A 72089-nucleotide genomic window follows, 5' to 3' on the forward strand; every position below is an offset into this window, starting at 1 on the left:
GAACTTAAATCATTGTTATTTAGTGCCTGCGTTGAGCATGAACATTATATCTGGATCTTGTTTATTGCGAGACGGTTACTCTTTTAAGTCTGAGAATAATGGTTGTTCTATTTCTATGAGTAACATCTTTTATGGTCATGCACCGAATGTGAGAGGATTGTTCATATTGAATCTTGATAGCGATACGCATATACATAACATTGAGACCAAAAGAGTTAGAGTAAACAATGATAGCGCCATATTTTTGTGGCACTGCCGCTTGGGTCATATTGGTGTAAAGCGCATGAAGAAACTCCATGCTGATGGACTTTTGGAGTCACTTGACTTTGATTCACTTGACACGTGTGAACCATGCCTCATGGGCAAGATGACTAAGACTCCGTTCTCCGGAACAATGGAGCGTGCAAGTGACTTGTTGGAAATCATACATACCGATGTGTGTGGTCCAATGAGCGTGGAGGCACGCGGCGGATATCGTTATTTTCTCACCTTCACTGACGATTTAAGTAGATATGGTTATGTCTACTTGATGAAGCACAAGTCTGAAACATTTGAAAAATTCAAGCAATTTCAGAGTGAAGTGGAAAATCATCGTAACAAGAAGATCAAGTTCCTACGGTCTGATCGTGGGGGTGAATATCTGAGTTTCGAGTTTGGTACTCACTTAAGACAATGTGGAATTGTTTCGCAGTTAACACCGCCTGGAACACCACAGCGTAATGGTGTGTCCGAACGTCGTAATCGTACTTTGTTAGAGATGGTGCGATCTATGATGTCTCTTACTGATTTGCCGTTATCATTTTGGGGTTATGCATTAGAAATAGCTGCATTCACTTTAAATAGGGCACCATCGAAATCCGTTGAGACGACACCATACGAACTGTGGTATGGCAAAAGGCCAAAGTTGTCGTTTCTTAAAGTTTGGGGATGTGATGCTTATGTCAAAAAGCTTCAGCCTGAAAAGCTGGAACCCAAAGCGGAAAAGTGCGTCTTCATAGGTTACCCAAAAGAGACAGTTGGGTACACCTTCTATCTCAAATCCGAGGGCAAAGTGTTTGTTGCTAAGAACGGAACTTTTCTCGAGAAGGAGTTTCTCTCGAGAGAATTGAGTGGGAGGAAGATAGAACTTGACGAGGTTGTCGAACCTCTCATCCCTCTGGATGGTGGCGCAGGGCAAGGGGAAACCTCTGTCATTGCGACGCCGGTTGAGGAGGAAGTTAATGATGATGATCATGAAACTCCAGTTCAAGTTTCTGTTGAACCACGCAGGTCGACGAGATCACGCGCTGCTCCAGAGTGGTACGGTAATCCCGTCTTATCAATCATGTTGTTAGACAACAATGAACCTGCAAATTATGAAGAAGCAATGGTGGGCCCAGATTCCAACAAATGGCTAGAAGCCATGAAATCTGAGATAGGATCCATGTATGAGAACAAAGTGTGGACTTTGGAGATACTACCTGAGGGCCGCAAGGCTATTCAGAACAAATGGATCTTTAAGAAGAAGACGGACGCTGACGGTAATGTGACCGTTTATAAAGCTCGACTTGTGGCAAAGGGTTTTTCACAAGTTCCAGGAGTTGACTACGATGAGACCTTCTCACCCGTAGCGATGCTTAAGTCCGTCAGAATCATGTTAGCAATAGCTGCATTTTTCGATTATGAAATCTGGCAGATGGATGTCAAAACGGCGTTCCTTAACGGTTTCCTTAAGGAAGAGTTGTATATGATGCAACCCGAAGGTTTTGTCGATCCTAAAAATGCTGACAAGGTGTGCAAGCTCCAGCGATCCATTTATGGACTGGTGCAAGCATCTCGGAGTTGGAACAAACGCTTTGATGAGGTGATCAAAGCATTTGGGTTTATACAAGTGGTTGGAGAATCTTGTATTTACAAGAAAGTGAGTGGGAGCTCTGTGGCGTTTCTGATATTATATGTGGATGACATATTACTGATTGGAAACAACGTAGAGCTTTTGGAAAGCATAAAAGGTTACTTGAATAAAAGTTTCTCTATGAAGGACCTAGGAGAAGCTGCTTACATTCTAGGCATTAAGATCTATAGGGATAGATCAAAGCGCCTGATAGGACTTTCACAAAGCACATACCTTGATAAAGTTTTGAAGAGGTTCAAAATGGAACAGTCCAAGAAAGGGTTCTTGCCAGTGTTACAAGGTACGAGATTGAGTAAGACTCAGTGCCCAACAACTGATGAAGATAGAGAGCATATGCGCTCCGTCCCCTATGCTTCAGCCATAGGCTCTATCATGTATGCAATGCTGTGCACTAGACCGGATGTTAGCCTGGCCATAAGTATGGCAGGTAGGTTCCAAAGTAATCCAGGAATGGATCACTGGACGGCGGTCAAGAATATCCTGAAGTACCTGAAAAGGACTAAGGAGATGTTTCTCGTGTATGGAGGTGATGAAGAGCTCGTCGTAAAAGGTTACGTCGATGCAAGCTTTGACACAGATCCGGACGACTCTAAGTCGCAAACCGGATACGTATTTATTCTTAATGGGGGTGCAGTAAGCTGGTGCAGTTCCAAGCAAAGCGTCGTAGCAGATTCGACGTGTGAAGCGGAGTACATGGCTGCCTCGGAGGCGGCTAAGGAGGGTGTCTGGATGAAGCAGTTCATGATGGATCTTGGAGTGGTGCCAACTGCACTGGATCCAATAACCTTGTTCTGTGACAACACTGGTGCCATTGCCTTAGCAAAGGAACCAAGGTTTCACAAGAAGACCAGACACATCAAACGACGCTTCAACCTCATCCGCGACTACGTCGAGGAGGAGGACGTAAATATATGCAAAGTGCACACGGATCTGAATGTAGCAGACCCGCTGACTAAACCTCTTCCACGGCCAAAACATGATCGACACCAGAACTGTATGGGTGTTAGATTTATTACAATGTAATTCACATGGTGATGTGAGGGCTAGATTATTGACTCTAGTGCAAGTGGGAGACTGTTGGAATTATGCCCTAGAGGCAATAATAAATGTATAGTTATTATTATAATTCCTGTATCAAGATAATAGTTTATTATCCATGCTATAATTGTATTGAATGAAGACTCATTTACATGTGTGGATACATAGACAAAACACCGTCCCTAGCATGCCTCTAGTTGGCTAGCCAGTTGATCGCTGATAGTCAGTGTCTTCTGATTATGAACAAGGTGTTGTTGCTTGATAACTGGATCACGTCATTGGGAGAATCACGTGATGGACTAGACCCAAACTAATAGACGTAGCATGTTGATCGTGTCATTTTGTTGCTACTGTTTTCTGCGTGTCAAGTATTTATTCCTATGACCATGAGATCATATAACTCACTGACACCGGAGGAATGCTTTGTGTGTATCAAACGTCGCAACGTAACTGGGTGACTATAAAGATGCTCTACAGGTATCTCCGAAGGTGTTAGTTGATTTAGTATGGATCAAGACTGGGATTTGTCACTCCGTGTGACGGAGAGGTATCTCGGGGCCCACTCGGTAATACAACATCACACACAAGCCTTGCAAGCAATGTAACTTAGTGTAAGTTGCGGGATCTTGTATTACGGAACGAGTAAAGAGACTTGCTGGTAAACGAGATTGAAATAGGTATGCGGATACTAACGATCGAATCTCGGGCAAGTAACATACCGAAGGACAAAGGGAATGACATACGGGATTATACGAATCCTTGGCACTGAGGTTCAAACGATAAGATCTTCGTAGAATATGTAGGATCCAATATGGGCATCCAGGTCCCGCTATTGGATATTGACCGAGGAGTCTCTCGGGTCATGTCTACATAGTTCTCGAACCCGCAGGGTCTGCACACTTAAGGTTCGACGTTGTTTTATGCGTATTTGAGTTATATGGTTGGTTACCGAATGTTGTTCGGAGTCCCGGATGAGATCACGGACGTCACGAGGGTTTCCGGAATGGTTCGGAAACGAAGATTGATATATAGGATGACCTCATTTGATTACCGGAAGGTTTTCGGAGTTACCGGGAATGTACCGGGAATGACGAATGGGTTCCGGGAGTTCACCGGGGGGGGGGGGGGCAACCCACCCCGGGGAAGCCCATAGGCTTTGGGGAGACACACCAGCCCTTAGTGGGCTGGTGGGACAGCCCCAAGGGGGCCTATGCGCCAAGAGAAGGAAATCAAAGGAAAAGAAAAAAAAAGAGGGAGGAAGTGGGAAGGGAGGGGGACTCCTCCCACCAAACCAAGTCCAACTCGGTTTGGGGGGGGGGAGTCCTCCCCCCCTTGGCTCGGCCGACCCCTTGAGGGTCCCTTGGACCCCAAGGCAAGGTCCCCCTCCCTCCTCCTATATATATGGGGCTTTTAGGGCAGATTTGAGACGACTTTCTCACGGCTGCCCGACCACATACCTCCATAGTTTTTCCTCTAGATCGCGTTTCTGCGGAGCTCGGGCGGAGCCCTGCTGAGACGAGATCATCACCAACCTCCGGAGCGCCGTCACGCTGTCGGAGAACTCTTCTACCTCTCCGTCTCTCTTGCTGGATCAAGAAGGCCGAGATCATCGTCGAGCTGTACGTGTGCTGAACGCGGAGGTGCCGTCCGTTCGGTACTAGATCGTGGGACTGATCGCGGGATTGTTCGCGGGGCGGATCGAGGGACGTGAGGACGTTCCACTACATCAACCGCGTTCTCTAACGCTTCTGCTGTACGATCTACAAGGATACGTAGATCACTCATCCCCTCTCGTAGATGGACATCACCATGATAGGTCTTCGTGCGCGTAGGAAATTTTTTGTTTCCCATGCGACGTTTCCCAACAGTGCCGCACCAGCTTCGCCGCCGCCTTGCAATGATCGGGAGAAGAGGAGAGGGCACGAAGCGGTGCGACTTAGATAGAAGAGATAGGGGATTAAGGGACCGTAAAGAAAATCACCACGGCGCGCCACCGGCCACTGACATGTGGGCCACGAAACTCTAACTTGCCACGTTTGTGCTACATACGACTTAATACGCGAGGATGCACTGTATTTGAACGGAGAGACAAGTTACGACACCGATTTTACGCATTTTTCAACTTTAGGAACCAAAGTGACCGCGTCGGACAAGTTAAGGCACTCACAACGTATTCATCTCTTTAGAATAATGACAAGTGACAAAGAGAGCTCGGTCATTGGTCGTCGCAATTCAATGAAGGGATTGAAGCAACTCATTAGTTGCAACACACGCCTATTCTTTCATTTCTTGCAAAATAGAAGAGATGGGACTGACAGTGAAATCACCCACTTACCGAAGATCCAACAAGTGACCGACACAACTCCGAGAATAGTTCCTTCAACTTGAACCCCTAAAAGATGCATGGAACACAAACACATGCACACACGCGCAAAGACCTGGATACATGAGAAACCGACAGCTGAAGGCAAGATGGTGGAAAGATCTTGCCTCTTGTACAAGAAATTCCTCCCTCCGTTGTAAACTAACTGAAGTTCTAGGGTTCTTATAAGTCAAGTTTCTTTACGCTTCACCAAATCTATACAAATATATCAATATCTAGAAACATCACTAGTTTCATTAGATTGTTTATATAACGTATTTTCACACCATTTATATCTGATGTTTGCAGATCATCTTGGTACATTTTTCTACAGACTCGGTCAAAGCTAATGAAGTTTGACTTAGAACACTTAACTCTATAACTTTAGTTAAAGTGAGGGAGTAAAAAGACAACCACATTAGTCAAAAACATTTTCTTTGGTGGTTTTACCACCTAAGACATGCGACATCTCTCATTGATTTCTTTTTCAGGCCTGCCATTTTTCTAAGCTGGACTTAGGTGGTTGTTCATGTCCTGGTCCATTAGAAAGGTTCATTTCCCGCAACCGTCAATGATAGTGACTTGCCGTCTCTTTTATCAATGAATGATACACAAGCTATTGCATATTTACAAAAAAGATAGTGACTCGCCGTTTTCTCTATGTACCACCGGTACCTCGTCAGTATAGAATCTTCGTGTGAGTATAGTTGCAATGATGTAAAGAGATCTTCCGATGACTTACTGTGATGTAAGAATCAAATTGGTGATTGTCATGTTGTGTGATGTAAGAATCAAATTGGTGATTGTCATGTTGTACTGTGCTACAACGTCGAATTTTGTTAGTACTACAATATTTGTGTGTCACGATAATGTTTGGCTAGACTAGTACTGTATGCATTGATTGATGCAGAGGCTAAGCATATAACCCTCTTTTTAAAAAAGATACTACTATTTTACTATTTTACTATATAACCCTCTTTTTGAAAAAGATATTATTCCCTCCGTTCGGAAATACTTGTCCTAGAAATAGATGTATCTAGACTTATTTTAGTTATAGATACATCAATTTTATACATTTCTAAGCCAAGTATTTTCGGACGGAGGAAGTACTATTTTACTATCAAGCATGATGTACAAGAGCGTACTCTGTATTTGCTTTAAAAAAGCTAACGCAGTAGCAAACGAGGCCTAATTTAGGATAACGACAAGTGATAAAGAGGGCTCAATCATTGGACATAGTAATCCAATGAAGGAATCCAAGCAACTTATTAGTTGCAACGCGCATCTATTCATTCTTTTCTTGCAAAAAGAAGGAAATCGATTGACAATGAAATAACGGTGGCAACCGCTTGTCGAAGATCAAACCTATAAACCGACACAACTGTAAGTTGTGAGAATTGTTCCTTCAAGTTGAATCCCTCAAAGATGCATGGAACACAAACACATGCACGCACGCGCAAAATGATACTACTACAAGTCTGGATACAAAAAATCACTTGTGAAGATGGTGGAAACTTACGTGATAAATGGGCAGCGGAGGGTGGAAAGCAACCCCGGTGTAAAATGCTCTTGTACAGGAAATTAAAAGAGAATTACACTCAAAGATGCTTTTGAGGTAGTTAATTATCATGTCATGGAGTGTAAAAACGTATATTGCTTTTGCAAAGAACAACACAGCTGCATATGAAGCATAATTAGGATGGCGATAGGCAACGCAGAGTGCATGCATTACTGGTGGCCAATTGGGACAGCTCGATGCCGATGTTTCAGAGTATTCCCCTTTTCTTTTCGTTTTCGTCGTGTGTCTATTTTCTTTTGTCGCATCATCATCGCATCATGCGCATCATCAGCATTGCATCGGCATCTCCGTTGCCGTCAGTTTTTCAAAAACTAGCATCCGATGGTAGTTGTCGTTTCTCGTCGTTGTCCGTTCTGAGCCCGACCACACACGCACGCGCCCGCGGCATCGTCAAGTCTTGTTTTCAAAAGTGTGCGTAAAACTTTCTCTGATCGGGGTGAAACTTGGCATGCGGTCGTGATTAGTTATAGCTAGGCCGTCTGTCGAATTTCGTCGCGATCGGAGTCCGTCTGGTACCCGAACGGTCGACCGTAGCGGCACCGTATTCGGTCTACCGTCGGACGTCTGTCAGTGTTTTAAAATATGTTGCCGGGTGCCCGTTTTCCCTCTCATCTCCGCCTAGCCCCTCTGCATAGTGCATCGACCCTACACGCAGCCCAGTCCGAAAACCTCCCGAAACCCGAACGGGGTGCTCGTGACCACTGGATCCGAATCAACCCCGTTTTACCGCAAACCGTCATCGGTTTGTCTATTGGTCTCCCTAACCTCATTATTTTGGTCGTCCGACCTAAATCGGAGAGCCTAAATAACCCCTAACCCTAGTCCTATTCCCTATATATAGACCACCTAGACCTATTTAGAGAAACCCTAGAAATACTCCCCGTTGTCCCATCATGCGCCGCCAGCCACATTCCCTCGGGATCGCCTCCCGATCCGCGTCCTCGGGAGACCACTGAATCTAGCCAGCCTACCCAATCCCTCCCTCATCTCCACCGTTGGATCACAGATGGACGGCCAGGGGAGCCTCCCAGCCCCCACGTTCGTTCCTGCACGCGCCTCCCGTCATGGAGCTCGATCCCTGGATTGGGAGAGCCGTCGCCGCCTTCTCCTCTCCACCGGCCGCCGAGCCTCGTGCCTCCTTGGCCTCCCCGAGGTCGCCTCCTGCCCGCAGCGCCCTGCCGGCCCCGTCCCCGTCCGGTCCCGTCGCTAGCGCAGCTCGCCTCCGGCCAGCCCGCATCGCCGCCATGCGCCGCCGCCGCATCCTCTCTGTCCGGTCGCCGCCTTGCATCGCCACCGACGGGAACGGACTCGCCACGGCCGGATCCGGCGGATCCCGCTGGTCTCCCCGCCACCTGCGCCCCCTGTGCCGGGACGACGAGCCACCGCGGCCAGCTCCCGCCGCCGGTTGCCCGTGCGTGTGCGGGAGGCAACCCCCACACCCCCCCCCCGTCTGAGCGCAGCGCCACCTGGGCCGCCTCGTTCGCCAGGCCCAGGTCCCGCACCAGTGCCCCAGGCCTCTTCCTCAGCGCCATCGAGGCCGGCCCATGGTAAGCCCGGCCTTCTATTCCTTTTTTTTTCTTTTTCTTCGTCTAGTGGAGTATACTAAGTTTCGCCCTAGGCGCAACATAATTTGTTGCCGCCATGCCTGTTTCGGCCCGATAGCCAGATCTGGCCCGCGTAGGATTTTATTAATTTCGGCTATTTAATTCTTTTTCAGGAAAGGGCATATTTTCAAACGCGTGTAGTTTTAAATCCGTGTGTCGGATCGGAGAGTATTATATATGTAGAACGTGTAGTTTCTCGCGTAGGACCCGATTATAAGTCTTGCACATTTGTTTGACACCGTTTAGCGTGCCAAACGCCTAGTTTAGCGTGGTGTCCCAATAGGGGAACATCCCGTATTTATTTTTCTTGCGGTCCGGATTGCTCAAGTGCCTTAGGTAAAATGCCCATGTTTTAGAGACCATTTTTTCATGTATTTTAGAGCGGTCATTTGTATTTTTACGCGTAGGGTTTTGCCGCTAGTTTATTTTCCCGTATATAGGTTATTTTTCCGCATTTATGTGTGGCTTCATTTTTGTTGTGCAACCCCACATATTTTGTATGGATTTTTCTGTGCAATTAGTTTTAGTTTTTGAGGAAGTTAGTTCGCAAGATATTTTGTTATGTTGCCCTTTTGTTTAATTCGTAGGATTTATTCCGTGCGTCATTTGACGGAATTGTCAACTAGAGAGTTGATCTTGAATGTTTTGTTTAGCCCCTGGGATTTTTGGTTGCAATAGAAATGCATGTTTAGGTGTGTTTTGCTTGCTCTCAAGTTGCTACAAATTGTGCTGTTTTAGAGGAGCTGAAATATTTCTAAGTCTGGAATCTGTTATTATTTTGTTGCTGTCTTGTCTTGCTTGTGCCTTTTGATCTGTAGCTCTTTTAAGGTTGATCCAATGGAGTTAATTGTACCCCTTGTGTTTCTCTAGCATGTTGTAAATTTTCATGCCATTTGGAGTCCTGTAGCTATAGGTTTTGCTGCTGTCAATATTGCTTCAGATCGAAAACTGCACTTTCATGAGGTGTAATTTTCACTAAGTCTGAAATAGTGTGTGGGAAGCCATTTTGTGACTTCTTTCCCTAGTGTTCCTTGCTGTCATGCTAGTTGTTGTTAGTTGTTCGTAGTAGTGCTTCTTGCCCTCTTCCGTGCCATGCCTTGCTTGTGCATATCGGAGTTGTGTAGCCGTAGTTGTGGGGCGTAGTAAACGTTATGTGGCTGAATTTGGCAGATTGTAGTGATTTCTTGTTTTGCTCGTAGTTTTCGAACCGTAGCTCCGTTTTGGTCGTGTCCTACATGAAACTTGCTTAGGATCTCGTGTAGTTTCCTTTTATCTTGCTGTTTGTATGTTTTAAAGTGCTCGTGACCGCCGTTGCACACGTATTGCATTCATGCCATCATATCTTGCGGTGCTTGTATCTTTTGATCCGTAGCTCCGTTGGAGATGATCTTTATGTGTAGATTGCTTCAAATGACGCGTAGAATCACGTGAACCTATTTGTTTTTCTGTTTAACAACTAATTAAATGCATTAGTTCAGATCTGGACAGAATTGTAAGTTAACATGTGAGGTCGTCTCGGAGATGCTATATGTCATTTCCGACCTCATTTAAAATGTCTAGATAGGTAGTTTAATTTCCGCTTCACCTCTTGCATGTTTAACCACATTTAATATTGCCGTGTATCTATTCGGGATAGAACTAAATAATTAAACGTGGAGTTTTGCATATTGAGCTTCACTTAGTGTGTAGTGCTTGATTGTTATGATTGTCATGCCTTGCATTAGACCGTTCATGCATCATGTGTGTCTTGTATCGTGTGGTGAATTCCGTGTGTTGATTTGTGTTTCCGGTTTGCTTCGTCTCGATAGAGTTCCGCAAGCGTGTCGGATGTGAGGACCCGTTCGACTACGTCGGTTCGTCTGCTTCACGGAGGCATTCTTCTTCCAAGCGGGATCTCAGGCAAGATGATCATTTCCCCCAGATACCATTACTATCAACCTAGCAAACCACTGATTGTCCATGTTACTGCTTGCTTAACCCTGGGTTAGCGTTGCTCGTTGCAGGTGCAGTTGCTTCCATGTGAAAACATGGGTTCCTTGTTATATCACCATATTAAATGCTATTTAACTTAATGCACCTATATACTTGGTAAAAGGTGGAAGGCTCGGCCTTTCTAGCCTAGTGTTTTGTTCCACCTTTGCCCCCTTAGTTTCGGCTACCGGTGTTATGTTCCATAAATGAGCGCTCCTAACACGATCGGGGTTGTTATGGGGACCCCCTTGATAATTCGTTTTAGATTAAGACTGGTCTGGCAAGGCCCAACTTTGGTACTACATTTGCCTAATAACCTAATAATAATGCATAGGGACCCGCCGGCACCTGCGGAGTAATTTAATCAACCCCCGGGCCAGTACTCCTCATGAGTGTTGGTCCCACCTGAGCGATGTCCGGCGCCCCTCTGGTCACCCGGAGGTATAGCGATCCCGACGTCTAGCTCATCCGTCGTGTCCTGAGAACGAGGTACGCGGCTCCTATCGGGATCGTCGACACGTCGGGCGGCCTTGCTGGATTAGTTTTACCTTTGACGAAATATCTTGTGCATCGGGATTCCAGTGATGCTTTGGGTAATCTCAGAGTTGAGGTTTTCCACTAGGGAATCCGACGAGATCGCGAGCTTCGTGACTGAGGATTTCTATGCGGCTTGTGGTAATTTGTGATGGACTAGTTGGAGCACCGGTGCAGGGTTAAATCTTTCGGAAAGCCGTGCCCGCGGTTATGTGGCAACGTGGAAACTTTGTTTAACAGTGGTTCTAGATAACTTGAAGTTAACTTAATTAAAATTTGCCAACTGTGTGCGTAACCGTGATTGTCTCTTTCGTGAGTTCCTTCTCCGATCGAGGACACGATGGGGTTATGTCTGACGTAGGTAGGTGTTCAGGATCATTCATTTGATCATCAGTAGTCACGTCCGTTATGCGTAGATCTTCCCCCTCTTATTCTTGTACTCGTAAGTTAGCCACCAAATATATGCTTAGTCGCTGCTGCAACCTGACCACTTAAACCATGCCTCACCTAATAAGCTTTGCTAGTCTTGATACCTTTGGAAATGAGATTGCTGAGTCCCCTGTGGCTCACACATTACTACAACACCGGTTGCAGGTATAGGTAAAGGTTACTTGACGCGAGCGCGTTGATTGTTCATTTGGAGTTGCTTCTTCTTCTTCTTCATCGATCTAGGATGGGTTCCAGGCCGGTAGCCTCGGATAGCAAGTATGGACGTCGTTCTTATTTTTCTCATTTGTTTTCGTCCGTAGTCGGACCCTGCTCTTACTCTTGATGTTATATGTAATGTATTGTTGTGACTCTGATGTAGCTTGTGGCGAGTGTAAGCCAATTCTATATATATATACCTCTTCTTTTCAGTACATGTACTTGTAACGATATCCATTCTTGCAACACGACGAGATGCGCTTCTATCCCTGACGAGGCCTTCGTGCCAAATTGAGGTTAGGGTCGCATCTTGGGCGTGACAAGTTGGTATCAGAGCAGTACCGACCTAGGAGCCCCCTTGATTGATCGGACATGGACGAGTCGAGTCTAGTAAAAAAACTATTTGAGTCTAGTTATATATCGGAGAGTAGGATTCTTTTTTCTCCTCTTCTATGCTCTGGTGAGGAATCTTGACGTAATAATTTATTCTACTCCTCTTCTCACTCAAAATTTTTTAGGATCACGTGGATATTTTTGGAATCTATATGATGCCGATGTGACGGAGTTCTGTCTTGGTGCCTCCTATCTGCTCTAAGTCTAAGGGGAGTTGAGCTCCACGGGATTCTTGAGCACATCATTATCATTCAGTTTTCTTAGTATCTCAGAACGAAGGATGTTCGTAATTGCTTCAATACTAGTAGTGGCGAGATAACCCCGATGTCCCCAGTACTGGTGCAGATTGTTCGGGAGTACTGCCATACTTTGTATCGTTGTGATCACGAGGGTCTGTAGTAGATGAAGGTCCGAGATTCTGGGCGTGTGTTGACGGATGTGATACAGGTGACGGGTTAGTATAGGAGTTGTGTGAAATACTCCTCGTATCCGTGTACCAGATTGCATGACCAGACATTTCGGGAATTCATAGGTGGGAATTCAAGTAGTTGCTTATAGGACAATCTTCCAACAAATGCATGATGTTAGGTTAGGGTTCGACATCTAGTGGATTCCTGTCCACCAAAATATCGGACGAAATCTTTCTCATGAGTTTGTTCTGGCTTGTTTCATAAGCCTCACCCTTTGTTTTGTTGATTATGGTAATTCAAGTTGCTTCGATGTCAAGTGGTGATTTCAGATCTTTCTTAAGAGGTGTTCTCATTTTTTTTATGTGAATGCTAATTATTTTGCTCAATCAGTTGTCTTATCAATTCTTGTCAACCGGAGTCGTCGTATCAATTCCATTTTACCGGGGTGCTTCTCTGCAACTGAATTCAATCTTCTCCAGTTGTTGCAGATCATTCTCTCATTTTATTCCGGAGTTCATCTCATTTTTCCCATGTTGTCTTTGTTTTTCCCGCCCTCCCACCCTTTTCTTCAGTGATTCAATTTTCATCCAAGAGTTTTCTTTTCATTGTGCTTCTGTTGTCTGTTCTTTTCTCTCTTACCCAGTGATTCATTGTGAAGAGTCTCAGGAGCTTTGTGTTCTTCTTTATTCAATCTTGTTATCTTTTCCGGTGAATTTAATTCAGTTATCCATGGTCATCATATCCTTTTCAACCATTAAATTCTTTCCTAGGTTGGAAATTTTTATCAGTCTATCTTCTTGTTGTCGTTTCTCTCTATTCTACCCGGAGCGTTGAAGTTATCCCAGAAGTTTCTTGTTCTCAATTCTGTAATTATTTCGAGGTTCTCAACCTCATCTAGTCTTCATATGTACCGGTACAATATCAATCTTTCTAGAAATCTTTTCCAACATGGGTTCTTTGAGTGGGCCCATAACCCACAGGTTCTTTCCCAGGATCTTATTTGGCTTTTGTAATCTTTCCCGGAGATCTCTAATTCTTTCAGCTATGACGTAAGTATGATTTCCATCAGTCATATTAGTACTTCAAGATCTATTTGAATTATTTCTCATATTTGGCTCAACATTCCATTCTTCTTTATTCCGGAGTGTCTCATTAGTCTTGGTGTTGTTCTCGTCATCTTTCTCAGCTTGCAAATTCGAAGGAGTGTTTCTCTCAGTCTTGCTCCATTCTTGTGAAGATTGTCATTTCAGCTTCGTCATATCATCTTGAATTTGTCTCCAATCATGAGATTCTATTTCTTGTTATCCGGTGCTTCTCTGAGTTGTTTTTATTTCTCGATCCTCCGAAGGCCATCATTTTAGAAGATTCTTCGTTCTCACCTTTCAGCTTTCATCCTCAATTCTTCTCCATTGTTGTCTCTTCGTTCGTCTCTCGATTATCCGGTGTCTTGTTCAAGTTTTCTCTCAGGTGGCTCATGATCTTGTCATTCTCATGTTTCTCCATTAATTCGTGGTGTTCCCATTCAATTGTGAATTCTTACCGGTGTTTCTTGCAACATTTCTTCTATTTTGTGCTTTATTTATCTCTCTGTCTCTTCAAGATTCTTTCAAGAGGAATAAGTTGTATGCTAAATCCGTTGATTGTCGTCAATTTAACTTGATGAAGGATAAGCATAACATAACTCTTATTCTTGTTTCGTAAAATGATTTCAATTCTTCTTTCGGAGTGGCTAATGATATCAATTCTTTTCTCAAGTGTTCTTATCTTTTCTTTTCCGGAGTTCTAAGTTCTATCAAGTTTCTCTCCGTGAGGCTTCATCTAAATCTTGGCAAGGTCATAATCTTATTCTTTTCTACCTTGATATCTTTGCATCATTCATTCGTATACGGAGGTCCTTCATGGTGGTTCATCAAGGTTTCAATCCATTCTCAATTGTTCTTCAAGATTCTTGTTGGAGAACCTCAAGTATCCTTTCTCTTGTGTTTCTATGTGCAATTGTTCTTCCTTTATCCTTTGAGGTGGTATTATAGCATTCTTGTTAGTGTACGAGCCTCGAAGAGATTTCCTTTCAAGAATGAGATAATTAAACCCACCAATCCTATGATCATGAGATATTTTCAACCCATGATTTCTTCATTGAGCTATCTTGGTTTGGATTTCACCTAAAGCTTTTCCTATGGATTGTTGCTATTATGGTGCTTGTCATTAATCCCAGTTCTCAATGTATCCTCTCGGTGTAAGAAGTTTTCATATCTTTGCTTTCATCTGTCCTTGTTCCTTTTAGTGGTTGGTTGTCACCTCATATTTGTTGAGATTATTTTCATAAGCCCACTACTATCTTGTTTTTCTGTTGTTGGTTTTCCAACTACTATGTCAATTCTCTGTCTAGAGGCTCTTCAACTCTATTGTGATGATAGTTGTCATTCTTTTCTTCATTCTCTTCTTCCGTATGAGCTAGTCCCTATTCTTTTGTTCCGGAGGCTTTGTGATTTTTCTGTGCAATTAGTTTTAGTTTTTGAGAAAGTTAGTTCGCGAGATATTTTGCTATGTTGCCCTTTTGTTTAATTCGTAGGATTTATTCCGTGCGTCGTTTGACGGAGTTGTCAACTAGAGAGTTGATCTTGGATGTTTTGTTTAGCCCCTGGTATTTTTGGTTGCAATAGAAATGCATGTTTAGGTGTGTTTTGCTTGCTCTCAAGTTGCTAGAAATTGTGCTGTTTTAGAGGAGCTGAAATATTTCTAAGTCTGGAATCTGTTATTATTTTGTTGTTGTCTTGTCTTGCTTGTGCCTTTTGATCTGTAGCTCTTTTGAGGTTGGTCCAATGGAGTTAGTTGTACCCCTTGTGTTTCTCTAGCATGCTGTAAATTTTCATGCCATTTGGAGTCCTGTAGCTATAGGTTTTGCTGCTGTCAATATTGCTTCAGATCGAAAGCTGCACTTTCATGAGGTGTAATTTTCACTAAGTCTGAAATAGTGTGTGGGAAGCCATTTTGTGACTTCTTTCCCTAGTGTTCCTTGCTGTCATGCTAGTTGTTGTTAGTTGTTCGTAGTAGTGCTTCTTGCCCTCTTCCGTGCCATGCCTTGCTTGTGCATATCGGAGTTGTGTAGCCGTAGTTGTGGGGCGTAGTAAACGTTATGTGGCTGAATTTGGCAGATTGTAGTGATTTCTTGTTTTGCTCGTAGTTTTCGAACCGTAGCTCCGTTTTGGTCGTGCCCTACATGAAACTTGCTTAGGATCTCGTGTAGTTTCTTTTTCTCTTGCTGTTTGTATGTTTTGAAGTGCTCGTGACCGCCGTTGCACACATATTGCATTCATGCCATCATATCTTGCGGTGCTTGTATCTTTTGATCCGTAGCTCCGTTGGAGATGATCTTTATGTGTAGATTGCTTCAAATGACGCGTAGAATCACATGAACCAATTTGTTTTTCTGTTTAACAACTAATAAAATGCATCACTTCAGATCTGGACAGAATTGTAAATTAACATGTGAGGTCGTCTCGGAGATGCTATATGTCATTTCCGACCTCATTTAAAATATCTAGATAGGTAGTTTAATTTCCGCTTCACCTCTTGCATGTTTAACCACATTTAATATTGCCGTGTATCTATTCGGGATAGAACTAAATAATTAAACGTGGAGTTTCGTCAATATGCAACTCGTTGCATATTGAGCTTCACTTAGAGTGTAGTGCTTGATTGTTATGATTGTCATGCCTTGCATTAGACCGTTCATGCATCATGTGTGTCTTGCATCGTGTGGTGAATTCCGTGTGTTGATTTGTGTTTCCGGTTTGCTTCGTCTCGATAGAGTTCCGCAAGCGTGTCAGATGTGAGGACCCGTTCGACTACGTCGGTTCGTGTGCTTCACGGAGGCATTCTTCTTCCAAGCGGGATCTCAGGCAAGATGATCATTTCCCCCAGATACCATTACTATCATTGCCATGCTAGTTTTATCGTTTCTGTCGTTATGTCTCGTTGCCTACCACATGTTAAATATCAGCCTCTCAACAATGCCATGAAACCTTCAACCTGTTCAACCTAGCAAACCACTGATAGGCCATGTTACTGCTTGCTTAACCCTGGGTTAGCGTTGCTCGTTGCAGGTGCAGTTGCTTCCATGTGAAAACATGGGTTCCTTGTTATATCACCATATTAAATGCTATTTAACTTAATGCACCTATATACTTGGTAAAAGGTGGAAGGCTCGGCCTTTCTAGCCTAGTGTTTGTTTCCACCTTTGCCCCCTTAGTTTCGGCTACCGGTGTTATGTTCCATAAATGAGCGCTCCTAACACGATCGGGGTTGTTATGTGGACCCCCTTGATAATTCGTTTTAGATTAAGACTGGTCTGGCAAGGCCCAACTTTGGTACTACATTTGCCTAATAACCTAATAATAATGCATAGGGACCCGCCGGCACCCGCGGAGTAATTTAATCAACCCCGGGGCCAGTGCTCCTCATGAGTGTTGGTCCCACCTGAGCGATGTCCGGCGCCCCTCTGGTCACCCGGAGGTTTAGCGATCCCGACGTCTAGCTCATCCGCCGTGTCCTGATAACGTGCTACGCGACTCCTATCGGGATTGTCGACACGTCGGGCGGCCTTGCTGGATTAGTTTTACCTTTGACGAAATATTTTGTGCATCGGGATTCCAGTGATGCTTTGGGTAATCTCAGAGTTGAGGTTTTCCACTAGGGAATCCGACGAGATCGCGAGCTTCGTGATTGAGGATTTCTATGCGGCTTGTGGTAATTTGTGATGGACTAGTTGGAGCACCCCTGCAGGGTTAAATCTTTTGGAAAGCCGTGCCCGCGGTTATGTGGCAACGTGGAAACTTTGTTTAGCACTGGTTCTAGATAACTTGAAGTTAACTTAATTAAAATATGACAACTGTGTGCGTAACCGTGATTGTCTCTTTCGTGAGTTCCTTCTCCGATCGAGGACACGGTGGGGTTATGTCTGACGTAGGTAGGTGTTCAGGATCATTCATTTGATCATTAGTAGTCACGTCCGTTATGCGTAGATCTTCCCCCTCTTATTCTTGTACTCGTAAGTTAGCCACCAAATATATGCTTAGTCGCTGCTGCAACCTCACCACTTAAACCATGCCTCACCTAATAAGCTTTGCTAGTCTTGATACCTTTGGAAATGAGATTGCTAAGTCCCCTGTGGCTCACACATTACTACAACACCAGTTGCAGGTACAGGTAAAGGTTACTTGACGCGAGCGCGTTGATTGTTCATTTGGAGTTGCTTCTTCTTCTTCTTCTTCTTCATCGATCTAGGATGGGTTCCAGGCCGGCAGCCTGGGATAGCAAGGATGGACGTCGTTCTTATTTTTCTCGTTTGTTTTCGTCCGTAGTCGGACCCTGGTCTTACTCTTGATGTTATATGTAATGTACTGCTGTGACTCTGATGTAGCTTGTGGCGAGTGTAAGCCAATTCTATATACCTCTTCTTTTCAGTACATGTACTTGTAACGATATCCATTCTTGCGACACGACGAGATGCGCTTCTATCCCTGACGAGGCCTTCGTGCCAAATTGAGGTTAGGGTCGCATCTTGGGCGTGACACCAATGGTGATAGTCATTCGGTTTTGCCAAGTCCGGAGACACATTGGCATTGCCATCATCAGGCATGCGTAGACGGACGAAGACGATGTTGATGATGTGTCGCTTCAGGTTTGGCACACCTGGGAACATGCCAGTGACGAAGGCACGCGTCGGTGTTGCCAACACTGGACAAGCGTAGATGGGGACCTGCACAAACCGGTACGCCATGTCGAGGAGGCTAGTAGAGAAGGACTCGACGACGCTTGTGGCGCAAATCGATCGGGAGGAGGGGCAATGTTGCCCGCGGTGGTCGGAGTACATGAAGTGGTCGAGGAAGACAACGACAACGTTGGCGATGAGCTGGTGCTGGACAGAGACGAAGGGGGTGAGCGGGCAGCACGACTCAGGTGAGTGAGCTGTAGTGGCACCGAAGAATAGCGGCAGCGACGCTCGGAGTAGGCGAGGAAGAACCCGACAACATGACGAAGACCCGTGCAAACGGTGGCGTTCCCGCGCCGAGGGAGTCGACGCGGTGGCATCTCACGTAGAAGTCGACGCACGGGGACAGTGGAGTGGACCATGGGCCGTGATGGTACGACCCGAAGGAGCAATGCAGCGGTAGCAGGCAGGTCGGGGCAACGACATGAAGACCTCGTAGCAGCGGCATTGGTCCTGTGCCGCAACGCTACAACCTGAAGCGATGACGCAGTGGCGGCGCGAGGGTCATGCCAGCCGCGGGGACGTCCTCAAGGCGGCGGCTGGAATCGCGTGCCGCCGCGCAATGGCCTAAAGTGGCGACGCAACGGCGGTGCGCGGGTCGTTGCAGCCGTGGCGAGGGAGATCGCGTGCCACGCTCGCTACGGCCCGGTGGGACGACACAGCGGCAGCACGAGGGTCGGTGCAGCCACGAAGAGGACTTGGAGCTGATGGCCTCGGGGCCGTAGTAGACCGCAGGCCGCAGCGCTACATCATGAAGGAGCGACGCAGTGGTAGCATGCGGGTCGGTGCAGCCACGGAGAGAACCACAGGGCGGCGACGCTATGGCTCGATGGGGCAATGCAGCGGCAGCCCGATGCTCGACCGATGGAGGGGCGCACTATACTCGGGGATGATCTGCACAGGACCTCTCCGGAGGCGCGCAGAAGCGACTACCTAGGTCGGTTAAGCGGCGCGGATGGAGCAGAGCGGTGACCAGATGATCAATCTGGTCGCTCGCAAGGTCGTGGTCGACGGTCGGTGATGAGGTGGCCGAGCCACCCATGCCACGTGCAGACGACGCGATGTCAGAGCCGGTGGACAATCGAGCGGGGTGGAGTTGAGGCGATGTAGGATCTTGATCAGATGAGAGCGACGACGACCAGCATGGAGCGACGAGCAGCCAGACGCACGAACGACGGCCGGGACGGGCCGCCGCGTCGTGCGAGGCTGCCGGGTCGAAGAAGAGGTCGGGTTCGTGCCGTTGGCGGCGACGACCTGCGCAAAGCGATGGGCGAGCAAACGCGCGGGTAACGATGTGACGGGCTGATGCGGTGCACGAGGCTGCCGAGTCGAAGAAGAGGTCGGGGTCACGCCGTTGACGGTGTAGAGGCGCGTGTGTGTCGACTGCGGCGACATGCGACGAACCGATCTTAGATCGGAAAATCAAAAAGAAATCGCGGATCAAAGTGATCAGCGAAAGAGAGAAAATTCGGATCAAAAGATCGGAAAAAGTCTCTCTAGGACAGTCGGTCAACACGACCGGCGGACGAACCCTAGGTACGGGCAGCGTGGCCCCCGGCGACGGTCATGGAGGCTGACCGCCCCGAGGGCAGCGTGCGGGGCGAAAACGGCGGGTGGTGGCTAGGTAACTTGCGGTAGATACCATGTTAAAAGGGGTATAGAGGGATTGATGAAATCGTTGATGTATTGCTTGAGCCTCATGAACACATATAGAATACATAATTAACATGAAGTACAAGACAAGGCAGAAACAAATACTAGTCTATCATATACTTCATAATAAGCGGGAAATCCAATTCGGCTCCCACTAAAAATGTCTTATGTAAACATTAAAAAAGTAAATGTATTCTTTGTCACACCCAAATGGTACCTATAAATTTTTTAGTGAAAAATCTTAAGCATTTTGAGCTGTGCGAAAAAACAGATCAAACGTTAAATGTTACCTACAAATGTTACATTTTATTTTATTTTTTTAACCGATGAAGTACCGCTATCCTGTTTCGCATGAAAATTATCAAGTGCACTTGTTAGACCAAGATGAACATCTACACAAAAAATCAGATTTTTTAAAATTTATTTATTATTTGTTTTAAATTTACTATTCATCAGGGAGCATATGCTCCCAAGAGCCAAAACGGCCCTCCCGTTATTCCGAACTTCCGTGGTATGTAGAGAGTATACAGACTTCAAGTTGGGAGAATGGACGTTTGGCTCCTGAGCATCATGGAGGCCTTTAAATTTAAAATTTAAATTTCATGAAAAATAAAACGTCCATTCTTCCAACTTGAAATTTTCTGGGCATATGATTGTAAATATTTCACATATGTGTGTAAATCTACACACATACTCCCTCTGTTCCTAAGTATAAGTCTTTGTAAAAATTATACTACTAGACTACATACGGATGTATATAGACATATTTTAGAGTATAGATTCACTCATTTTGTTCGGTATGTAGACTTCTAATAAAATCTCTTAAAAGACTTATATTTAGGAATGGAAGAAGTAGTTGTGTAAATCTATACACATATGTGGAATTCTAGACAACATTGGCAACTCCTTTGCTTGCAAGAGGAGACCTTGCTCGTGTCTGATTTGCGGAATCGAGCTGGGCTGTTAAATCTATGTGGAAGTTCAAGTTCCTACCGGACTTGCGTTTTGATCATGCAAAGTGTATTCTTAAATATTTGAAGCAGGAGAGATTTCACATGATTTGTTGAGCCGAAGAAATAGTACCCGGCCTAGGATCACAAATGTTTCGGCCTGGAGACGCAAAATTGCCGTGCGCCAGCCTATTAGTGTTACTCCACCATGTTGAGACCTTCTATTCCGTGTGTTACTTGTTACGAGCAGACGTGCAGCTCAGCTCACCAGGTTATTTTATTTCTTTCATGGAAAATATTTGTTGTTATTTCATAGGGTTTTTAATGTTGGTAAGTTTTAAAACAGGGGGAGATCATATTGTTGAAAATGAAAAATTGAACATGTTCAGACATACAAACGTTCATCCTGTAACCGAACAAAATTATAACGCATTTTTAAAACGCTCACCAAGTACTTGATTACATGAACACTTTGAAAACATTCACCTTCTATATTTAAAATGTTCAACGTGTATCAAAATATGTTCATAAGTTATAAAAGTTGCCCACAAATTTTAAAACATGTTCCTGAATTGTTTAAAAATGTTCATGAATTTCTATTTAAAGGCAGAAAGTCAGAAGAAAACCAAGAAAAATATATGAAAATAGGAAAACTCAGAAAGAAGAAACCAGAAGAATAACCGGTGGAAAAAGAAAATCACAAAAACCGCTTTGACAGAAAACGGGTCGACCCAACATCCACACAACCCAACCTGTGGATCGACGTTCCATGCAGCATGCTCGCAATAGGATTAACTGATCCCAGAAGAAGAAAAAAGGATTCGCCCACCATGTTACCATATACCGTCATTTCAAGTTTCGACAGTCAGTATTCCAATCAGGTTTATGTTTATGGTTCAGTGACCAGTGGTTTCAAAAGTGGTCATCAAATGTTGCTGTACTTGAAATTTACAGAACAAGTTGGCTTGTATTTATTGCTTGTCGAAGATTGCAAGAACGGAAAAAACTTTCCCAATACCCCTGTGTTCTTCCCTCTTTACATTGATGTGATGCATCCGAAATTACCTCCCGTTTTATAGAAGAGGCTCAACAAGGCTCACTTTATTTTTCGACTTGTTTGAATCACCACTAGGTTTCTTCAGAATTCCGGTAGGCTGTTGCCCTGGCTGACCCTGTCCGTGTGCACCCTGAAGAAAATGGAAAAGATTGAACATCTAAGGGACTTCCAAGAGAAATTCATGGAAGCACAGACAAAAACTGTTATTAGGAACAAACATAACCTTCAAAACAAGACGAAAAAGGCTACGTCACTGTTAATACAGATTGGACTAAAACCAGCATCTTCAGCAAAGATGAGATACATACAGCAGCACAGGTTTGGGTGAGACTGAATTCTAGACAACATTGGACAAGTCTATCTTTGTAATTAAGAGAGAGTGAATTGGACTAGCCTAAGATTACGAGCCTCCACATTTGGGATTTTATTACATCCGGTCTGGCAAGGCAAGAACGACAGCATCTGCTAGGAAGATCGCACTAGACCTAAGTAATAGGGTACACATGCTTCTTACTAAGCCTCTACAATTTAACTGTTGCAAAACAAGTTTACATAGGCGGTGATTTTAAGATAATCATCACAGCTCATAAACTTGCTGGAAGCCTATCATTGAAGTTTATGTTAAATATTAAAACCAGCTAATTCAATCAGAAGTTTGGGCATGTCGACGAAAAAGTCAAACTGAAGGAGGTTTTCTGTCTAAATCTTGTGAGCAGTTCCCTACTGGACAAACAAACAACAGCGAAATCAAGATGACAAGATTTGTATTCATATCATACCTACCCTCTCTATCCACAAAATTATATAGAATCATCTCTAACGATCAAAATTAAGAAAATTGACTCATGCTCCAAATTTCAAGGGTCGAGAAAAATCTGTGCTAGGATACATATCATGCAAGATGGAACCCTTGCAACTGCTGATGGGTTTTGTTAATCAGCTTGCATCATAAACAAAAGTGGAAACTTACCTTTTGACTCAACAATTTTCGATAAGATGGAACCCTTGCAACTGCTGATGCAGCAACTGCAGCAGCCACTCGGATCCTGTGAGGGAGGGAATTAAGTTGCATACAGTATCACTTGGCAGAAGGTGAAGAATGCCAGGAGCAGGTAACTCCTGGAAGGATGAGACATACCTTTGATGGACATCAACATATTCGTCCGTCTCATCAACTATCTCCTCCTGTAAACTCCAAAAGTCAGAATGGTGAGGAACTCAAGTTTGAACTGAATCTAAACTAAGAACTTAACAAATATGACACTTCCAGATAAAAGCCCGGACTTATAGTAACAAAGCTAGAGCTTTTCAGAAACAATCAAAACAAACATGGCAATCTGATTATAGATCTGATTAGAGGTGGTTGTGTAGAACGTTGAGCAATTTATCACCATTGCGTAGATATACAATTCCAACTTTTTGAGAATAATATTTAAAAAAACCTGGCAATGTGAGTACATATGTGGTTAGAGATACCCATTTAGTACGCCATGTGTTGGGTAAATGGACAAAAGAGATGAAGACTATATGCATAGCAAAATCGATTTCCACAAGTTATTCCATTATCATGGCAACACAATTAATTCCAGTATCATGACAGAGAAAGTTAAGAATGTTGGATGGAAGAAAGTAGAGAACATGGTTCATATTTACTTGTGTTACATCCACAAGTTGGCCAAGTTCAAACATGATCTTTTTTTCTTCAAATTTGCCAAAATGATTAAACTGAATTATGTCAATTATCGCGAAAACACTGCATCTCTCTCCCTGAGAAACAAAACTTTGGTTGTTCAATGAACAATGTCGTTAAATTGGTGGTTGCAACATAAAGGCTGAAATTTATGCACCTAACCTCTATTTTTACAGTTTACTCCATATGTACTGTATTTTTCTGCTCCTAAACTGCAAATGCAGTCGTCCACCATCCACCAGAAAAATGGCAGCACTACCTTCCAAAGAAGAGCAAATTAGTGTGTTTACAGCTTACCTGCAAGAGTTCTTCAAATACGTCTTCCAGTGTGATGATACCAATGACATTGCCATTATCCATATCCTCTGATACCTGAGACAGTGCATTTGATGGCGTATCATTTGGCTGCATCGAGTGGGCTTTATTTCTATTAACCTGCATGTTCTGTTGTCTTTCAGTATCAACAATAACAGTATCCACCCTTTCATCAGTACTGGCTAGCAAGGGTGCAGTCAGTTGTGTTGCCCCAGCCGACTCCATACCGGGTTCAGTTTTATCATGAGGTGGTGCGTTCTTAGGCTTTGCCTTCACAACAGCAGCCATATGACTACCTCCTTTCTGAAACTCGTTCAGTATATCATACAAAGGCATGTCCGAAGGAACCCTGGGAGATTAATATTTACCAATTATATGTCAGAACAGTTTATACACTGGCACTACTACTAATAGAGCAACAGGGACACTCAAAAAATTCAAGCAATTGTATCACATTTTGAAAGAGATGTTTTCCAATTTATATTAAATAGAATTGAGGTATATACCTTGGAATCCTCCTAATGGAAACAGCACTAACTGGCGTCTCTATTTCAGCACGAACTGTCAGAAGACTTTTGACCTAAATAATATTTAAATGGTTCCAACTTAGTAAAGTACATAAAAAAAGATCACTGAGTTATTCTCCATGGCATAATTTTTACCTACCAACAGGAGACCTATAACATTTCTAGGGTTTCCTGAATACACAGGTACACGGCTGTGGCCCCGGGCAAGAATTGTACCAATTGTTTCCCTGTAAAATACAAGTAAAGAAGGTCACTATAAATAACAGTATGCATTGCATAGCGGAGTCCTCTTGATATATACTAATCACAAATCACAACTTTTTATTAATTATATATATCTAGATCAAACTTTAAAATGATTACATCACCGAAGTATAGATCCACAGATAGAGAAAATGCCAAGGGAGTTCAATCAGGATCAATGGAATATGCTTGCTAGAAGAACCAACAAAATTAGAAGCAGAAAATGGCACAAATGGACAATGCAAACTGCACATTGCAACCTTTCGACTGAAGGACTTAATACTTCAACGAATCTAAAACTAATATGATTCAACTTTGTTATCTGCCATCAATAAGCATACACACACTGACCAAAATCACAGTGACAAGTGTCGATGCCTGATACACAGTGACAAATACATGATCAAGCTATTAGTCTTGAGTATGTGCTTTCAGAGCTTGCTTCAGTTGACCAAACTAAGTGTGTTTGATTCACCCTGATTTGAAAAGGGATTTTTAGGTATGTATAGTGTATACATAGCATGTTTACCTAGGTCTAGCATGTTTGTATCACCCAATTGTATAAAGTGTTCTCTACATATTTAGCACACATTTACGTGTATATATTTAGGCATAGAGGCTCATAACGAATACACATGTTCTTGGACCTTGGTAACATGTGTATAATTATTTTCCTAGGACGAGGAATATATTTTGAGCAACGCTAACATAGTACGTGTGTTTCTCCATAGAAACTCATGGGTATTTATCTAGCATGAGGAAAGCAAAGAATTGGGAAAAGAATAGCAAAACGCAACAAGAGAACTATTAGGTCAATGGTAATAAGGAACACCATTGAGATAATTGTCTACCAAATGGAAATGCATTTTTACCAATCCAACTTGGAGTCCACATCTAAAGAGAAAGTTGATTCAATAGGTGTCATAGCTTCTTCGGCGGTCTACATACACAATAAAATGAGTTTTCAGCCGAAGTCAACTATATAAAATTGAGTTCCGATTCACAGTCAAGCACTACACTGTGGAATCACAACCAAAAATATTTGCTTCATAAATGAAACTGAGGCACCTAATCCTGAATTCAATAGAAGAAACACACTATTGTTGACTGCTCAAGCCTTGCCGCATATATTAAACTAGTTTTGGATGAGAACCATGCTTCGTTGCTGGAAGCCTCACGTGCAGGCATGATTATTGGGGATATTATACATTGTTAAATGCTAATAAAAGAACACAAAAGAGAATCATAGCTAAGTCTGCTTTCGTTTCCCCCAAAAGCAAAATGAGACAGCTACGTCGAGAAACAATAAGTCAAGCAACATCTAGTTTATGCTAACTACCAAGTTATTTCAATTTTGGTTGCCAATGGTGCCCCTTGATCAGTTTCTTCAAGTGGTGACAATGAGGTTGCTTGGTTTGGTGCCACTAAATTGGCTTCCCAATATTTAGGCAGACCAAAATTTTGGATACTAAGTGGTTTGACCACCAACTTACCTAGCCCACCTCTAAAAACTTGTCGATTTTCGGCAAGTTTTAGAGTTGTCAAATGTAGTGCGCCAAAATGTTGGTCAGCCAAATTTCATCGCCGACGAAGTATGCCAAATATTTGTTACTTTTGCAAAGTTCCAGATATATGATTTGAAAATCAGTTCAGGTTTCAATTATGAAATTGTTGTAGGAATAGCTAATTCGACCCAGGATCCCGCCTGGTCCTACGTTGTGAATTGTCAAGGTCAAAGCTACCACACCCCTTGGTAGCCTTGGTCATTTGTCAAGGACCGCTAGCCTATATAACTACAACCACCAGCACCACCGACCCTTCCCCCAATCCCCGCGAGAGTGTAATCATTCGATCTCACTTGAATAGAACTCAAGGAGAGAGGCCTCCAAGGGCTTGAAGATTTGGGATAGATCTGAGGGAGTCACCTCACCGCCTAACCCTCCAGTCTCCAAGGTCACACGCCTAATCTTACTTCCTCCAAGTTCACTCCACACACAACACGCGCTTGCCCCCCCCCCCCCCAATGAGAATCTCTGGCATGGCAATTGTGGAAGCAACACACAGTACCATGGAAAACTAAAAGCGACCTCAGCTTGCAAAGGAATGCCAAATGCATATAGAATTTGGTGGTAATGAGGTTACTCATTGCCGCGGAAGATGTGTTGGGTTGATACGGCGACGTGGCCGAGTCAATTCGTGACTAGACCGACATCAAGGGAATACTCAGGTGGCTTTCCTCTTACACGATGGTTCACTACTCAGCCTTAGTCAGTTATACGAGTTGCCGCAGCCCAATGAGGGCCCCTCGGAGGTTAAATCCAACACGAGGTATCAGAATCTTGGTCGTGGACTCCTGATGACGACCATCTCCAACAAAATATGAGTGCTTGGCGATGAGTTCCATGAAACATATGCCATCAATAAAATCCTTCTAGTCATCCTATCAAAAATTTCTCTCGATTGCATCTACCATAGTGCAATTTGATGATCTCACGATGATGACCATGGAGGTCACGTGAAGGTTAAAGGCTCGTGAGGAATGACAGTAGGGCTATGACAATGACAAAGATGATGAAAGACTTTTGATGACAAGATCAGGGTGGATAGCAATAGGACATGCATATAGTTGTTAAGCTTCATGCACAAGCCAACGCAACCAAAAGTCCGAACTGATGGAAAGGGCTAGTGCAATCCACATAAACTGTAACACCCCCTCTCACGTGTGACGGAGAAGACAAGTCAACACGTGCAACCGGAAGAGAGCGACGACGCGCGGAACTCACGTATGACTCAAGAGGCCTCTACGTGAACATAAAGGGGGGCTACTAGCAATTTTTAATAAATTGTGAAAGCCAGGACTTAAACTTTTGGTTGTGTTGGCTAGTGCATGAAGCTTAACATGGTATCAGAGCTAAGGTCTTGAGTTTGGACTTTTGGTTGCGTTGGCTAGTGCATGATGCTTAACATGGTATCGGAGCTAAGGTCTTGAGTTCAAGTCCTGGCTTTCGCAGTTTAACCCTCTTGAGCCATACCTCTGAGTCTGTCCACGTGTTGATTTTCCGCGTCACACATGAGAGCGGGTGTTGAAGTGTATATGTGGATTGCCCAACCCTTTACGTCAGTTCGGACTTTTGGTTGAGTTGGCTAGTGCATGAAGCTTAACAATAGTCATGCCAAATCCACGTTGCAATGTTGGAACTATCAGAAGTTTGAAAACGCCAAACGACATTGCCACAATAAATAAATAAAAGATGAAGGCGGAGGCTAATCCCATATTCCCAAGCAGATGCACATTGTTGATGCACAAGTGTTACTCTGATGGTGAATACGCGACAAGTTTATGGGTTGTGGCATTTTTTGAATTATGTTAGTAGAGTATGCATATTGTTTATTTTTGACTTTTTCTTAGTCTAGTTGTCATTTGCGTGTATCACAAGAAGATCACGTTCAAATGAGTAGTGGATGGTGTATTCAACAAGATTGCTAGTTTGGTATGTAATAATGAGTTGTGTCAATAAACAGAGCAAGTCAAAATTAGGGGGGAGATTATGGTAAACAATCTGGCTTGACAATTAGACTTGTCGTGGTCAAGTTGGTTGAGTAGACAAGTTTAGACTTAGATTTTGGAAATAATCCACAACTTCCGTAGTTGTCTCTGAGTTGAAAACATGGTTTCCAATCCAAGTTTGCCTACATGCGATGCATACATGAGTCATATTCATGTTTGATTCGTTCTCCTACTTTTCATGTATGAGTTGTTAGGAAAGCAACTTATCTTATTGAAGCCCAAGGGCCATATATATATATATATATATATAGACTTGAGATGCAAGGAAAGTAAACATAGACTAATAGGACTCCTAGATCAATACTAATACTTCCTAACAGCCCCCTTCAAATGCAAAGCGTGTGCAATAGCATTGCATTTGAAGAAGTGTAATACTAAAAAGAATTGATAATCCAAATCCGCGTCTTGGGAGTGTCGTCGTAGCATGAAGAGTCTTCAAAACCCGTCGAGTCAAGCCAAAGGGGATAACGAAGAGATGACACATCAGAGGAAGACACCGCATCACTTGAAGATACAACATAAGTGTCAAGAGAAGATGGGTTGGCAAAAGAAGATGGCACATCAAGAGAGTAAAGCATTGCGTAGAAAATCATAGTCCACGACAAAACCGACGGCGAAAGAAGCTCGGCGGTTAAGGCACGATGGACGTAGATCGACAGTGCAAAAGGAGTCCAGAAAATCCTATAGAAAACAACAAGGACAAGTAGGCCACAAAAGTTGTATAGAAAGGATCAGAACGAGAAAAAGGCTGACGAACAAAGGTATAACGGACTCGCATGGCATGATAACACAAAACATCGACGGATTTGGTGGACATAGAGGAAAACAAAAAAAAACTAGAAAGCACATAGTAGACTATGGAACGTCAAGTGACACGAGCATCACATAGCAGCAGGAAGCAGCATCACGTAGCAACAGTAAGCAGCTAGTAGCAGCATGCAACCATGCGTTGTAGCTGCATGAAGAGCGAAATCAATCTAGTCAACACATGTTTGACCAGACGGCTGGAGGCACGTCCCAGCGAGCAGGCTGGCGGCCGCGCGTTATGCCCCTATTGGCTGAAGGCAGCAGTCGCGTCCTGCGCGTGTTGGCGGGAGGCAGTCGTGCATCGTCCGCGTCTTGACGGAAGGCAGTCGTCTAGCGGTACGTCTTGGCGGAAGGCAGCGGATCTTGGCCAGCGACGTCTGCGTTTGATGGACATATACCGGAGGCGGAAGCGTCCGTGATGTGGATGTTGCAGCCCAGCGTTGGCCCGAGCGGAGAAGGAAACCAACGGGCCGATCTGGTCTAGGCATTGACCACGGACGAAGAGTATTGAGAAGAGAACCATCGGAAGACGAGATCGACCCAGAGAAGAATAGATTGATCAAAAAAAATCTAGTGGATCGTAAGGACGAGTTGCGGCGTCCGGAGACCTAAACCTAGGCTCTAATACCATGTTAGGAAAGCAACTTATCTTTATTGAAGCCCAAGGGGCATATATATATTACACAAGACTTGAGATGCAAGGAAAGTAAACATAGACTAATAGGACTCCTAGATCAATAGTAATACTTCCTAACATGAGCAAGTCTACAAGTCGTGTAGTTTTGTTGCTATAAATAAATGGGAAGGTGAAAAACCAAAGGCCTGAAATTTTATCAAAATTACTAATCGTACTTCAGTTTATGCCTATGTGATACCAAAAGGAAACATTAATTTGCCCCATAGTTGATGTGCCTAAGAGGATTTGTCCTCCTTTACATTGCTATTCCATCTTATGCCCCAAATTGATCTTCCATTACAGAATATTTTTGGCTGAAAACTGTAGAGGAAACCCCGAGATTTTTTTTGTTAAAACAAATAAGTATGTACAAGTACCTGTTATGACCGGTACAACATAACAACGGAGGAGGCCCAATGGGCAGGGTTAATTACGGGCTTAGCCCAAGTTATCTTACCTATCTTAGAGTCCAAATAATATTAGAGTCCAAGTTATCTAGGGTTTAGTGGAGGCTGTCCTCCTATATAAACACATGTACCCCTTCGATATTAAGCAGACAATAAACAGTATATTCTGTTGTCGTCTCCCTCAGGAGACGAGACCCCCAAACCCTAGCCGCCTCTCTCTCTCTCACGCCGCGACGGCGCCCAACCGCCGGCGCCGGCGTCCCCAACCTCGCAGCCGGCACTTCCACCCCTACAACCTACGTCCCAGATCTGGTAGAACCCTAGCCACTACCAACTTGGTATCAGGTAGCTTGGGTTCGATGAGTTTGTCGGACCTTCCCACCACTGCCTTCCGTGCCATCTCGCAGCAGCCGCCGCCGCCGCACCACTCGCCGCCGTCGGCCACCTCAGGTCCGGCCGCCTCCGGTCCCGCGGCCCTGGCGGCCGAACCCGCCCCCGTCCTCTCCCCGGCGGAGATGTCCTCGGCGATCCGCGACCTCAACCTGGCGGTCTCGAACCTCCGGACTTTCCTCCAGGCTCCGTACGCAACCCCGCCACCACCGCCTCCGCCGGCGGCGCCCTTCGCGCCACCGCCCCCGGCCACTGTCGCGCCCCAGGGCCTGCCGATCACCCAGGTCCGGTGGCCGCCGTCGCCGTCCCCGCTACCGACGTGGATTGACACGCCGACCTACACGACGGCGCCACTACAGCCGACGATGTTGCAGCCACCCGCCCCCACCTTCGGGGGGTTCGGCGGGTACACTGATCCGTACGCCGGGAGCTCTGTGGTGCCGCAACACTCTCCTTCCGCCGCGCTGGGTCGTCACGAGGGCACCTACGCGGCCTCGCCACACATGCAGCAGCCACCCCGCTTCACCAAGCTGGAGTTCGCCACCTACGACGCCACCCCGCTTCAATCAGTGCGACCAGTTTTTCAGGGGGCAGCGGACCATGGAGTCCGACCGCACGTGGATCGCCTCCTACCACCTCCGTGGCGCCGCCCAGACTTGGTACTACGCCCTCGAGCAGGACGAGGGCGGGATGCCTCCGTGGGAGCGCTTTCGCGACCTGTGTCTCCTCCGGTTCGGCCCCCCATACGTGGGAGCCGCTTGGCCGAGCTCGGTCGCCTTCCCTTCACCACCTCGGTGCAGGACTTCGTCGACCGCTTCCAAACGTTGGCATGCCATGCGCCTGACGTCACGGCTCGCCAACGCGCCGAGCTCTTCGTCGGCGGCCTTCCCGACCACATCCGCATCGATGTCGAGATGCGCGACCCCCAGGACCTGCAGACGGCCATGTATTACGCACGCGCGTACGAGCAGCGCGCCAACGCCCTGCAGCAGGCGTTCCCGGGCCGCGGCACGCGTCCCCCGACCCGCCCCGCCCCGGCGGCCGCCACCCCGACACGCCCCGCCCTGCCGGCCGCTACTGCGGCTGCCCCCGCGCCAACACACACCTTCCGGCGCTTGACGTCGGCCGAGCAGCTCGAGCGGCGCCGCAAGGGCCTGTGCTTCAACTGGGACGAGCCGTATGCGTCGGGTCATACGTGCGCCCGCCTGTTCTACTTGGAGACCGTCGACGACGCGGAGGTGGAGGCCCTCATTGCGGAGCTCGACGCCACCACACTCTCCGAGGCCGGCGTCACGACCTACGGGCCGGTCGACGCGACCGCCTTCGTTGTCTCCCTTCATGCCATGGCTGGCATCAAGACGGCAAAGACGATGTTGCTTCCGGTGACGATCAACGGGGAGCGTCTCACCGCGCTCGTGGACACGGGTTCGACGCACAACTTCCTGTCCGGGGACGCCATGCGCCGCCTCGCACTCCAACCGGCGGGCTCGGAGAAGTTCAGCGTCACCATCGCCAACGGGGACCGCCTTGCTTGCCAGGGGGTGGCGCGGCAGGTTCCCGTCCTCATCGGCAACGAGCCGTTCTCCATCGACTGCGTCGGCATCGACCTGGGCTGCTACGACTTCATCCTCGGCATCGACTTCCTGTCCACTCTCGGCCCCATCCTTTGGGACCTCGATGTGCTGTCCCTCATCTTCTCGCGCGAGGGCGGCCGTCGCGTTCAGTGGACAGGCATCGGCGGCTCCGGCGCCGTGACTCCACAGCTCCAGTTGATGGCGGCCGCACTGGACGAGGCGCATCCCCTCCTGGCCGACCTCCTGCAGCAGCACAGCGACATCTTCGACGAGCCACAGGGCCTCCCTCCCGCGCGGCCCTGTGACCACCGCATCCACCTGCTGTTGGACACGGCACCTGTAGCCGTGCGTCCGTACCGGTACCCTCAGCTGCAGAAAGACGAGCTCGAGCGTCAGGTGGCGGTCATGCTCGCGCAGGGCATCATCCGGATTTCGACATCGCCGTTCTCCGCCCCGGTGCTCCTTGTGCGCAAGCCCGACGGCACATGGCGCTTCTGCATCGACTACCGCGCCCTCAATGCCCTGACGTCCAAGGACAAGTTCCCCATCCCCGTCGTGGATGAGCTCTTGGACGAGCTACACGGAGCGCGCTTCTTCACCAAGCTCGACCTTCACTCGGGCTACCATCAGGTGCGCATGCACCCTGACGACATCGAGAAGACGGCGTTCCGCACTCACCATGGCCACTTCGAGTTCCTGGTGATGCCGTTCGGCCTCTCCAACGCGCCGGCAACCTTCCAGGCCCTGATGAACAACGTGCTCAGCCCATACTTGCGCCGCTTTGTGCTTGTTTTCTTTGATAACATTCTCATCTACAGTGCATCTTGGGCGGAGCACCTACAACACGTGGCCATCATCTTCAACAAGCTTCGAGCGCATCGTCTTCACCCTGACGACATCGAGAAGACGGCGTTCCGCACTCACCATGGCCACTTCGAGTTCCTGGTGATGCCGTTCGGCCTCTCCAACGCGCCGGCGACCTTCCAGGCCCTGATGAACGACGTGCTCAGCCCATACTTGCGCCGCTTTGTGCTTGTTTTCTTTGATGACATTCTCATCTACAGTGCATCTTGGGCAGAGCACCTACAACACGTGGCCATCATCTTCAACGAGCTTCGAGCGCATCGTCTTCACCTCAAAGCGCTCGAAGTGCTCGTTTGGCACGACCTCCGTCGCGTACCTGGGGCACGTCATCTCGGCGGACGGGGTAGCGATGGACGCGGACAAGGTCGCCGCCGTCGCCGCGTGGCCGATCCCGCGGTCACCGCGGGCGCTCCGCGGCTTCTTGGGCCTCGCCGGCTACTACCGGAAGTACATCCGGGACTTCGGCCTCATCGCCGCGCCACTGACGTGTCTCCTTCGACGCGACGCCTTCTCCTGGGACGAGGAGGCGACTACGGCATTCGAGGCTCTCCAGCGGGCGCTCACGACGGGACCCGTCCTGCAGATGCCGGACTTTGATATGCTGTTCATGGTGGACTGCGACGCCTCTGGCATCGGCTTCGGCGCCGTCCTCCACCAGGGCGAGGGACCGCTCACCTTCTTCAGCCGCCCCTTCGCAGCTCGCCATCACAAGCTCGCGGCCTACGAGCGCGAGCTTATTGGGCTGGTTCAGGCGGTGCGCCACTGGCGGCCTTATCTTTGGGGCCGGTCATTCCGTGTGCGCACGGACCACTACAGCCTCAAGTTCTTGCTGGACTAGCGCCTCTCCACAGTTCCGCAACACCAGTGGATCAGCAAGCTCTTTGGCTTCGACTTCACCGTTGAGTACCGCCCCGGCCGTCTCAACACGGTCGCCGACGCCTTGTCCCGCCGCGACACTGAGGATGTCGCGGACGACGTCGCCATGGCTGGCACTATCATGTGCATTCGCTCCGGGCCATCTTTCGCCTTCATCGACGACATTCGTCGGGCAACTTCGACGGCCGTGGACGCCCAGGGCCTGCGCCAGTGCCTTGACGCCGGCGAGCTGGACGCGCCCTGGCGCTTGGACGAGGGGCTGCTCCTACATGGCCGCCGCATCTTCGTGCCCGACCATGGCGACCTGCGCCACCAGGTCCTGACCTTGGCGCACTCTGCAGGGCACGAGGGCGTGCAGAAGACTCTCCATCGTCTCGTGCTGATTTTTACATCCCCGGTGATGGCGCGATGGTCCGCGACTGGGTGCGGTCGTGCGTGACGTGCCAGCGGAACAAGACGGAGACACTACGACCCGCGGGTCTACTACAGCCGCTGGACGTACCCTCCCAGGTGTGGGCGGATATTTCCATGGACTTCATCGAGGGCCTTCCCAAGGTGGGCGGCAAGTCCGTCATCCTCACGGTGGTTGACCGCTTCTCCAAGTACGCGCACTTCATCGTCCTGGGTCATCCATATACAGCCGCCTCCGTGGCGCGGGCCTTCTTCGACGGCATCGTCCGCCTCCACGGTTTTCCGTCGTCCATCGTCAGCGATCGTGATCCCGTGTTCACGGGACATGTCTGGTGGGATCTCTTTCGACTGGCGGGCATGAAGCTCCGCATGAGCACGGCGTTCCACCCTCAAACAGACGGCCAATCCGAGGTGGTCAACAAGGTGATCGCCATGTACCTGCGTTGTGTTACTGGTGATCGTCCACGAGCTTGGGTGGACTGGTTGGCATGGGCGGAGTACTGCTACAACACCTCCTATCACTCCGCCCTGCGCACCACGCCTTTCGAGGTGGTCTACGGGCGCCCACCTCCGGCGATGCTCCCTTACGAGCCTAGGACGGCTCGGTCCGAGACGGCGGGCGACTTACTCCGCACCCGCGACGACATTCTGGCTGAGGCACGCCAGCGTCTTCTCCAAGCACAGTAGCTGGCTCGGAAGTACTACGATGCTCATCATCGCGAGGCGGAGTTCGCGGTGGGCGATTGGGTGTGGCTACGCCTCCTCCACAGGACCACGCAGTCTCTGGACCCGCGCTCCAAGCGCAAATTGGGACCTCGCTACGCCGGTCCCTTTCGTGTGCTGGAGCGTGTCGGCACACTCGCATACCGCTTGGAGCTGCCAGCTGGTTCTCGCCTCCACGACGTCTTCCATGTCGGCTTACTGAAGGCCTACCGCGGGGACCCTCCTGCAGCGACGTCGGCCCTTCCTCCTACTTCGGATGGCCGCCTCCTTCCAGCTTCCGCACAGGTGGTGAAGGTGCTGCAGGCGCAGCAGCATCATGGCGTCTGGCATGTCTTGGTACAGTGGACCGGCCTGCCAGAGGAGGAAGCGACTTGGGAGAAGCTCGACGATTTCCGCCAGCAGTTTCCAGATGTTCAGCTCAAGGACGAGCTGTTTGAGAAGGCGGGGAGAGATGTTATGACCGGTACAACATACCAACGGAGGAGGCCCAATGGGCAGGGTTAATTACGGGCTTAGCCCAAGTTATCTTACCTATCTTAGAGTCCAAGTTATATTAGAGTCCAAGTTATATTAGAGTCGAAGTTAGAGTTATCTAGGGTTTAGTGGAGGCTGTCCTCCTATATAAACACATGTACCCCTTCGATATTAAGCAGACAATAAACAGTATATTCTGTTGTCGTCTCCCTCAGGAGACGAGACCCCCAAACCCTAGCCGCCTCTCTCTCTCTCTCATGCCGCGACGGCGCCCAACCGCCGGCGCCGGCGTCCCCAACCTCGTAGCCCGCACTTCCACCCCTACAACCTACGTCCGAGACCTGGTAGAACCCTAGCCTCTACCAATACCACTATGCAAGACGGACCGGGGGGGATAAGGGGAGGAGAACAAGAAGAATGTACAAGCATATGTGGAAGGTGATCTAGGCCAGCGCATCAAGCGAGATGGAGAGGGGAGCAACTAGCTCCTTCGTTCTTCAAGAGAAAGCAAAAAAGTGCCCAAACTGAGGTTGATATGTCAAAGATTATATAGAGCCGAGCAAATTCTCAAAGTCACCTCAACTATGGGGCAAATCCTCAATTCCAACATAAAAAACAGGTTAGGACCAAAGCTATGAAGAGGTTGCACACCTTTTCAGTTAAGTCCAACGCCCCACTTATGATTGTAGTCTCATCATGGGTAAGCTCTCCACCCTTACCAGCCTGCCGTGAGAGAGGCAATTAACTGTGAGATAACATCGTACAAGTGCATACTTCTTATAATGTTACATGTTAAAAGCATATTACCGCTTGGCTATGGATAGAAACAAGAGCTTTCAACTGAGCACGCCTGAAAAGCGCAGATTCATGCCCAAGAGCAAAGTCTAGGAGCTGTCATGCAATATAAAATGTCAACCACTTCAGTCACCAATACATAAACCATATCAAGGTTAAACTTTGAACAAAAAATTAGAACAGATAAGGCTACATACTATTCCATGTCAGTTTACTAAAAGGTCAAAAAAATATACTACATTAATCTACAAAATTTGTATTCGATTACTGTACTGAGTTGTGTACATTAAGTGCAATTTTTCAATCACACATGAATACTACTCCCTCCATTACAGTTTATTAGGCGCAACTCAGAGGGCTCTGGGACCAAGGTGTTTTCTAATTGGAAGGAAAAAACCGAGCCAGTTAGGTGTAGATGCGCCTAATCAAACGCAAAATTAACGCATAATACTTCCCGTCCATTAAACTGGCTGCATGCACCGGTTAGGAGAGAAGGAGAGAGGGAGAGGAGGCATGCAAATTCCTATTCACACTTGCGGACAAGAACGCCACACTTGCATGCACCATGCGTGTGAACGCCACACTTGCATGCACCATGCGTGTGAACGCCACACTTGCATGGGATGGAGTGAAATCAGGGTCTAATTAAACACAAAACGTCCTAATTAATAGGCTAATTAATGCCATGCGCCTTATTTCTGAAAAATCCTGGTTTTGGAGATAGGCCTAATATACTTTGACGGAGGGAGTACATATTTTTTGTTTGAAGTAGAGCAAAAAGGTGCACACAAATTGTGCATGGTTCTTAGCTATAGGAACCTTGATACAAGCTAGGCAGCTATAGCAAGGGGCATTCACTAAATATGCTTCAACACAAAGGTTAACTGTTGACGATCGCTTTCCCAGAAGAAAATTAGCATCACCAAACTAATGCAAGGCATTAAGAAAGACCTAAAGTATTCTAACAAGGATGGAATTCGAAATGATTCATTTTTCTGACTGGATACAAATGCCTCGAAATTGTAGGATACTCTTAAACCCACCAATACCACCCTACTTAGTAGAGAACCATAACTAGCAAGCACTACCTTCTAGTACTATTCTTTTACACCACGCAGACATGGGCCATACCTACAATTTCTAGTAACTAAGTTTTTCTTTCTCGAGACATCCGGAAGCACTAGTTCAAGTCCCAACATACAACACCCAATAAATAAATAGAACTACATGTTCTTTCTAAGATATTTAAAGTTTGTGTTAGCTCAGAATATACAAAACAACAAGGTTGCTGAAATGGAATGTAAAGCAACCATGGATATCTATGATAATCTGAATACCAGCTATGAGGGGCAGGGCTAAATAAGAATAGAAACAAGAAACTCCTCGCACGCATGTTACCAGAATCTCCTAATTAGAAAAGTGTAACCAAAATATCACTTCATGACCTTGTCCATAGACAATGGCACCAAGGAGCAGTGAGCCCAAGCCTCATAGTAATAATCTAATTCATTGGAATTCAAAATCTAGGCCACTGGATAAGCTTCAACGGATATTGATACAATACAAACTAAAACTTTTTTATTGAGTAATGTGACTTTGCTGATTTACCTTCCCAATCGGGTAAGCAATAGGATAGGCAATGAACATGACGATGCGTACGAGCCAGACAAAGCTAGCACCCACTGCCAGCCCATACCTGGTACATATTGCTTGAGGTATAACCTGGTTGTCGAAATGTAATAATCAATCAGATAATCTGTGGGCCGGTAACAGAAATATAAATGCTTGGACATAAGATGCATTACCTCCCCAAAGGCAAGAACAAATGTCACTGACAATACAATAGCAAGAACAGGATTGAAAATCCTGTCAAGGAATATAGGGAGAGCCTGAAAAGGCCGCAAAGAAGTGAGCAGAAGAGCCACTGGTTAAAACAATAACACGAAAAAGACACGAGCGAAGAATGGATTCTCTGTCTACAAACAGCTCAACAATTCAGCAATGGAGTACGGAAAAAAAATACGCATGTGTGCCACCTAAACTAGGAGAAAGTGCCGCGCGTGAGCTGGGGAGAAGTATGCAAATATTGATGTTGAAGATCCTTAGTGCAGAGCTGACTAGATATATCAACGGGACAAGCAAAGATACTGACATGAATGTTATGAAATCACTTAGCAGTTTGCACTGCAGTTATGTTGAATTCTGACAGTTCAATGGTCAGCTCATAGCCTCATACCATCCAGTTTACAATATCAGTCCTCTGTCATGCAAAATATTAGCACTGCGTGTTGTCCAGCTTGACATGATTAAGAATTCAGACAAGTGCACGCTCATATTAGCAACTTAATCACAAGTAACAGACTGAACATATGCTCTGTTAACTCAATGAGTTAATTATATAGCATAACAATCCTAATAGAACTCTACAAGAAAATCCTCTTGCTTCAAAAATTAGAATGAGGGGCTCAGTAATGTGTTAATTTAGCTACGCCTTTTTTGGTACATTCTCAAGTAAATCATAGCTACGCCATTTTGGTACATTCCGAAGTAAATCACTTCAGGGTAAATTTATATTGGGTGCAAAGCATGATAATCTGAACTTCATAAGGTTTTTGTTCTTTGAAAGAATGCAAACACTAAAAAGTACTTCGTATAATACATGCAAATACTGGCTCCCACATGTAGAATGACCATATACCAGAAATCGCGCGGCTACATGGCTTAATACAGACAAAAGTGAACAAGGTGTTCAAGGTCAATAACTTTTTGAGTGCCTGAACTAGAAACTTAAAACGAAAATAGAATTGTTTCAGCCATATCCATGGGGTGCAACCGCGCAAAGCAATGCAGTAAGCGACAGAGAATGCGACCAAAATTAGGTACCTCCATGGCACAAGCATTACATAGCAGCAGAGTGACAAGAAGCTGGTGCTGCTTCTTTACAACCGGAAGGATCGCAGCTGCAGCAAATATAATGCATCAGTAACCTAAAACAGAAACAGTAACAGAAAATGCCAATCAGGTAAAGGGGGTGAGCCGTATTTATTTGCATCAGTCAAGCATTAGCTATGGTGCTGAAAGATGCGGCATTTAGCTTACTAACAGTCAATAAGCAGCATGACGGCATCATTGCTACCATTAGAAATTGCTTTGGTATATCCTGGCAGATGAACTCTGAGATGTTCAGATAGAGAGATGTGTAATATAATTACCTAAGACGACTGATGTTTTGTCTTAATGTGGGACTGGGGAATGGAAATTATGGTATAGACAACGGGAAGTGGAGGTTGTCTGGTCCAAATATTCGGCCGTAGGCCCCACCCGCGATATTTTCCGCCGCCGGGCAATGGACACGGGCAGCTGACTTCTATCTAATCCAAGTCCTAACCTCCTCGCACGCCGGCACGAGCCCGCCGCGTTCTCCGCCGACGACCGGCCCAGCCCTTCTTCTGACGGAGCAGGAGCGGACAAAGGCGAGAGTTTGGGGATCTTACCGGCCTGAGCCTTCTCGGCGTCGGTGCCGCTGCGCATGAGGATCTCCAGATCCACGGGGCCGAGCGACATGAGGCCCAGGGTGAGCCCCGACATGATCCCGGCCAGCAGCACCAGGAGGGCGGACAAGGCCGCGTACGCCCACCACAACGCCGTCCCGAACTCCGTGTCCTCCCCCCGCACCATCGTCATCATCAGCGCCGCGCTCGGCGCGGGCCGCGCCGCCGCCCCCACCACCATCCGTACCGCCACCGCCGCTAGGCTCGCGGCCCTCGCCCTCCCAGCCGACGACATCAGGTGCTACAGTTGGATTGGATGTTGGTCAGAGCAACGTGGTAAAGCCTCTCCTCTGCCATTTTAATGTGGGCGAGAGGAAGATGAATGAAGCCACCGTGGCAAAGCCTTTGCTCTCCTCCTCTCAACACTACAGTCAAACGACCCCACCACCACCACCACCACCACCACCATATAGTTTCCATATAGTTTTTTTAAAACATACACTCATGTGTCTTTATAAACACACGTCCATATACTATCATGTAAACACCTATAAAAAACTGAGTCAGCATATCATCTTGTGTTTGGTTGCTGGCATACATCCCAATCAGGCCTGCGTGAAAAGAAAATGACTCGTTTATTATGTGCGTTCATTGTCCGGACTGAATAGCACGAAACATAAAGCACCTTGGGGCCAGGCCCGTTGGAAACCTCCAAATCGGCAGTTTTTCCACAGTCATGTCAATGGGATGCACGTGGGCGGCATCGGTTGCACGCCAGGAGCCACGCTCGAGGCATCGGTCATTGCAGTATGTCCATCTGGCTCATCTGGCACATTTGTCTCCGTGACCAACATCGTCGGACTCGGACTAATCCATCACCAAGCGCAGTATGTTCATTTACATAGCGCCTTTGACTGGATCAGGAATCAACATCTTCAACTCATCCGCCATCGTCTTCAACGCCACAACGCCCGCTTCCTTATGCATGTCCTCGATGATGGTGAAGTTAGACCGCACTTTCATGGTGTTCTCGAACTTGGTGCGGTCACCGAGCGAGCAGCCAAGGAAGAAAGCCCTCCATCCAATGCCCCAGGGGAAGGGGTTGGGGGCGGGGTTCATGGTGATGGGGAGGTGGTCAACACAGAGATGTGGAAGATGAGTGACAGTGAGAGACAGAGAGGTTTAATTGAGTGTGCTAGTGGATAATTAGGAGGGCCTTTGGGTGGGTAAATATAATGGCTTTGGATGATACGAATGAATGTTGATCATCCTTTGAACTTTCTGTTATTCACAATGTAGAATAAGATGGAGAACGCGAAGGGCAAGGAGGTGGTGGTGCCCGGCAACAAGGGCGGGAGGTGGTGCCACCCTTAGATGATGACGTGGTGGTGGAGGAGCCCCCCAGCAGCAAACGGAGGAACTATGATCATTACCATGAGGAGGAAGGATCAACCCACTTCTACAATGTGATCCTTGCCCCGAAGTTGGAGTGTTTACTTATGCCTCTAGACTTCACGCATCACTTCCCCATTGACCCTTAGGCATTCAAGCTCACGACAAACATTGGTTGCGCATGGAGGGTGACGGTCCAACTGATGGTCACCATTTATCAGGGTTGGGCCTCCTTCACTGTTGTTCACCGGATCAGGATCAGCTACATGGTCACCTTTAAGCTGCTGACTCCTGGTACCCTATAGATGACCATGTTCAACAACGACGACACTAAAGTGGTGACCAAGTGCAAGAAGCACGACAAGAGAGCTCTCTGTTGCGTGATTGCTTCATGTTCAAAGTTAAATTAGTCCATGCTTGTTTAAGACTATGTCGTGCTTGTTTAAGATTCATACTAGATTAAAATGGTTCATGTGATATCTTTTTTGTGTGTCTCCCATTTGTTCTGCCTGCAAGTGTGTTGGTAACCTCACCAACTCCACGCAGAGGTTACCAGACAACATGTGTTGCATGTAACCAAATAGTTCGACTTGCATTTCCGCCTAAATAAGTCCATGACCAAATAACACTCCTTCTGTTTTGTCCCAACCAGGCTAGAGGGTATGAACGCAACCAAACAGGCTTTTAGCTTGTTTTCCTCAACCGGGCCCAATTGAGACAAGCATGCAATGCATGCAAAATAGATGCGAGCAACCAAGCATGTCCCAAATGTCTGGACCGAGTCATCTGAACATCAGCTTGTCCGAACATTTGAAATCCCACAAACCGCTCAAAATCATGGAGCTCTGGAAGTCCGGATGTTCGCCATGGTGCCAGGTTGAACTCCAACACCAGGATCCATCCAAGAGCCCATTTGGAACCCACGCATTTCACAATCATGCCTTCCTCGTGCGCTCTCTATCTTAGCTCCTCGAAATCACCGTCGTACCACTCCCCCCTCCCCACCTGCCACCCAGGCCTTGCCAGACACCGATGTAGTAATCATCGGGGTTTAGTTGCCCCTCAAGTACTATCTGCCCCTTTAGACGTCGTCCATAGGAGACATTGATACTTGTGATCTCCATTGTGTTCTTCGTGAATAGGAACGGGTTATCGCAGCACAATGTGGATAAGAATTTCCCTCAGTTATGAAAACAAGGTTTATCGAACTAATAGGAATACAACCACAACCGTCTTCAGCGACTGCACACAAAATAAAAAACAACTTGCACCCAACGCGGGCAAGAGGATTGGCAATCCCCTTGAACTTGTTACTTACAAGCGAGTGAGATGTGTAGATAATTGTAAATTGCAAAATAAAATAAAACAAGTACATGGCATCAAGGTATTGAAGGTTTTTTAAATATGTTGTGAATAGACATGGGGGCCATAGTTATCCCTAATGGCATCTCTCATTAAAAAATAGCATATTGTGGGATAAACAAATTACTGTTGGGCAATTGTTAGAAAAGCGGATAGTTATGTGATATTCACGACAATGATCATGTGTATATAGGCATCACACCCATAAACAAATAGGCCGACTCCTGCCTACACCTATTACTATTACTCCACTCATCACTCGCTATCCAACATGCATCTAGAGTATTAAGTACAGCAGAGTAATGCGTGAAGAACAATGACATGATGTAGAGAAAGTACACCCAAGCAATATGAATAAACCCCGTCGTTTTACCCTTAGTAGTAGCAACATGAAGACGCATATTGTCCCCTTCTTTCACTGGGATATAGAAATTCACCGGATTGAACCTACTGCAACGCACCTCTCTCATCGAAGAAATATCAATCTAGTTGACCAAATTATTTCACTAAATCAAAGAAAAATAAGAAGCTATCATAATCATGCACATAAGAATCATATTAGTATTCAGAGAAGACTCAAATATTTATCATGAATAATCTGAACATAAACCCACAATTCATCGGATCCCAACAAATGCACCACATAAAAGGAATTACATCATGTGGATCAAAGCAAAGATGCGATGATCATTGTATTGAAGATCAAGAGAGAGAGAGAGATTGCCATCTAGGTACTAGCTATGGACCCAAAGGTCTATGGTTAACTACTCACGCATCATCATGAGGGCAACAAGGTTGATGAAGAGGCCATCCATGATCGATCCCCCTCCCGCAAGATGCCGGAATGGACCTCCAGATGGCCTCCCTTCGAAAGAGATACTTGCAGCAGCGTAATAAGTGTTTCGGGGCTGCCTCTAGGGTTTTTAGGTTAATTGAGAATTTATAAGCCAAAGAATAGAGTCAGGATGGTCTCGAGGGCCCCACAAGCCAATAGGGTGCCCCCCGGCCGCGTCTTATTGACTTGTGGGGCCCTCGTGTGGCCCCGAGCCTTCTTCCGATGCTTGTTGGTCTTCTTTTGGTCCAGAAAAAATCTCCAAAAAGTTTCAGGTCAGTTGGACATCGTTTGGTGTGGAAAACCTGAAAAATGAAAAACATGCACAAAACAACAACTCGCACTGGGCAGTGGGTCAGTAGGTTAGTGCTCAAAATAATATAAAATGATAAATAAATACCCAAAAAATTATTCTAGAATGATAATATATCAGTATGGAACAATAAAAATTTATAGATACGTTGGAGACGTATTAGACACAATGTCCGACAAGTGTTCGGAAAAAAATTGTATTGTAATTTTTGGTGTTTTCGATGTTTACTCTGAAGTGAACTCGATGGATTCAGATGAGGAGTACTTCTACATAGATTTCATGGGTTTGTCTTTGTTGGATTATGAGGATGAGGATAAAATGGTGGAGATGATGACAATAGAGTGCAAATGAGCATTGTCTCAACTTCAAGGGTTCAACGACGGGACACCGAGTGTTAAATTGGCGTAGGGCATGAGGGCACGTCGATCTATATGAGGACTTCTTTGCTCCTGATGTGCTATTTGAATGCTATTTCTGACTACGATTCCATATGCAATGACCAATTTCCTTGCGCATCATGCAAGGTGGTGGGGCCTGTGAAGATTACTTCAAGGTGAAAAGGGATGTCATTGTTCTTATTGGGTTCTCTAGTTTTTAGAAGTTCATGGTTAATATGAGTATGTGGTACGTCTCCAACATGTCTATAATTTATGAAGTATGCATGCTCTATTTACATGAGTTCTACATGATTTTGGTGCACTTTTATATTATTTTTATGAACTAACCTATTAACATAGTGCCCAGTGCGAGATCCTATTTTTTTTCCTATTTCCTTGTTTGGCAGAAAAACCATACCAAACAAAATCCAAACGCGATAAAATTTATGGTGATTTTTTTGGAATGTAAGAGGCCCCAAAGCTTCGAGGAAGGACCGGAAGACCCATAGGGATGCTATAAGATCATATGGCGTCCCTAGGGGGTCGCGAGTGCCATCTGAGCTACTAGGTCCTCGTAACTCCTTTTGGTGTAATTCCAACAATGAAAATTCCTATATATTGAGAAACCCTCCGAAAGAAACCTAGAATTTTTACTCCACCGCCGCAAGCTTCTGTTCCGAAGCGATCTCATGTGGAACCCTTTTTCGACGCCCTGTGAGAGGGGGAAGCCATCACGGAGGCCATCAATACATCTCCAACATATCGATATTTTATGAAGTATTCAAGTCATATTTGCCTATGTTTACAATATTTTTATACGGGTTTGATGCACTTTATATGATTTATTTAGAACTAACTCAGACCGACGATGTTTTCAGCAGAATTACTATGGTGTTTTTTGTGTGTGCGGAAAATAAAAGTTTTTAGAATTGCCCGAAACTTTTTTATGATTTTTTATAGAGAAAATAATAAATACTAGAGTGAATAACCGCCGGAGGGGGGCCACTTGTGGGCCACAAGCCAACAGGGCGCGCCCTGATGGCTCGTGGGGCCCACATGGCTCCGTTTAGCGTGATTCCAATGCCAAAAAATCCTATATATACAGAAACCCCAAACATAAATGGAGAACTTCCGTTGTGTCATCGCAACTCTCCGTATGGAAGAAAAACCCATCTCAAACTTTTCGAGTACCCCGCTAAAGGGGGAATTCATCTCCGGTGGCCATCTTCATCATCCCGGCGGAGGACATGACGAGGAGGGAGTAGTTCACCCTCGGGGCTGAGGGTATGTACCAGTAGTTATGTGTTTGATCTATCTCTTTCTCTCTCTCTCGTGTTCTTGAGATGTAACGATTTTGATGTATCATGTGCTTTGTTAATATAGTTGGATCATATGGTGTTCGTCCCTTGCTATCTTCATGTGATGAATTGAATCTTTACCTTTGAGATCTCATTATGTTGGATTGAATATTTTGGGTTTGAGAACATTTGATGTATGTCTTGGTACTCAACTTGCGGATTCCCGTGGTGACAATGGGGTAATATATGCATATGGGTTGCTACACGTTCTTGTCCTACCTTCTCTGATGGAAATCTTGGGGTACTCTTTGAAGTTCTTTGTGTTAGATTGAATATGATGAATCTAAAATTGTTTGATGCACATCGAATAATTTACCCACAGATACTTGAGGTGATATTGGAGTATCTAGGTGACATTAGGGTTGATTGATATGTATCATAGGTGTTATTCTAGTACGAACTCTAGGTTTATTTGTGACACCTATAGGAATAGCACAAACGATTGATCAGAAAGAATAACTTCGAGGTGGTTCGCTGCCTACAACAACTTTTTATTATGTTCTCCGCTAACAGGAACTTTGGAGTGATTATTTGTTGCATGTTGAGGGATGACTGATACGTCTCCAACGTATCTATAATTTTTTATGGTTCCATGCTATTATCTTGTCAACTTTGGATGTTTTGTATGCATGAATATGCTATTTTATATCTTTTTGGGTACTAACCTATTAACTCAGTGCCAAGTGCCAGTTTCTGTTTTTTCCGTGTTTTTGACCTTTTTCAGAGAAGAATATTAAACGGAGTCCAAACGGAATAAAACCTGCGGGATGATTTTTTCCATAACAGAAGATACGCAGGGGACTTGAGAACCAAGGGAAAGGACCTCGGGGGAGGTCACAAGCCCCCTAGCCGCAGCCTGGGGGCGCCTAGCAGGCTTGTGCCCCCCCCCCCGTGGCTCCTTTTCCCTACTTCTTCCGCCTATAAATTCTCTAAAAATCCAAAACCACCGGAGAGAGCCACAAAAATACTTTTTCGCCGCCGCAAGCTTCTGTCTCCGCAAGATCCCATCTGGGGACCGTTCTGGTGCCCTGTCGGAGGGGGGATTCGGACACGGAGGGCTTCTTCATCAACATCATTGCCTCTCCGATGATGCGTGAGTAGTTCACCACAGACCTTCGGGTCCATAGCTAGTAGCTAGATGGCTTCTTCCCTCTCTTGGATCTTCAATACAAAGTTCTCCATAATCTTCATGGAGATCTATCCGATGTAACTTTCTTTTGCGGTGTGTTTGTTGAGATCCGATGAATTGTGGATTTATGATCAGATTATCTATGAATATTATTTGAGTCTCCTCTGGTCTCTTATATGCATGATTTCGAATCCTTGTAATTCTCTTCGAGTTGTGGGTTTCGTTTGACCAAATTGATCTATAATTCTTGCAATGGGAGAAGTGCTTGGTTTTGGGTTCATACTGTGCGGTGTCCTCACCTAGTGACAGAAGGGGTAGCGAGGCACGCATCGTGTTGTTGCCATCAAGGGTAAAAAGATGGAGTTTATATCATATTGCATGAATTTATCCCTCTACACCATGTCATCTTGCTTACGACGTTACTCTATTTGTCATGAACTCAATACACTAGATGCATGCTGGATAGTTGTCGATGTGTGGAGTAATAGTAGTAGATGCAGAAAGTATCGGTATGCTTGTCTCGGACGTGATGCCTATATGTATGATCATTGACTGGCACTCTCTGGCAACGGCTAGACGGTTGCTATTCTCGATTGCGCAACAATTAGAAATTGTCTTGCAATTACCCACCAGCGCATGGGATCGAGGCAGTTTTCAAGGGTAGAGTATTCAACCCAATTTGTTGATTCGCCAAGGAAGTGAGAGGATACTCTCGAGTATTAGCAGCTGAATGTGTCAGATTCAACCACACCTGAAAGATTAATATCTGCAAGCAAAGTATCAACAACAAAGTAGTATGATAACAACGGTGGCAGAAACGATCTATTGACGGCAAACTATTCCTAACGATTGTATCAATGGCGCGAGAAGTTGCCCGTTGACGGAAATTGTCTTTTCCCGTCAACGACCAGCGAATCAAAATTGTAGCAGGTAGCAGCAGTGTAACGAGTAGCAGCAGTAGCAAGGAACAACAGTAGTGACAGCAGTAGCAAGTAACAACAGTAGTGACAGCAGTAGCAAGTAGCAACAGTAGCGACAGTAGCAAGTAACAGCAGCAGAGCAAAACAAGTAACAGCAGCAGTGGGACAAACTCGTAGGCAATGGGTCGGTGATTTGTTTGGATGATATTCATCATGCAACAGTTATAACACGGAGAGATATGTGGCTAGCTCCCGTTCGTCAATATGATGTAGGCATGCATTCCGTGTGTCGTCATACGTGCTTAGGGAAAAGAACTTGCATGACATCTATTGTCCATCCCTCCCGTGGCAGCGGGGTCCAAAAGGAAACTACGGGATATTAAGGTTCTCCTTTTAATAAAGAACCGGACCAACACATTAGCACTTGGTGAACACATGAACTCCTCAAACTATGGTCATCACCGGGAGTGGTTCGGTTATTGTCACTCCGGGGTTGCCGGGTCATAACACACAGTAGGTAACTACAACTTGCAAGATCGGATCTAAAACACACATATATTGGTGACAACATAATAATTTCAGATCTGAAATCATGCCACTCGGGCCCTAGTGACAAGCATTAAGCATGGCAAAGTAGTAGCAACATCAATCTCAAAACATAGTGGATACTAGGGATCAATCCCCGTCAAAACTAACTCGATTACATGATAGATCTCATCCTACTCATCACCGCCCAGCGAGCCTACGAATAGATTACTCATGAACGACGAAGAGCTTCATGGAATTGGAGAGGGAAGAAGGTTGATGATGACGATGGCGGCGATTTCCCCTCCCCGAAGCCCAAAACGGACTCCAGATCTGCCCTCCAGATGAAGAACAGGATGTGGCGGCGCCTCCGTATCATAAACGCGACGAAATGTTCTCTTTTTATTTTTTCTGGGACGAAAGTGAATTTATAGAGCTGAGATTGGGGGCGGCAGAGCCACGTGGGCCCCACAAGCTTGCTAGCCGCCACCAGGGGGTGGCGGCTACAGGGCTTGTGGACCACTGGCCCATCCCCTCTGGTGGATCTTTGCGCAGGTATTTTTCATATTTTCGAGAAATATTCTCTGTAAATTTTCAGGATGTTCTCAGAACTTTCATTTCTGCACAAAAACAACAGCAAGGCAATTCTGCTGAAAACAGCGTCAGTCCAGGTTAGTTCCATTCAAATCGTGCAAATTAGAGTCCAAAACAAGGGCAAAAGAGTTTGGAAAAGTAGATACGATGGAGACGTATCAACTCCCCCAAGCTTAAAACATTGCTTGTCCTCAAGCAACTCAGTTGACAAACTGAGAGAGAAAGAAAAACTTTGACAAACTCTGTTTGATCTTGTTGTTGCAACTATGTCTAACTCATAACCAGAATTTCAGCAAGATCACAAGTTAACCACATAAGCAAGTGACTCAAAGGTTTCACAGTAAACTAATATCAATGGCATAATCAGCTAACGAGCAAATAATAATGAGTTTCAAATACCACACTTCAATCAAAACAAGCATGAAGATATATGAATAGGTGGTATCTCGCTAGCTCTTTCTGAGACCGCAAAACATAAATGCAGAGCACTTTCAAAGATCAAGGGCTGACTAAACATTGTAATTCATGGCAACGAAGATCCAGTCGCAAAGCATAAAAATGACAGAGGTGCTCTCTAATTGGTGCTTATACAAGAAGAGGATGACTCAATAGGAAAATAAATAGACATGCCCTTCGCAGAGGGAAGCATTGATTTGCAGAGGTGCCAGAGCTCAAGCTTTGAAAACAGAGAAAATAATTTTGGGTGGCATGCTTTCATTGTCAATGCAATGACCAAGAGTTCTCAATATCTTCCATGCTACTCATGCTATAGGCGGTTGCCAAACAGAAAAGTAAAGTTTTAACTCCCCCACCACCAATCAATCACACTCCACGGCTAGCCGAATCCTCGGGTACCGTCCATACTAACATCAATCCGGGGGGAGTCTTGTTTTACAGTTATGTTTTCGATTTAAGCGTGGAACTGGGCATTCCAATTACCGGCCCCTTTCTCGTGAATGACAGTGAATAAACACATGTCGAGGATAACACTCCTAGCATGGAAGATACCAATAGCCCCCTGTCACCACATGAGCGGTTCGAGCATGCAAAACAGATTATTTCTTGAAGGTTTAGAGAGTGGCACATGCAAATTTACTTGGAACGGCAGGTAGATACCGCAAATAGGTAGGTATGGTGGACTCTCATGGAAAAACTTTTGGGTTTATGGAAGTGGATGCACAAGCAGTATTCCGCTTAGTACAAGTGAAGGCTAGCAAAAGACTGGGAAGCGACCAACTAGAGAGCGACAACAGTCATCAAGATGCAATGAGTTTGACTAACATTGAATGCAAGCATGAACATGATATAAATCACCATGAACACGAACAACATAGAGGCTATGTTGATTTTGTTTCAACTACATGCATGAACATGCGCCAAGTCAAGCAACTTGAATCATTCAAAGGAGAATACCATCCTATCATACTACATCATAGTCATCTCAAAATCTATGTTGGCAATCAAGACAAACCATTATAGGCTCTCAGCTAGTTAAGCATGGCATCAGAAACTATGATCTCTAAGTTTTTATTGCAAATATGGTTCTCTCACAACAAAGCTGAATCTGGGATGACAAGCTAGTCATATTTACAAAAACAAAATAGATAGAGTTCATACCAGCTTTTCTAGTCTCAGTCACTTCATCATATATCATCATTATTGCCTTTCACTTGCACGATCGAACGATGTGAACAATAATAAGAGTGCTCATGCATTGGACTAAGCTAAATCTGCAGGCAAACACAAAGGAGAAGACAAAGTAATATGGATCTTTGAAAGCTAAACATGTATGCATGCAAGAACCACTAAACAATGTAACCAATATCTTCTACCTTGACCCAAAGAAAAAGAAAACTATTTACACGGGAAAGCTCTCAACAAGCAAAAGAAGAAAGAAAAATCTTTTTGGGTTTTCTCAAAAGGACACAAAACAAGAAAACGAAAATAAACTAGGATGGGTAATACAGTGGCAAAGTGTAAACACCGGTTAACAAAATGAAAGCATAAGCATGAATGTAAGGTCGGTGAGAACACGCACTCCCCCAAGCTTAGGCTTTTGGCCTAGCTTGGTCTACTCCCAAGGATGGTCCTGGCGAAACCCAAAATCATAATGGGTGTTATACGGGAGTGCTGCATCCACTGCCTGAATAGCTGCCTCACGAAGTCGAGCAGCCGTCGCCTCCCTCTCATACTCCTGTGCCTCTCCTATGGTTAAGTAGTATCTTCGTTTTACCTGAAAGTCAAAGAAAGCAGGAGCAAGAAGGGTAATATGGAAAACACGCTGCCGGTTAAATATCAAGCAATATAGGAGGGGTCCATGATCCCTCTCAAGGAACTCGTAGCGTGTTAGAGCGACACGATCAATGTAGGTTGTACGGAGAGGAGGGTCTTGTGAACGGATTGATATTCCAAGAAAATTTGCTAAGCGTGTAGCATAAATTCCACCAAAGAAATCCCCATCAATGGCATTATTATTCAGCCTCCTTGCTATTATAGCTCCCATATTGAAGCTCCTGTCACCTGTTACTGCGCTCTTAAGGATACTAAGGTCGGAAGCGCATAGGTGACAGTGTGCACCCTTGCCGTTAATGCACCTACCTATGAAGAGGGCAAAGTAGTGCAAGGCAGGGAAATGGATGCTTCCTATGGTAGCTTGCATGACATCTCTGGTTTCTCCAACAGTTATACTGGAGACGAAGTCTCTGACCGAAGACTTAGAAGGATCATTAATACTACCCCCATCGGGTATCTTGCAAATCCTATTGAAATCCTCCAAATCCATGGCGCAGGATTTATCATACAGATCAAACAGCATGGATGAGTCACGACCAACTGAAAATTTAGATCTACGCACGAAAGAGGCAGTGAGCATAGCATACTGTGTACATTTATCTGAGAGGAATTCTTCTAACCTGGCATTGCGGACAAGTGTATCAAACTCATCCTTAAAACCTGCTTGGATCATGAACTCATCGGAAGGCCATTCACATGGTTGTACCGGTGCGTCCCTTAGTTGATAAGGTTTGGGCTCCCGAAAAGAAAGACGGGGACCCTTCTTACTTGAGGAACCACCATGAAACTTCCTCCTGAACATAATTTCTTTTTGCTGAAATTTTTGAAGTTCAAGAGAAAAGTGAATGAAGACCAACCACACCTTGTAGCAACTACTCCTACTAGTGCCTAGAGACCGTATCACGCGCTAAAACTACTTGGGACCAGCTAAATCAACATTTCTAGCTCAAGAACAGGGTCACCAAAGTAGCAAGAATACGCGAAGGATAAAGCACTAGAGCAAAAACTAATTGGACCAATGGAGGAGTCACTTACCGAGGAGTAATTTCCCCAAAACGGTTCGAAGAATGGTGCTTTGAGCAAGGAGATCAAAAATCACAGCCAAATGAGCAAAAACACGGGTTTGAGCTGCGAAACATTTTTTTCTGGGGGTGGAAGAAGAGGATGGGAGCTGGAATGAGTGGAGGGGGTCCCTGTGGGCCCCACAAGCTTGCTAGCCGCCACCAGGGGGCGACGGCTGCACGGCTTGTGGCCCACTGGTCAGGCCCCCAGGCCAGCTCTCAGGCCCAGTATTTTTCAAATATTCCAGAAAAAATCATACTAGATTTTCAGGACCATCAGAGAACTTTTATTTTTGGGGTATTTTTCTCCGGGACGCTACAACAGAAAACAGGAAAAACTAAACTAAATCTATCATTTTTCTTCTAAGCAATAGAAAGTGAAAGCTTAAAACATAGGTATGTGACTCTTTGATTCATCCATTTCATGGTCATCGAAAGAAATCCGTCAATGGGGTTGATCAAGTCCTCATGACAAAAACCTTTTCGAATCACAAAAGAGAACGGAGAATTTTCGAATAGCCACTAAGTCACCCCAATGGGGATATTAATCTCCCCAACAAGCAAATCATACTTCATCTTGACACGAGGAATAGGGCATTCAAAGCTCCCAATGAGAATCGATGAAGTCTTTTCGATAGCATTGATGCAATGTACTTGATATCGTTTCTTCGGAAAGTGCACTGTGTGCTCATTACCGTTGACATGGAAAGTGACATTGCCTTTGTTGCAATGTATAACAGTTGCCGTGTTTAAAAAGGGTCTTCCGAGGATGACAGCCATGGCATCGTCCTCGGGAATATCCAAGATAACAAAGTATGTTAAGATAGTGGTGTTAGCAACCACAACAGGCACATCCTCGCAAATGCTGATAGGGAAAGCAGTTGATTTGTCGGCCATTTGCAGAGAAATTTTAGTGGGTGTCAACTTATCCAATTCAAGTCTACGATAAAGAGAAAGCGGCATAACACTAACACCGGCTCCAAGGTCACATAAGGCAGTTCTTACGTAGTTTCCTTTAATGGAGCAAGGTATAGTGGGCACTCCGGGATCACCAAGTTTCTTAGGAGTTCCACCCTTGAAAGTGTAGTTGGCAAGCATGGCGGAGATCTCAAGATCTGGTATCTTCCGTTTATTAGTCACGATATCTTTCATGTACTTGGCATACAGAGACATCTTGAGCATATCAGTTAACTGCATCTGCAGAAAGATGGGTCTTATCATCTCAACGAAGCGCTCAAAATCCTCATCATCCTTTTTCTTGGATGGGTTAGGAGGAAAGGGCATAGATCTCTGAACCCATAGCTCCCTTTCTCTACCGTGCTTCCTAGCAGCGAAGTCATTCTTATCGTATTTCTTAGGTTGTGGGCTAATGTCTACTATGCAACCTTCTCCTTGTAGATGTTGTTGGGCCTCCAAGTGCAGAGGGTTGTAGGACAATAGCAATTTTCCCTCAAGTGGGTGACCTAAGGTTTATCAATCCGCGGGAGGCGTAGGATGAAGATGGTCTCTTCAAGCAACCCTACAACCAAATAACAAAGAGTCTCTTGTGTCCCCAGCACACCTAATACAATGGTAAGTTGTATAGGTGCACTAGTTCGACGAAGAGATGGTGATACAAGTGCAATGTGGATGCTAGATATAGGTTTTTGTAATCTGAAATTACAAAAACAGCAAGGTAACTAGTAACAAAAGTGAGCACGAACGGTATTGCAATGCGTGGAAACAAGGCCTAGGGTTCATACTTTCACTAGTGAAGTTCTCTCAACAATAATAACATGATTGGATCATATAACTAGCCCTCAACATGCAAGAAAGAGTCACTCCAAAGTCACTAATAGCGGAGAACAAACGAAGAGATTATTGTCGGGTACGAAACCACCACAAAGTTATTCTTTCTGATCGATCTATCATAGAGTTTGTACTAGAATAACACCTTAAGATACATATCAACCAAGACCCTAATGTCACCTAGATACTCCATTGTCACCTCAAGTATCCGTGGGCATGATTATACGATATGCATCACATAATCTCAGAATCATCTATTCAACCAACACATAGAACTTCAAAGAGTGCCCCAAAGTTTCTACCAGAGAGTCAAAACGTGTGCCAACCCCTGTGCATAGGTTCCCAATGTCACGAACCCGCAAGTTGATCACCAAAACATACATCAAGTACTCACATGAATCCACGTGTGCCAACCCATGTGCATAGGTTCCCAATTGTCACAAACCCGCAAGTTGATCACAGCAGATAGACACGTGTAAGACATACATCAAGTGTTCTCAAAGACTCAATCCGATAAGATAACTTCAAAGGGGAAACTCAATTCATTATAAGAAGGAGAGGGGGAAGAACATCATAAGATCCAACTATAGTAGCAAAGCCCATGGTACATCGAGATCAAGACATCTCAAGAACATGAGAGAGAGAGATCAAACAGATAGATATTGGTACATACCCTCAGCCCCGAGGGAGAACTACTCCCTCCTCGTCATGGAGATCGCCGGGATGATGAAGATGGCCACAAGAGATGGATTCCCCCTCCGATAGGGTGCCAGAACGGGCTCCAGATTGGTTTTTGGTGGCTACAGAGGCTTGCGGCGGCGGAACTCTCGATCTAGGTTTCTTTTTGGGGGTTTCTGAATTTATAGGAATTTATGGCAGTGGAATTGCGTCAGTTGGGCCCACGAGGAGGTCACAAGCCTGGTCGCCACCACCGGGGGGGGGGGGCGACGTCATGGCTTGTGACTCCCTCGTGGCTCTTATGGCCTTCTTTCAAAGCTTCGAGGGTCTCTTTTGGTCCAAAAAAAATCATCGTAAAGTTTCATTCCATTTGGACTCCGTCTGAAAATGGGCCAAAAACACGAAAAAAACAGAAACTGGCACTTGGCACTGAGTTAATAGGTTAGTCCCAAAAAAGATATAAAATAGCATATTCATGCATATAAAACATCCAAAGTTGACAAGATAATAGCATGGAACCATCAAAAATTATAGATACGTTGGAGACGTATCAAGCATCCCCAAGCTTAACTCCTGCTCGTCCTCGAGTAGGGAAGAGATAAAGAGTGAATTTTTGATGTTGCATTCTACCTAGCATAGTTGTCCTTTGTAACTTCTCTCACGTGACATGAATGTTTAGATCCGTTAGATTCAAAACAATAGTTTGCTATTGATGTGGAGAAAATAATACTTCCAGCAAACTAGCAAGGTAATCATGAACTTTCAAAATAACAAGGCCAAAAGAAAGTTATCCCTACAAAAGCATATAGTCTGGCTATGCTCTATCATCATTGCACAACGAATTTAAATCATGCACAACCCAGGTATTGGCCAAGTAATTGTTTCACACCTTTACTTTCTCAAACCTTTTCAACTCTCACGCAATACATGAGCGTGAGCCATGGTTTTAGCACTATAAGTGGTGTGGAGTGTGGTGGAGGTTGCAAGACAAAAAAGGAGAAGATGATCACATTGACTAGGCATGTCAATAGGTTTGGAGATGCTCATCAATAGATATCAATGTGAATGAGTAGGGATTGCCATACAAATGATGCACTAGAGCTAAGAGTATGTGAAAGCTCTTAAAGAAAACTAGTGGGTGTGCATCCAACTTGCTTGCTCACGAAGACCTAAGGCAAATTTGAGGAAGCCTATCATTGGAATATACAAGCCAAGTTATATAATGAAAATTTCCCACTAGCTATATGGTGGTGACAAAACGAGAGACTCTCAATCATGAAGATCATGGTGCTTAATATGCACAAGTGTGGAAAGGTGGTAGCATTGTCCCTTCTCTCTTTTTCTCTCATTTTTTTGGTGGGCTCTTTGGCCTCTTTTTTTATTTTTTTATTTTGTGGGCATCTTTGGCCTCTTTTATTTCCTCACATGGGACAATGCTCCATCAATGATGACCATCACACTTACAACTCAAAACTTAGAGCAATGATGACTCTATATGGAATGCCTTCGGTAGTGTACCGTGACAATGATCTAGCATGGCATAGACATCAAATGGAAACATCATGCTAGCTATCTTATGATCATGCAATGGCAATATAGAAGTGGTGGCACATGTCATGGTGGTAGTTGCATGGCAATATATCTCGGAATGACTTTAAAAAAGCCATAATAGGTAGGTATGGTGGCTGTTTTGAGGGAGGCTAATGGTGGGTTTTGTGCACCGGCGAAAGTTGCACGACACTAAGAAGATAGTGACGGTGGAAGGTGAAAGTGCATATAAACCATGGACTCAGCATTAGTCATGAAGAACTCATATACTTGTTGCAAAAGTTTTATTAGTAATCAAAACAAAGCATTCAGCGCATACTCCTAGGGGAAGGGTTGGTAGGTATAAACCATCGCGCGATCCCGACCGCCACGCAAAGGATGACAATCAAAAGACTAATCATGCTCAGACTTCATCACATAGCGGTTCACCATACATGCATGCTACGGGAATCACTAACTTCAACACAAGTATTTCTAGATCCACAACACCTTACTAGCATAACTTCAATATTACAACAACCATATCTCAAAACTAATTGAGAGAATCAAACTTCTCTAACTATTCAATGCACATGAAGGTGGAAGTTTTCGTATCCCTTTGGATAACTACCCCTTTTGAGACTACTTTCAAATCATAGATCAACTACCAAGCCACGCATCGTTGTGCTCTAAAAGATATAAGTGAAGCACATGTGAGCTGAATTGTCTACCAAAGGATATAAGTGAAGCTCGACAAAATCACGGTGAGTGCATGTCTCTCTCTCTAGGTGTGCAGCAAGGATGATTGTGACACAACAAAAATAAAATACTCCTACGATACAAGACACTCCAAGCAAAAACGCATAACATGTGGTGAATAAAAATATAGCCCCAAGTAACGTTACCGATGGATTGAAGACGAAAGAGGGGATGCCTTCCCGGGGCATCCCCAAGCTTAGGCTTTTACGGCATCCTTGAATCTCTTGGGGTGCCTTGGGCATCCCCAAGCTTGAGCTCTTGCCACTCTTTATCTCTTTGTCCATAAGAACTTCACCCAAAACTTGAAAACTTCACAACACGAAACTTAAACAAAAACTCGTGATAACATTAGTATGAGAAAGCAAACCACCACTTCCTTAGGTACTATAGAAAACTTAAATTCTACTTATGCTGATGTTGGGTTACTGTATTTTCAATCTTCCATGGCTAATACCCTCCGATACTATCCATAGTTTCATCAAAATAAGCAACCAACTCAACAAAAACAGAATCTGTTAACAGCAGACCAGTCTGTAGCAAACTATATACTTCATATACTTCTGGTACTTCAAAAAATCTGTAAAATCACGACAATCTGAAGAAATTGCATAGAAATCAGCAGCAAAAAGAATAAACTCAAAAGCTCTTACAGAAAAAAAATTGAAAATTCTTGTCGTGAGCAGAAAGTTTCTGTCTTTTCCAGCATGACCAAACAATCATCACCAAGACTAATCATAACGGTTTTGCTTGGCACAAACACAAATGACACAATCATAACAGAATTATGATGGTGTGGAGAAAACAAAACAGGAAGCAAAAAAGCAAAGAAAAATTTATTCATTTGGTTGCCTCCCAACAAGCGCTATCGTTTAACGCCCTTAGCTAGGCATTGATTTCAATGATGCTCACATAAAAGGTAAGGATTGAAACACAACGAGAGCATCATGGAGCAAATGGCTAGCACATTTGAGTCTAACTCACTTCCTATGCATAGGGATTTTGTGATCAAACAATTTATTGGAGCAAGAATCAACTAGCATAGGAAGGCAAAACAAGCATAGCTTCAAAAATTTCAACATATGGAGAGGAAGCTTGATACTATTGCAATAAGTAGAAGCATATGATCCTCTCTCATAGTAATTTTCAGTAGAATCATGAATGAATTCAACAATATAACCAACACCTAAGGCTTTCTTTTCATGATCTACAAGCATAGGAATTTTACTACTCTCCACATAAGGAAATCTATTCTCAAGAATAGTAGTGGGAGTATCGTAAAAGACTTGAGCACTACAAATTGTGTCCACAATGAAAAAGCAAGGTTTAGCAAAGGGGTTCGCGAGAGTATGACAAGTTTTATCATCCCTCTTCTTTAAAGCATAAATATCCTCACAATAATCATCATAGATAGGGGGCATGCTTTCATCAAAATAATTTTGATCATTCAAAGTGGAAGAACTAAAAAGATCATCTTCATCAAATATAGTATCCCCAAGCTTGTGGCTTTGCATATCATTAGCATCATGGGTATTCATAGAATTCATGCTAACAACATTGCAATCATGCTCATCATTCACATATTCTATGCCAAGTATTCTATGTAATTCTTCTTTCAGCACTTGAGCACAATTTTCCTTCCCATCATGCTCACGAAAGACATTGAAAAGATGGAGCATATGAGGCATCCTCAATTCCATTTTTTTGTAGTTTTCTAGCGAAAGAACAAGAAACAAAAAGATTCGATTGCAAGATCTAAAGATATACCTTCAAGCGCTAACCTCCCCGGCAACGGCGCCAGAAAAGAGCTTCCTTGACGGGATGTTAGTGCCGCTTACCTAGCCTCCCCGACAACGACACCAGAAGAGAGCTTGATGTCTACTATGCAACCTTCTCCTTGTAGACGTTGTTGGGCCTCCAAGTGCAGATGGTTGTAGGACAGTAGCAATTTTCCCTCAAGTGGGTGACCTAAGGTTTATCAATCCGCGGGAGGCGTAGGATGAAGATGGTCTCTCTCAAGCAACCCTGCAACCAAATAACAAAGAGTCTCTTGTGTCCCCAACACACCTAATACAATGGTAAGTTGTATAGGTGCACTAGTTCGGCGAAGAGATGGTGATACAAGTGCAATATGGATGGTAGATATAGGTTTTTGTAATATGAAATTACAAAAACAGCAAGGTAACTAGTAACAAAAGTGAGCACGAACGGTATTGCAATGCGTAGAAACAAGGCCTAGGGTTCATACTTTCACTAGTGAAGTTCTCTCAACAATGATAACATAATTGGATCATATAACTAGCCCTCAACATGCAACAAAGGGTCACTCCAAAGTCACTAATAGCGGAGAACAAATGAAGAGATTATTGTCGGGTACGAAACCACCTCAAAGTTATTCTTTCTGATCGATCTATCATAGAGTTCATACTAGAATAACTGTTGGGGAACGTCGCATGGGAAGCAAAAAATTTCCTACGCGCACGAAGACCTATCATGGTGATGTCCATCTACGAGAGGGGATGTGTGATCTACGTACCCTTGTAGACCGTACAGCAAAAGCGTTAGTGAACGCGGTTGATGTAGTGGAACATCCTCACGTCCCTCGATCTGCCCCGCGAACCGTCCCGCGATCAGTCCCACGATCTAGTGCCGAACGGACGGCACCTCCGCGTTCAGCACACGTACAGCTCGACGATGATCTCGGCCTTGTTGATCCAGCAAGATAGACAGAGAGGTAGAAGAGTTCTCCGGCAGCATGACGGCGCTCCGGAGGTTGGTGATGATCTCGTCTCGGCAAGGCTCCGCCCGAGCTCCGCAGAAACGCGATCTAGAGGTAAAACCGTGGAGATATGTGGTCGGGCTGCCGTGGCAAAGTTGTCTCAAATCAGTCCTAAAACCTCCGTATATATAGGGGGAGGAGGGGGAGCCTTGCCTTGGGGTCCAAGGACTCCCAAGGGGGTCGGCCGAGCCTAAGGGGGAAACCCTCCCCTTCCAAAGTGAGTCCAACTAGGTTTGGAAGGAGGAGTCCTTCCCCCTTTTCCCACCTCCTTTTTTCTTTTTCTTTTCTCTTTGATTTTCTTCCTATGACGCATAGGGCCTTCTTGGGCTGTCCCACCAGCCCACTAAGGGCTGGTGCGCCACCCCCAAGGCCTATGGGCTTCCCCGGGGTGGGTTGCCCCCCCGGTGAACTCCCGGGACCCATTCGTCATTCCCGGTACATTCCCGGTAACTCCGAAAACCTTCCGGTAATCAAATGAGGTCATCCTATATATCAATCTTCGTTTCCGGAAACCCTCGTGACGTCCGTGATCTCATCCGGGACTCCGAACAACATTCGGTAACCAACCATATAACTCAAATACGCATAAAACAACGTCGAGCCTTAAGTGTGCAGACCCTGCGGGTTCGAGAACTATGTAGACATGACCCGAGAGACTCCTCGGTCAATATCCAATAGCGGGACCTGGATGCCCATATTGGATCCCACATATTCTACGAAGATCTTATCGTTTGAACCTCAGTGCCAAGGATTCATATAGTCCCGTATGTCATTCCCTTTGTCCTTCGGTATGTTACTTGCCCGAGATTCGATCCTCAGTATCCGCATACCTATTTCAATCTCGTTTACCGGCAAGTCTCTTTACTCGTTCCGTAATACAAGATCCCGCAATTTACACTAAGTCACATTGCTTGCAAGGCTTGTGTGTGATGTTGTATTACCGAGTGGGCCCCGAGATACCTCTCCGTCACACGGAGTGACAAATTCCAGTCTCGATCCATACTAACTCAACGAACACCTTCGGAGATACCTGTAGAGCATCTTTATAGTCACCCAGTTACGTTGCGACGCTTGATACACACAAAGCATTCCTTCGGTGTCAGTGAGTTATATGATCTCATGGTCATAGGAACAAATACTTGACACGCAGAAAACAGTAGCAACAAAATGACACGATCAAGCAACAACACCTTGTTCATAATCAGAAGACACTGACTATCTTTGATCAACTGGCTAGCCAACTAGAGGCTTGCTAGGGACAGTGTTTTGTCTATGTATCCACACATGTATTTAAGTCTTCATTCAATACAATTATAGCATGGATAATAAACGATTATCTTGATACAGGAATTATAATAATAACTATGTTTATTATTGCCTCTAGGGCATAATTCCAACAGTCTCCCACTTGCACTAGAGTCAATAATCTAGCCCTCACATCATCATGTGAATTACATTGTAATAAATCTAACACCCATACAGTTCTGGTGTTGATCATGCTTTGCCCGTGGAAGAGGTTTAGTCAGCGGGTCTGCTACATTCAGATCCGTGTGCACTTTGCATATATTCACGTCCTCCCCTTCGACATAGTCGCGGATGAGGTTGAAGCGTCGTTTGATGTGTCTGGACTTCTTGTGAAACCGTGGTTCCTTTGCTAGAGCAATGGCACCCCTGTTGTCACAGAACAAGGTTATTGGATTCAGTGTGCTTGGCACCACTCCAAGACCCGTCATGAACTGCTTCATCCAGACACCCTCCTTAGCCGCCTCCGAGGCATCCATGTACTCCGCTTCACATGTAGAATCTGCTACGACGCTCTGCTTGGAACTGCACCAGCTTATCGCACCTCTATTAAGAATAAATACGTATCCGGTCTGCGACTTAGAGTCGTCCGGATCTGTGTCAAAGCTTGCATCGACGTAACCTTTTACGGCGGGCTCTTCGTCACCTCCATACACGAGAAACATCTGCTTAGTCCTTTTCAGGTACTTTAGGATATTCTTGACCGCCGTCCAGTGATCCACGCCTGGATTACTTTGGAACCTACCTGCCATACTTATGGCCAGGCTAACGTCCGGTCTAGTGCACAACATTGCATACATGATAGAACCTATGGCTGAAGCATAGGGGACGGTGCTCATATGCTCTCTATCCTCATCAGTTGCTGGGCACTGAGTCTTACTCAATCTCGTACCTTGTAAAACTGGCAAGAACCCTTTCTTGGACTGTTCCATTTTGAACCTCTTCAAAACTTTATCAACGTATGTGCTTTGTGAAAGTCCTATCAGGCGTTTTGATCTATCCGTGTAGATCTTAATGCCTAGAATGTAAGCAGCTTCTCCTAGGTCCTTCATAGAGAAACTTTTATTCAAGTAATCCTTTATGCTCTCCAAAAACTCTACGTTGTTTCCAATCAGCAATATGTCATCCACATATAATATTAGAAATGCCACAGAGCTCCCACTCACTTTCTTGTAAATACAAGATTCTCCAACCACTTGTATAAACCCAAATGCTTTGATCACCTCATCAAAGCGTTTGTTCCAACTCCGAGATGCTTGCACCAGTCCATAAATGGATAGCTGGAGCTTGCACACCATGTTAGCATTCTTAGGATCGACAAAACCTTCGGGTTGCATCATATACAACTCTTCCTTGACGAAACCGTTAAGGAACGCCGTTTTGACATCCATCTGCTAGATTTCATAATCGAAAAATGCAGCTATTGCTAACATGATTCTGACGGACTTAAGCATCGCTACGGGTGAGAATGTCTCATCGTAGTCAACTCCTTGAACTTGTGAAAAACCCTTTGCCACAAGTCGAGCTTTATAAATGGTCACATTGCCGTCAGCGTCCGTCTTCCTCTTAAAGATCCATTTGTTCTGAATAGCCTTGCGGCCCTCAGGTAGTACTTCCAAAGTCCACACTTTGTTCTCATACATGGATCCTATCTCGGATTTCATGGCTTCTAGCCATTTGTTGGAATCTGGGCCCACCATTGCTTCTTCATAATTTGCAGGTTCATTGTTGTCTAACAACATGATTGACAAGACGGGATTACCGTACCACTCTGGAGCACCACGTGGTCTCGTCGACCTGCGTGGTTCGACAGAAACTTGAACCGGAGTTTCATGATCATCATCATTAACTTCCTCCTCAACCGGCGTCGCAATGACAGAGGTTTCCCCTTGCCCTGCGCCACCATCCAGAGGGATGAGAGGTTCGTCAACCTCATCAAGTTCTATCTTCCTCCCACTCAATTCTCTCGAGAGAAACTCCTTCTCGAGAAAAGCTCCGTTTTTAGCAACAAACATTTTGCCCTCGGATTTGAGATAGAAGGTGTACCCAACTGTCTCTTTTGGGTAACCTATGAAGATGCACTTTTCCGCTTTGGGTTCCAGCTTTTCAGGCTGAAGCTTTTTGACATAAGCATCACATCCCCAGACTTTAAGAAACGACAACTTTGGCCTTTTGCCATACCACAGTTCATATGGTGTCGTCTCAACAAATTTTGATGGTGCCCTATTTAAAGTGAACGCAGCTGTTTCTAATGCATAACCCCAAAACGATAACGGCAAATCGGTAAGAGACATCATAGATCGCACCATCTCTAATAAAGTACGATTACGACGTTCGGACACACCATTACGCTGTGGTGTTCCAGGCGGTGTCAACTGTGAAACGATTCCACATTGTCTTAAGTGAGCACCAAACTCGAAACTCAGATATTCACCCCCACGATCAGACCGTAGGAACTTGATCTTCTTGTTACGATGATTTTCGACTTCACTCTGAAATTGCTTGAACTTTTCAAATGTTTCAGACTTGTGCTTCATTAAGTAGACATAACCATATCTACTCAAATCGTCAGTGAAGGTGAGAAAATAACGATATCCGCCGCGTGCCTCTACGCTCATCGGACCACACACATCGGTATGTATGATTTCCAACAAGTCACTTGCATGCTCCATTGTTCCGAAGAACGGAGTTTTAGTCATCTTGCCCATGAGGCATGGTGCGCACGTGTCAAGTGAATCAAAGTCAAGTGACTCCAAAAGTCCATCGGCATGGAGTTTCTTCATGCGCTTTACACCAATATGACCTAAGCGGCAGTGCCATAAAAATATGGCGCTATCATTGTTAACTCTATCTCTTTTGGCCTCAATGTTATGTATGTGTGTATCACTATCAAGATTCAATATGAACAATCCTCTCACATTGGGTGCATGACCATAAAAGATGTTACTCATAGAAATAGAACAACCATTATTCTCTGACTTAAAATAGTAACCGTCTCGCAATAAACAAGATCCAGATATAATGTTCATGCTCAACGCAGGCACTAAATAACAATGATTCAAGTTCATAACTAATCCTGATGGTAACTGAAGTGAAACTGTGCCGACGGCGATTGCATCAATCTTGGAACCATTTCCTACGCGCATCGTCACTTCATCTTTCGCCAGCCTTCGTCTATTCCGCAGTTCCTGTTTCGAGTTGCAAATATGAGCAACAGAACCGGTATCGAATACCTAGGCACTACTACGAGAGCCGGTTAAGTACACATCAATAACATGTATATCAAATATACCTGATTTTTCTTTGGCCGCCTTCTTATCAGCCAGATACTTGGGGCAATTGCGCTTCCAGTGACCCATACCCTTGCAATAGTAACACTCTGTTTCAGGCTTAGGTCCAGCTTTGGGTTTCTTCGTCGGATTGGCAACAGGCTTGCCGCTCTTCTTTGAATTGCCCTTCTTGCCTTTGCCGTTTCTCTTGAAACTAGTGGTCTTATTCACCATCAACACTTGATGCTCTTTACGGAGTTCAGACTCTGCGACTTTCAGCATCACAAACAACTCGCCGGGAGACTTGTTCATCCCTTGCATGTTGTAGTTCAACACAAAGCCTTTATAGCTTGGCGGCAGTGATTGAAGGATTCTGTCAGTGATAGCTTTTTGCGGGAGTTCAATCCCCAGCTCAGCTAGACGGTTTGAGTACCCAGACATTTTGAGCACATGTTCACTGACAGACGAGTTCTCCTCCATTTTGCAAGCATAGAATTTATCGGCGGTCTCATACCTCTCGATCCGGGCGTTCTTCTGAAAGATAAACTTCAACTCTTGGAACATCTCAAATGCTCCATGACGCTCAAAGCGACGTTGAAGTCCCGGTTCTAAGCCATACAAGACTGCACATTGAACTACTGAGTAGTCCTCCTTACGTGCTAACCAAGCGTTCTTAACATCCTGATCAACCGTAGCGGGTGGTTCATCTCCTAGCGCAGCATTAAGGACATAATCCTTCTTCCCAGCTTGTAAGATTAGCTTAAGATTACGAGCCCAGTCTACAAAGTTGCTTCCATCATCTTTCAACTTAGCTTTCTCTAGGAACGTATTAAAATTCAGGGTGACTGTCGCGTGAGCCATGATCTACAACACCAATATATTCAAAGTGGACTTAGACTATGTTCAAGATAATTAGAGTTTAACTTAATCAAATTATTCGCTAAACTCCCACTCAAAAAGTACATCTCTCTAGTCATTTGAGTGGTTCATGATCCACTTACACTAGCTCAAGTCCGATCATCACGTGAGTTGAGTATAGTTTCAGTGGTAAGCATCCCTATGCTAATCATATCATCTATATGATTCATGATCGACCTTTCGGTCTCATGTGTTCCGAGGCCATGTATGCACATGCTAGGCTCGTCAAGCTTAACCCGAGTGTTCCGCGTGCGCAACTGTTTTGCACCCGTTGTATGTGAACGTGGAGTCTATCACACCCGATCATCACGTGGTGTCTCGAAACGACGAACTGTAGCAACGGTGCACAGTCGGGGAGAACACAATTTCGTCTTGAAATTTTAGTGGGAGATCACCTCATAATGCTACCGTCGTTCTAAGCAAAATAAGGTGCATAAAAGGATTAACATCACATGCAATTCATAAGTGACATGATATGGCCATCATCACGTGCTCCTTGATCTCCATCACCAAAGCACCGGCACGATCTTCTTGTCACCGGCGCCACACCATGATCTCCATCAACGTGTCGCCATCGGGGTTGTCGTGCTACTCATGCTATTACTACTAAAGCTACATCCTAGCAAAATAGTAAACACATCTGCAAGCACAAACATTAGTATAAAGACAACCCTATGGCTCCAGGCGGTTGCCGTACCATCGACGTGCAAGTCGATATTATCTATTACAACATTATCATCTCATACATCCAATATATCACATCACATCGTTGGCCATATTACATCACAAGCATACCCTGCAAAAACAAGTTAGACGTCCTCTAATTTTGTTGTTGCATGTTTTACGTGGTGACTATGGGTATCTAGTAGGATCGCATCTTACTTACGCAAACACCACAACGGAGATATATGAGTTGCTATTTAACCTCATCCAAGGACCTCCTCGGTCAAATCCGATTCAACTAAAGTTGGAGAAACTGACACCCGCCAGTCATCTTTGAGCAACGGAGTTACTCGTAGCGATGAAACCAGTCTCTCGTAAGCGTACGAGTAATGTCGGTCCGAGCCGCTTCGATCCAACAATACCGCGGAATCAAGAAAAGACTAAGGAGGGCAGCAAAACGCACATCACCGCCCGCAAAAAACTTTTGTGTTCTACTCGAGAAGACATCTATGCATGAACCTGGCTCATGATGCCACTGTTGGGGAACGTCGCATGGGAAACAAAAAATTTCCTACGCGCACGAAGACCTATCATGGTGATGTCCATCTACGAGAGGGGATGTGTGATCTACGTACCCTTGTAGACCGTACAGCAGAAGCGTTAGTGAACGCGGTTGATGTAGTGGAATGTCCTCACGTCCCTTGATCCACCCCGCGAACCGTCCCGCGATCAGTCCCACGATCTAGTGCCGAACGGACGACACCTCCGCGTTCAGCACACGTACAGCTCAACGATGATCTCGGCCTTCTTGATCCAGCAAGAGAGACGGAGAGGTAGAAGAGTTCTCCAGCAGCGTGACGGCGCTCCGGAGGTTGGTGATGATCTCGTCTCGGCAGGGCTCCACCCGAGCTCCGCAGAAACGCGATCTAGAGGTAAAACCGTGGAGATATGTGGTCGGGATGCCGTGGAAAAGTTGTCTCAAGATCAGCCCTAAAACCTCCGTATATATAGGGGGAGGAGGGGGAGCCTTGCCTTGGTGTCCAAGGACTCCCAAGGGGGTCGGTCAAGCCTAAGGGGGGAACCCTCCCCTTCCAAACCGAGACCAACTAGGTTTCGAAGGAGGAGTCCTTCCCCCTTTTCCCACCTCCTCTTTTTTTTCTTTTCTCTTTGATTTTCTTCCTATGGCGCATAGGGCCTTCTTGGGCTGTCCCACCAGCCCACTAAGGGCTGGTGCGCCACCCCCAAGGCCTATGGGCTTCCCCGGGGTGGGTTGCCCCCCGGTGAACTCCCGGAACCCATTCGTCATTCCCGGTAACTCCGAAAACCTTCCGGTAATCAAATGAGGTCATCCTATATATCAATCTTCGTTTCCGGACCATTCCGGAAACCCTCGTGACATCCGTGATCTCATCCGTGACTCCGAACAACATTCGGTAACCAACCATATAACTCAAATACGCATAAAACAACGTCGAACCTTAAGTGTGCAGACCCTGCGGGTTCGAGAACTATGTAGACATGACCCGAGAGACTCCTCGGTCAATATCCAATGGCGGGACCTGGATGCCCATATTGGATCCTACATATTCTACGAAGATCTTATCGTTTGAACCTCAGTGCCAAGGATTCATATAATCCCGTATGTCATTCCCTTTGTCCTTCGGTATGTTACTTGCCCGAGATTCGATCGTCAGTATCCGTATACCTATTTCAATCTCGTTTACCGGCAAGTCTCTTTACTCGTTCCGTAATACAAGACCCGCAACTTACATTAAGTCACATTGCTTGCAAGGCTTGTGTGTGATGTTGTATTACCGAGTGGGCCCCGAGATACCTCTCCGTCACACGGAGTGACAAATCCCAGTCTCGATCCATACTAACTCAACGAACACCTTCGGAGATACCTGTAGAGCATCTTTATAGTCACCCAGTTACGTTGCGACGTTTGATACACACAAAGTATTCCTCCGGTGTCAGTGAGTTATATGATCTCATGGTCATAGGAACAAATACCTGACACGCAGAAAACAGTAGCAACAAAATGACACGATCAACATGCTACGTCTATTAGTTTGGGTCTAGTCCATCACGTGATTCTCCTAATGACGTGATCCAGTTATCAAGCAACAACACCTTGTTCATAATCAGAAGACACTGACTATCTTTGATCAACTGGCTAGCCAACTAGAGGCTTGCTAGGGACAGTGTTTTGTCTATGTATCCACACATGTATTTAAGTCTTCATTCAATACAATTATAGCATGGATAATAAACGATTATCTTGATACAGGAATTATAATAATAACTATATTTATTATTGCCTCTAGGGCATAATTCCAACAATAACACCTTAAGATACATATCACCTAGATACTCCATTGTCACCTCAAGTATCCGTGGGCATGATTATCCGATATACATCACATAATCTCATAATCATCTATTCAACCAACACATAGAACTTCAAAGAGTGCCCCAAAGTTTCTACCAGAGAGTCAAAACGTGTGCCAACCCCTGTGCATAGGTTCCCAATGTCATGAACCCGTAAGTTGATCACCAAAACATACATCAAGTACTCACATGAATCCACGTGTGCCAACCCATATGCATAGGTTCCCAATTGTCACAAACCCGCAAGTTGATCATAGCAGATAGACACGTGCAAGACATACATCAAGTGTTCTCAAAGACTCAATCCGATAAGATAACTTCAAATGGGAAACTCAATTCATTACAAGAAGGAGAGGGGGAAGAACACCATAAGATCCAACTATAGTAGCAAAGCCCATAGTACATCGAGATCAAGACATCTCAAGAACACGAGAGAGAGAGATCAAACACATAGCTACTGGTACATACCCTCAGCTCCGAGGGAGAACTACTCCCTCCTCGTCATGGAGATCGCCGGGATGATGAAGATGGCCACCGAAGATGGATTCCCCCTCCGGCAGGGTGCCAGAACGGGCTCCAGATTGGTTTTTGGTGGCTACAGAGGCTTGCGGCGGCGGAACTCCCGATCTAGGTTTCTTTTGGGGGGTTTCTGGATTTATAGGAATTTATGGTGGTGGAATTGCGTGAGTTGGGCCCACGAGGAGGTCACAAGCCTGGCCGCCACCACTGAGGGGGGGGGGGTGGCGGCGTCAGGTCTTGTGACTCCCTCGTGGCTCTTCTAGCCTTCTTTCAAAGCTTCGGGGGTCTCTTTTGGTCCAAAAAAAGTCATCGTAAAGTTTCATTCCATTTGGACTCCGTCTGAAAATGGGCCAAAAACACGGAAAAAACAAAAATGGCACTTGGCACTGAGTTAATAGGTTAGTCCCAAAAAAGATATAAAATAGCATATTCATGCATATAAAACATCTAAAGTTGACAAGATAATAGCATGGAACCATAAAAAATTATAGATACGTTGTAGACGTATCATGGGTTATCAGGATTAACCGTAGGTTCAATCTCCACATCCTCATCATTGCTAGGTCGAGCATTATTATGAACATCACTGTCCATATTTTCACCAGCTTCATGTTCATCACCAGATTGTGTTTCTGCATCAGACGCATAAATATCATTAGGTTCTTCAGGTGTGACAATATTTGGTGAACTGGCATGTAGGTTTCTATCATCCTTCTTCTTCTTCTTAGGATGACTGGGTGCATCAGCATTAATTCCTTGAGAATCTTGATCAATTCTCTTAGGATGGCCTTCAGGATACAAGGGTTCTTGAGTCATTTTGCCTCCTCTAGTAATGACTGTGACAGAGTTGTCATTTAATTCATTGAGCAAGTCATTCTGAGCTTTAAGTACTTGTTCTACCTGAGTAGTAATCATAGAGGCATGTTTACTCAAAAGCTTCAGATCATTGACATTTCTGTCTACACAAGCACTTAAATGGCTAAGCATACGAGTACTTTGTTCCAAATGTCTGCTAACATAATCATTGAAACTCTGTTGTTTGGCAACAAAGTTGTCAAATTCATCAAAGCATAGGCTAGCAAGTTTGTCAAAAGGAATATCACTCTCATCAAACCTACGCGGAGAATTCACTTCTACTACCTGTATCGGGTTATCGAGACCATGGATCTCTTCGATAGGTGGTAGATTTTTGACATCTTCAGATCTAATGCCTTTCTCTTGCATAGATTTCTTGGCTTCTTGCATATCTTCGGGACTGAGGAATAGAATACCTCTTTTCTTCGGAGTTGTCTTAGGAGGTGGTTCGGGAATAGTCAAAGCATTATCGTTGATCAAGATGTTATTCAGTAGGGTCTCAGCTTGTTCTACAGTTCGTTCCCTAAAAACACAACTGGCACAACTACCTAGGTGGTCTCTAGAGGCATCGGTAAGTCCGTTATAGAAGATATCAAGTATCTCGTTCTTCTTAAGAGGGTGATCATGCAAAGCATTCTGTAGCTGGACGAGCCTCCCCCAAGCTTGTGGGAGACTCTCTTCTTTGAGTTGAGCAAAGTTGTATATTTCCTGCAAGGCAGCTTGCTTCCTATGGGCAGGGAAGTATTTCTCACAGAAGTAATAGACCATATCTTGGGGACTACTCACACATCCAGGAGCAAGAGAGGCGAACCAGGCTTTAGCGTCATGCTTTAGAGAGAAAGGAAACAACTTAAGGATATAGTAGTGGCGGATCTTCTCCTCACTAGTGAAAAGGGTGGATATATCGTGCAGTTTGGTAAGATGGGCTACGACCGTCTCAGACTCATAAACGTGGAAAGGATCAGATTCGACTAGAGAGATTATCTCAGGATCGACAGATAATTCATAATCCTTATCGGTGATAAAGATAGGTGAAGTGGCAAACTTCGGGTCATATTTCATCCTAGCTTTCAGAGATTTCTCCTTCCACTTGAGAAGTAATTTCTCAGCGTCATAGGCACCCTTACACGCAAGAAAATCCTCAGCTATCTCTCCCTCCATAACGTAACCCTCAGGTATATCAGGCAATTCATATCTAGGAGAGCTAGATCTAGCAGGAGCAAAAGTAGGTTCTATCTCAATAGTATCGGCAGTTTCAGAAGCATCACGAGCATTGATAGTAAGTCTAGGAATATGAGCATCAAGGAAAACCCCTAGTGGAACATCACGCAAAGTAGTATCTCTAGCAGTATCAAGCATAGCATCATCAGGCATAATAGCATCTCTAGCATCATCAGGCAAAGCAGTATCAGGCAAAGCATCTCTAGCAGTATCATGCATAGCATCATCAAGCATGGTAGTAGCAGGCATAGTAGCATCATAAGCATCATCAAGCACAAGCGACATATCAAGATTTCTAGTAGGAGGTGATGTCGCAAACTTACTCATAACTGAAGGTGAATCAAGTGCAGAGCTAGATGACAATTCCTTACCTCCCCTCGTAGTTGAGGGTAAGACTTTGGTTTTTGGATCCTTCAGATTCTTCATAGTGATCAGCAGATATAAATCCCAAGTGACTTAGAGAATATAGCAATACCTCCCCGGCAACGGCGCGAGAAAAATGCTGACTGGCACTCTCTGGCAATGGCTAGATGGGTGCTATTCTCGATTACTCAACAATTAGAAATTGTCTTGCAATTACCCACCAGCGCGTGGGATCGAGGCAGTTTTCGAGGGTAGAGTATTCAACCCAATTTGTTGATTCGCCAAGGAAGTGAGAGGATACTCTCGAGTATTAGCAGCTGAATGTGTCAGATTCAACCACACCTGAAAGATTAATATCTGCAAGCAAAGTATCAACAACAAAGTAGTATGATAACAACGGTGGCAGAAACGATCTATTGACGGCAAACTATTCCTAACGATTGTATCAATGGCGCGAGAAGTTGCCCGTTGACGGAAATTGTCTTTTCCCGTCAACGACCAGCGAATCAAAATTGTAGCAGGTAGCAGCAGTGTAACGAGTAGCAGCAGTAGCAAGGAACAACAGTAGTGACAGCAGTAGCAAGTAACAACAATAGTGACAGCAGTAGCAAGTAGCAACAGTAGCGACAGTAGCAAGTAACAGCAACAGAGCAAAACAAGTAACAGCAACAGTGGGACAAACTCGTAGGCAATGGGTCGGTGATTTGTTTGGATGATATTCATCATGCAACAGTTATAACACGGAGAGATATGTGGCTAGCTCTCGTTCATCAATATGATGTAGGCATGCATTCCGTGTGTCGTCATACGTGCTTAGGGAAAATAACTTGCATGGCATCTATTGTCCATCCCTCCCGTGGCAGCGGGGTCCAAAAGGAAACTACGGGATATTAAGGTTCTCCTTTTAATAAAGAACCGGACCAACGCATTAGCACTTGGTGAACACATGAACTCCTCAAACTATGGTCATCACCGGGAGTGGTTCCGGTTATTGTCACTCCGGGGTTGCCGGGTCATAACACATAGTAGGTAACTACAACTTGCAAGATCGGATCTAAAACACACATATATTGGTGACAACATAATAATTTCAGATCTGAAATCATGGCACTCGGGCCCTAGTGACAAGCATTAAGCATGGCAAAGTAGCAGCAACATCAATCTCAAAACATAGTGGATAATAGGGATCAATCCCCGTCAAAACTAACTCG

General features: G+C 45.3%; 1 protein-coding gene across 2 annotated transcripts; it reads right to left on the reverse strand.

Moving 5' to 3' along the window:
* Positions 1-21626: 21626 nt before the first annotated feature.
* Positions 21627-40087, reverse strand: LOC123408921 (DUF21 domain-containing protein At4g14240-like). Of its 2 annotated transcripts, XM_045101945.1 has the most exons (13): positions 39698-40085; positions 39087-39163; positions 38009-38092; positions 37812-37925; positions 36216-36299; positions 36060-36131; positions 25511-25578; positions 24535-24622; positions 24375-24448; positions 23851-24217; positions 23002-23048; positions 22834-22909; positions 21627-21993 (listed from the first exon to the last, which is right to left on the reverse strand). In XM_045101945.1, exons 1-13 carry the CDS (start codon positions 39987-39989, stop codon positions 21880-21882), a joined length of 1557 nt encoding a protein of 518 aa, XP_044957880.1. In that variant the 5' UTR covers positions 39990-40085; the 3' UTR covers positions 21627-21879. The 2 variants fall into 2 exon arrangements, with proteins under 2 accessions (XP_044957880.1, XP_044957881.1); XM_045101946.1 differs by lacking the exons at positions 21627-21993; positions 22834-22909; positions 23002-23048 and having other exon boundaries at positions 23915-23988; positions 24096-24217; positions 39698-40087.
* Positions 40088-72089: the final 32002 nt, after the last annotated feature.

Source organism: Hordeum vulgare, chromosome 7H (assembly GCF_904849725.1).
Source record: "Hordeum vulgare subsp. vulgare chromosome 7H, MorexV3_pseudomolecules_assembly, whole genome shotgun sequence".
NCBI classification, from domain to species: domain Eukaryota; kingdom Viridiplantae; phylum Streptophyta; class Magnoliopsida; order Poales; family Poaceae; genus Hordeum; species Hordeum vulgare.

Excerpts from the sequence above, each read along its gene's own strand:
- LOC123408921 (XM_045101945.1), bottom strand. The coding sequence starts at position 39,989 with ATGTCGTCGGCTGGGAGGGCGAGGGCCGCGAGCCTAGCGGCGGTGGCG. Across the intron at positions 39,164-39,697 it reads CGCCGAGAAGGCTCAGGCCG|CTGCGATCCTTCCGGTTGTA; the intron begins GTAAGATCCCCA and ends TATTTGCTGCAG. Across the intron at positions 24,218-24,374 it reads TCCATTAGGAGGATTCCAAG|GGTTCCTTCGGACATGCCTT; the intron begins GTATATACCTCA and ends TTAATCTCCCAG.